At 43.9% G+C, this 66394-nt stretch overlaps 2 protein-coding genes across 2 annotated transcripts in view; both read left to right on the forward strand.

The window, feature by feature from the left end:
• SLC35E3 (solute carrier family 35 member E3) overlaps window positions 1–11702 on the forward strand; it is a 14080-nt gene extending 2378 nt beyond the window's left edge. Inside the window, exons 3-5 of the mRNA XM_044280446.1 lie at window positions 5038–5196; window positions 5265–5347; window positions 11046–11702. Coding sequence (XP_044136381.1) covers window positions 5038–5196; window positions 5265–5347; window positions 11046–11232 — 429 coding nt within the window. The 3' untranslated portion in view covers window positions 11233–11702. The remainder of the gene's footprint in view (window positions 1–5037; window positions 5197–5264; window positions 5348–11045) is intronic.
• Window positions 11703–29479: 17777 nt separating this feature from the next.
• MDM2 (MDM2 proto-oncogene) lies at window positions 29480–57606 on the forward strand. The gene is given in 12 exon segments (XM_044280447.1): window positions 29480–29637; window positions 30817–30889; window positions 34058–34132; window positions 34241–34374; window positions 36838–36887; window positions 38997–39058; window positions 39168–39240; window positions 39365–39525; window positions 41269–41430; window positions 51074–51148; window positions 56317–56438; window positions 56440–57606. Coding segments are annotated over 12 exon segments (1455 nt in total). The 5' UTR covers window positions 29480–29605; the 3' UTR covers window positions 56876–57606.
• Window positions 57607–66394: the final 8788 nt, after the last annotated feature.

A 66394-nucleotide genomic window follows, 5' to 3' on the forward strand; every position in this document is an offset into this window, starting at 1 on the left:
GTGGGAAGGTGAAACCTAACAAGACAGGTGGGATAATGGGTGTCACTACTGGGACAAGGTATTGAAGAAGGGAGTCAGGGAGCAGAATGTAGTGTTTGGTATTGAGGTCAAAACTATGGACATTGGGCATCATGCACACAACCATATTATGGGCCTATAAAACCTGAGTGGTATAAATTGAGCAGCCATAAACATCCATCTACTATACCTTCACATGCACTACAGGGGTATTCTCCTCTAAAAGCTTTACATCTAGGAGAGGACACCTACAGCACACAGTACTCAAATGAGTGCTCCACTACTATAGACCCTGTGCCATGAGCAGAAGGCCTAACTCATAGTGATACACTGTTTGTCGGTTTAACTCAATGTCATCATTTAATAACTAGAGCTCATGTCTGAAATCACAAGTGTCCCTCAAGATTTCAGACCTAATTTAGATGGATAAGTATAAACTAACAAGTTGTTACTAACTGATGGCTAAGTATAAGTTAGGGTACTTTCACACTAGCGTTATTCTTTTCCGGTATTGAGTTCTGTCCTAGGGCGCTCAATACCGGGAAAAAAATATTATCAGTTTAATCCTAATGCATTCTGAATGGAGAGCATTCCGTTCAGGATGCATCAGTTCAGTCCCTCTTACGGTATTTGGCCGGAGAAAATACAGCAGCATGCTGCAGGTATTTTCTCCGTCCAAAATTCCGGAACAGTTCCCGGGGGAGTCCGGCATTAATTTGCCATTGAAATGTATTAGTGCCGGGTCAGGTACCAAGTGTTCCTGGAAAAACTGATCTGGCTTCCCGGTCTGCGCATGCGCAGACCTTTAAAAATGTGGAAATAATAAATACTGGATCAGTTTTTCCAGATGACACTGGAGAGACGGATCCAGTATTTCAATGCATTTGTCAGACGGATCCGTCTACAAATGATATCCGTTTGCATACGGACCTGCCTCCTGCATCCTCACAATGCAAGTGTGAAAGTACCCTAATGTGTTACTCCAGATGGCAACTGAAATTGTTGCAAATGCAAAGCTATAATTTGTGATAATTATAATTTGTCCTGATGATTAAGGTGTCACAAACTAGCGGGTGTGAACCCTCTGTTCCATGTGTCCTACCTCCCCTAAGGGCACTGTCTAAGTGAACCCCTTGATTCTTCACAGTACCCCTGATGGTGGGGATAGACTTTCCCAAGGGGAACACCAGGTCGCTACCTCTTGAGGGTAGGCGCACGAGGCAGCTGAACCAGGAGGTACCTGAAAAAAGGTACCAGAAGTATGAGCGTAGTCAGGCAGACGGAGTCGTTACTAGGAGCAAAAGTGCAGGACTGAAGGATGAGGCAGAGGCAGTAGTCAGACAGGCAAAAGGTCAGGGCAGGCGGCACAGGATCAGGCAATCTGGGTCTGCAACAGGAGAGTCAAGGCAAGCAGGCAGGGATCAGACGGTTAGCAGAATCCAGGAATGAAGTTAGGAACACACGTGAGTATCAGGATCTTTAGCAAAACACAAGAACCTTGACACTGAGGCATCTGGGAAGGGGGCTGAGCCACTTAAATATGCACATGAGGGCTAGGATTGGTCAGCGAGGTCACATGACCTAACCCATAAAACCCAGGAAGTGACGCGCTTCGGCCCTTAAAGGGGTTTTCTCATCTCAGACCATGGGGGCATATTGCTAGGATATGCCCCCATTGCCTTATAGATGTGGGACCCGCACCTATATCGAGAATGGAGCCCCGAAAGTGAAGGAGAGCGCATTGCGAATGCGCAGCATGCCCTCTATTTATTTCTATGGGGCCGCCGAAAATAGCCGAGCACTGGCTTGGCTATTGCCGTCTGCCCTATAGAAATGAATGGGAGCATGGGTCGGGCATGCACGGCTCCCATTCACTTCTATAGGAGAGGCGGAGATTAGCGCTTGGTGGTGGACGGACCCCAGGAAATCTGGGGTCCTCCATTCACAGCACTCCCCGCTCCGTTCTCGATATAGGTGCAGGTCCCAGCGGTGGGACTCGCACCTATCAGACAATGGGGGCATATCCTAGCGATATGCCCCCATTGTCTAAGATGGGAATACCCCTTTAAGGAAGTGCTGCAAAAAAACAGCAGCAAGCATGCTGTGGCCAGGGCTGAGATGAAACTGTGGAGCGGATCCTCAGAACCACAGCACCTACACAAACAGAGCCCAGAGCTGCAGAGGTAAATGGGAAGCTCTGGCCACAGATCAACTGCTGAGCACGGCGCTCGGGACCGCGGTGGTAAGCGGATCCCCCGCCATTGTTTTCCAAGGTTGCTTCAGTCCCTACTGCTCTCACCTTCCTGTATCGCTCCAGAAATCCCAGGGAAGGCACTCTCAGCCAATCACTGAGTAAGACGGGTCACTTCTAAGGTCAGTGATTGGCTGAGAAGGCCTTTTCTGGCATATCCGGTATGTCGAGCTGGGAGAGGAAGTGGAGAATGGAGCAACCTGAGATGGCAGTGGTGGGAATCGGTGGGAGTGAGAAATGCTTTATTTTTAACATTTTCTGTCTTTAAATTTTTCTACTTGTATTGTATATCTATACTGTGGAGCTTATTTGACTTATTATGGAGTTATTTATTGATTCATTACCTATTTTCCTTGCCAAATGCAAGTGTATTTTCTTATGGCCTGTAGTTCAGATTTACAGAAAATAACAATACAAATAAACAGCACTGAGCTCTACACAGAGTAGTACCGTATGACAGGAAAATGAATGTGGGATGACAGAGCTGAAGGTATTTCTTTCAGCTTTTGTGATTGTGATCATCCACAACCACTATAATCACATATGGAGGTCACTTAGGTGTGATGATGGCTGTCTGTGTGGATCATGGATGGCTTCCAGACTACAGGCAACTCAGCGAAGGGTGAACAAACCCGGTCTTTAATCCCAGCTAAAATGGCTGAGAAACATAGAAATGTATTAGTAACCAAGAATAATCAAAAAAATTATGTTTAATAATAGGTAAATAAGAAGTTTAGTTTTATTGAGTATACAATAGTTTATTTTTAACGGAAATGATTCTGGGCTAATCACGCCCGCATTGTATAGTGTTATTATATAGTTCAATGTATAATAGTATGTAGTGGAAAAATGTAGAGCACACCATTTTCTGTAAATAATTCAGACAGCCACTCCACAGTCCAGTGTGAATGCTGCCACCGATCAGCCACTCCACAGTCCAGTGTGAATGCTGCCACCGCTCAGCCACTCCACAGTCCAGTGTGAATGCTGCCACCGCTCAGCCACTCCACAGTCCAGTGTGAATTCTGCCACCGATCAGCCACTCCACAGTCCAGTGTGAATGCTGCCACCGATCAGCCACTCCACAGTCCAGTGTGAATGCTTCCACCGGTCAGCCACTCCACAGTCCAGTGTGAATGCTTCCACCGATCAGCCACTCCACAGTCCAGTGTGAATGCTGCCACCGATCAGCCACTCCACAGTCCAGTGTGAATGCTGCCACCGATCAGCCACTCCACAGTCCAGTGTGAATGCTGCCACCGCTCAGCCACTCCACAGTCCAGTGTGAATGCTGCCACCGCTCAGCCACTATACAGTCCAGTGTGAATGCTTCCACCGCTCAGCCACTACACAGTCCAGTGTGAATGCTGCCACCGCTCAGCCACTCCACAGTCCAGTGTGAATGCTGCCACCGCTCAGCCACTCCACAGTCCAGTGTGAATGCTGCCACCGCTCAGCCACTCCACAGTCCAGTGTGAATGCTGCCACCGCTCAGCCACTCCACAGTCCAGTGTGAATGCTGCCACCGCTCAGCCACTCCACAGTCCAGTGTGAATGCTGCCACCGCTCAGCCACTCCACAGTCCAGTGTGAATGCTGCCACCGCTCAGCCACTCCACAGTCCAGTGTGAATGCTGCCACCGCTCAGCCACTCCACAGTCCAGTGTGAATGCTGCCACCGCTCAGCCACTCCACAGTCCAGTGTGAATGCTGCCACCGCTCAGCCACTCCACAGTCCAGTGTGAATGCTGCCACCGCTCAGCCACTCCACAGTCCAGTGTGAATGCTGCCACCGCTCAGCCACTCCACAGTCCAGTGTGAATGCTGCCACCGCTCAGCCACTCCACAGTCCAGTGTGAATGCTGCCACCGCTCAGCCACTCCACAGTCCAGTGTGAATGCTGCCACCGCTCAGCCACTCCACAGTCCAGTGTGAATGCTGCCACCGCTCAGCCACTCCACAGTCCAGTGTGAATGCTGCCACCGCTCAGCCACTCCACAGTCCAGTGTGAATGCTGCCACCGCTCAGCCACTCCACAGTCCAGTGTGAATGCTGCCACCGCTCAGCCACTCCACAGTCCAGTGTGAATGCTGCCACCGCTCAGCCACTCCACAGTCCAGTGTGAATGCTGCCACCGCTCAGCCACTCCACAGTCCAGTGTGAATGCTGCCACCGCTCAGCCACTCCACAGTCCAGTGTGAATGCTGCCACCGCTCAGCCACTCCATAGTCTAATGTACATGCTGCCACTGGTCAACCACTCCACAATCTAGTGTACATGCTGCCACGCATCAGCCAGTCCCCAGTAGTGTACGGTAAATTATTTATTTGTTTTACATCTAATAATGTTGAGGTTTAGCTTCGTGACCAAAAAAAATATTATTTGGCTTCTCAATTTTTAGACATTGCTTGAAAAAGGTAGATTGATTTTAAATGTGTGGCATGTCCCATGTTTACTGCAATAGTACTGAATTTTATCTATAGGAGAAGAGTCTCCAAAATTGCTTAACCATCCAAACCAGAAGACCCCACAAGGGTCATGGACCAGTGCCTCTCTTAATAAAGCTCGAGGAAGGGTGCTCTAGACCTAAGTAGCCCTCCACACCAATGCACAAAGCTATAGACCTCAGAACTGTTTCATTGAAAAATATCTGCTTTCCAAAAGCATAGAGGAAAGTACAGACAGGCAGCAGTTTGCAGGAGTTGCCCTCTACCCCTCCCCTCCATTATTTAGTTGTATTGACTGTTTGGACCTTTCATTTATTTGCAGTGGGTTGGAGCCAAGCAGCATGAGTTACAGGTGAACTCTATGCAGCTTCTGTACTACCAGGCGCCTTTATCTTCCGCTATGCTGCTCTCCGTCATTCCTTTCTTTGAGCCTATCATTGGTGAAGGAGGGATATTTGGACCATGGTCATTCACAGCCCTGGTAAGTTTTATTTCTGTTTGGATGGAAGTCGCTGTCTGGAACCATTGCATAACTGTTCTCTATTACAGGTGATGGTCCTTCTCTCCGGAGTTATTGCATTCACTGTAAACCTGTCTATCTACTGGATCATTGGCAATACTTCACCTGTCACGTATCCTTTATACCCTATAAATCCAGACCTAGCACAAAACTGGTTATATGTATCAATAATACACTCCAAAAAGATCATGTAACCCAGAAATAATTAATACCAAATCTTTATTCAAAGTCACATAAAATCACAAGAAGTTTAAAACCACACAGATACAAAAGGGACATCTGGTGGACAGACTATACAACGGCATCTTCCACCATAGGTGATGTATCAGTGCACATTAAATGGCTACACATTACCGTATCATAACTCCCAATTGCAATAATGAAGATACCTCTATCTCTAAGGCTACTTTCACACCTGTGTTAGGTGCGGATACATCTTGTATCTGCACAGACTGATCCACACCTATAATGCAAACGATTGTATCCGTTCAGAACAGACCCATTTGCATTATGAAGAACAAAGTCAAAACTGAACCGTCCTAACTTACATTAAAAGTCAATGGGGACGGATCCGTTTTCAATTGCACCATATTGTGTCAGTCAAAAAACGGATCTGCCCCCATTGACTTACATTGTAAGTCAGGACGGATCCGTTTGGCTCCGCATTGCCAGGCGGACATCAAAACGCTGCAAGCAGCGTTTTGGTGTCCGCATCCAGAGCGGAATGGAGGCGGAACAGAGGCAAACTGATGCATTCTGAGCGGATCCTTATCCATTCAGAATGCATTGGGGCTGAACTGATCCGTTTGTGAGAGCCCTGAAACGGATCTCACAAACGGAATTCAAAATGCCAGTGGGAAAGTAGCCTAAGATAGGTCTATCATATACCCTCTAAAAATAAGGAAAGTATCCTGAGCAGAATAGTGCTAGCGGTAAAAAAAAAAAAAAAAATCGCTAGAAAAGGGGGTAAAAAATAGTAGTTACCCAGAAGGAGAATCGCGGCCACCAGTGATGTCCCATTCTTGACGTGTTTCGCTAGCTGCTTTATCCGGGGATCCGTTTTCGCTGGCTGCTTCATACCTTTTGTACTATCTATCTGTCTGTGTGGTTTTAAATTGCTTGTGACTTTATGTGACTTTGAATGAATATTCAGTATTCATTATTTATGGGTTCCATATTAGTTATTAAATGCTGCTGGCTCTTAACTTTTGGATATGGCTTGCTGGAGGAATACTTGTCTGATCAGCCATAATAAGGGGTGGTCAAGGATAAAAACAAACAGGACTGCTTTCTTCAGGGTATGCATTACAGGTCTGACACCTAAAATGTGAAATCTGCATCTGTCTCCAGAAAAGTGCTCCCCGGACCCCCTAGTCAGGCAGCCGCCGCATCCAGGCTGAGAGTGAACTGAGAGGTGCCTGCATATGCGCAGAACTCTAGCCATACACTTTTATGGGAGTTATGGAAAGAGCCAAGCAAGAGATTATATATTTTCACACAGAAGATTTTATACTCTGCATAGTGGCTCTAAATCATCAACAAAAGCCACATATGTGTGGGGTTTCTCTGCAGAGTTTGTCAATGATTTCATACCACTGTACCATTTAGGTGTGGAGGTTGTTTTCAAAATCCACAACTAATTCTTTGCATATAAACATAGCTTATAATTTTCTCATATTGACCTCTTTAGGACCGCCACCGTACGTGTAACCCCTCAGACATTTTAAGCCTCAGATTCTGGGGTCAATTGTGACCATGGCATCTGCGACAGCTTTGTCTGGGAGCACTGTACTCTCGGGGCCTGAACAGCTTCCCAACGCTGAGATTAGGGAAGCCGTTTGGTGGTGGTAGGCTGGAGCCTGCTCCAGGTTAAAGGGGTTGTCCAGGTTCAGAGCTGATCCTGGACATTCCTCTATTTTCACCCCGGCAGCCCCCCATGAACTGCTCCGATGCTCTCTTTTGCCCTGCGCTAAATCGCGCAGGGCAAAGGCATTTTTTTGAGAACTGGTGACGTACCGGGGCTCTCCATGGGGCTGCCAGGAAGCCCAGTGACGTCACCGGCACTGATGGGCGGGATTTAGCGCTGCCCAAGCCAGTAAAACGGCTGGGGCAGCGCTAAAACCCGCCCATCAGAGCCGGTGACGTCACCGAACACACTGCCGGGTGGAAGTTTCCGCCTGGCAGTGTGTTATTGAAAACAAAAGCGACCTTGCCCTGCGCGATCTAGCGCAGGGAAAGGGAGCGCATCGGAGCATGAGATGCTCCGATGCTAGCTTCAGGTGGGCTGCCTGGGTGAAAATAAGGGTATGTCCGGGTTCAGCTCTGAACCCGGACAACCCCTTTAAGATGCCCACCAAAAGTATATTCCTATGGATGCCTGCAGGTGGCAGTGCTCCATAATATATTTAATCTCCCATAGGCTGCATTTTTAAATAAATGCGTTTTGTAGAAGTGATCTAATGATTGCACCTTCAATCTCCTAGGGGGAATTTTAAAATGTGTAAAAAAAAAAAAATTAGAACATACAGTGTAACAGAATAAAAATGTAAATTACTGATTTGCCTTTTTTTTTTGCTTCAAAAAGTCATATACTCATCAATCACCCCACCAAAAATGAGTCCTCACACAGCTACGGAGGCGTAAATATAAAATAAGTCATAGGTGTCAAAATATCAAAATAGTTTTTTTTCAAAGTTTTAGGCTCAAGAGTTTACATCTCCATTTTGGAGATCCGTTTGCCTGATTAATACTCAAATGTCAGCTATTGGCCGGACAAAAAAACTGTTGCATGCAACGTTTTTTTGTCCAGTCGAAACCTGGCATTTATGCTAGAAATCGTCTGGATCACCTCCGGACCTCATCGGAGTCAATGGGAATCCAGAGGTGAAGTAGAAAATCTGGATCCTGCAAGATTCGTCAGTCTGCTCTGTGATGTGAGCGCAGCCTTAATTTATTAAAACACAATAAAAAATATATAAATGTGGTATTGCTGCAGTCGTACTGACCCAGAGAACGAAGGGGGGGAAAAAAATGTTTTACCACATGGGGAACACTGAAAAAAACAAAGGCCATAAAACTGTGGCGGAATTGTGAGTTTTATTTCCAATTCCACCCCATTTGGGAATTTTTCCAGCTTCCCACTTAAAGGGATATTCTGGTTACATTTAGTTATCCCCTATCCACAGTATAGGGGATAACTATTCGATTGGTGGGGGACCTACTGCTGGGACCCCCACCATTCACGAGATTGAGGAACCCGTGCTCCCTGTAGCCTCCCCTGAAATGAAAGGAGCAGCCGGTCACACATGTGTTCCGTTCATTTCCCTTAGAAATTAATGGAGTGGCCGCACGCATGTCCGACCGGCCGCTCCGTTCATTGCAGGGGGTACATTCTCGTGATCGGTGGGGGTCCCAGTGCTAGAACACCCATCGACCTAAGTTATTGTGGATAGTGGATAATGTAATCTAACCAGAATACCCTTTTAATTATAGTATGCAATATCAAATGGTGCCACTAGAAAGTACAACTTATCCTGACAAAACAAGCCCCTAGTAGAGAAGAGCTCAACAGAATATTAAAGTTATGGCTCCAGAAAGGCAGGGGGTAAAAAACAGAAAATGGCCTTGTCCTGAAAGGGTTAAAAGGGTTGTCCGGCCTAGGCCAATCTAGGGTTGGGCTATATAAAAAATATTCCAATGATAACGATATTAAGAAATTCATCACGATAACGCTATATTAAGATAAATCCCTATTAGAAGAAAAAACACTTAAAACATGGACTTGTGCTTCAGGTCTTTAATTGTAAAGTATAAAAAAATTGCTCCTATTACAAGTAGGCATAGAATTTAAGGGAAAAAAATATACATTTCCATATCCTTTACCAGATAATGATAACATAACATTGGGCCACAAGGAGACATTATACTGTATGGGCCAGGCCACAAGGAGACATATGGACTGGACAGGCAGCGGGCCACAAGGAGTCACTATACTGCATGGGGCCACCAGGAGACATCATACTGTCTGGACTCAGGAACTATACTGTAAGGGGGACACAAGGACACATTATACTGTATGGGCCAGGCCACAAGGAGACATATGGACTGGACAGGCAGCAGGCCACAAGGAGTCACTATACTGCATGGGGCCACCAGGAGACATCATACTGTCTGGACTCAGGAACTATACTGTAAGGGGGACACAAGGACACATTATACTGTATGGGCCAGGCCACAAGGAGACATATGGACTGGACAGGCAGCAGGCCACAAGGAGTCACTATACTGCATGGGGCCACCAGGAGACATTATACTGTCTGGACTCAGGAACTATACTGTAAGGGGGACACAAGGACACATTATACTGTATGGGCCAGGCCACAAGGAGACATATGGACTGGACAGGCAGCAGGCCACAAGGAGTCACTATACTGCATGGGGCCACCAGGAGACATCATACTGTCTGGACTCAGGAACTATACTGTAAGGGGGACACAAGGACACATTATACTGTATGGGCCAGGCCACAAGGAGACATATGGACTGGACAGGCAGCAGGCCACAAGGAGTCACTATACTGCATGGGGCCACCAGGAGACATTATACTATCTGGAGTCAGGAACTATACTGTAAGGGGGACACAAAGAGACATTATACTGTATGGGCCAGGCCACAAGGAGACATATGGACTGGACAGGCAGCGGGCCACAAGGAGTCACTATACTGCATGGGGCCACCAGGAGACATCATACTGTCTGGACTCAGGAACTATACTGTAAGGGGGACACAAGAACACATTATACTGTATTAGGCTTGGCCACAAGGTGACATAATACTGTAAGGGGTCAAGGAGACATTATACTGTATAAGACAACAATTTTTAACCACCTCCCCTCCCCATCAGTATAATAATGTCTTGTGGCCCCCATACAGTAGTGTTTTCTTGTTTCTCCTGTATAGGGGCATCAGTGAAACATTATACGGTATGAGGCTTATACTGATGGGACTCATGATGACCTCTATATTATTCCCTAATGTCTACTATTGGGTATAGAGATCAAGTGCCATCACCATGTGCAGGGCCACTGAAGACATGGCCACTTTCAAACGAGCAAGTTCCACGCATTGAACTCGCAGCCCCCATGCTGACCTCGAAGCACTGACCGATGCATGGAACTCGCTTGTCTGAAAGGGGCCATAGACAGACAGTAACACCTTGGGTCTCTCACTCCTCTTCCTCCGCCTTGGCTAGGACATTCGCAGGCCAGGAATCAGGGGAACTCTGTGGGACAGACTTGTTGCTGACTGATTTTTTTTGCCTCGCTCGTGTGTTTGGCCATTATCTGATTCCGACGTGGGCGGAGACTTGAATAAATCGGAACATTGAGGCGCCAGGATTCAGATGTTTTAGAAGCGGTCAGTGCACATGTGACCGCTCCTATGACGTCACAAAACGCTGCAATTATTAGGAAACCGTGATATCACCATATTGCTGTTTCTTAATACCGTGGTATATCGCTGACACCGGTATATTGCTCCACCCTAGGCCAATCACTGGCATCCTCAGTCATACCTGGTTGAATGGCATGTAATTGCTAGTGAAGAGCCATTAAAGCACGTGACCATTGACATGAGTGATTGGCTGTAGCTGTCAAAGGACCAGAAGCGGCTGGGAACGGTGCGGGTGAACAGGTGAGTTTTTTTTATTTTTTTGTTTTTTGCATTGGACCTTTAGGGTTGTTGGCTCCTAGGCTAGACAACCCTTTTAACCTTTAATGCTGCTGCAATGTTGATCCTTAACTTAAACCTAGCTACAATATGTTTGGACACTTCAAGTTCTGCATCACCCTCCTGGGAGGATACATGCTATTTCAGGACCCCTTATCTCTAAATCAAGGAGCTGGAATAATTTGCACAATACTGGGTATCTTGGCGTATACCCACTTCAAACTTAATGAACAAGAAATCAGTAAAAGTAAATTGGTTCAGAGACCCTGAATGTTGCCTCTTCAGACAACACTGTCATTGAAGAACAGTACTAAATAAACTGCAAGAATAAAAGGAAATGTGAAGACAAAAGGAGCAGCGTAAAGTGTATGGAGTGTGCCAGAAGATGCATAGACACAATGTACGTGTCACCATTCAATTAAATCGCCATTGTATCTCATTTTTATCATGAATCGTAATTACAACAGTTTACTGTTGTCAATGAAGGATCTTTTTTAATTTAGTTTTTAAGAAGGTAATGCTATTTGCATCAAGCTGAAAGATCCTCATGTAAATGTTCCTTGCTGGTTACTGGCGCTCCAGTTTCTGCAGCCAAACTTATTGGACTCCCAGCAAAGAAACTTTGAAACCTCTGTGAGTGCAAATTCAAAGTTTGTATGAATGGATTCTCCAGATATTCAATATTCATATTGAATAAACTTGAAGAGCTTTTCATAAACCAGTCTCCAAATGTATTTGTTGGACTGCTAGATTTCACTTTCCATGTGGAAACCACAGTCGGCGTCCCCGTGCGGATTAGCCCTATGGAGGAAATCTGATGGTCAGCCTTGGATTTCTAACATGGATTATGTTACTATAAGGCCTCCTGCACACGACCGCTGTTTGTTTTGCGATCTGCAAAACACGGATGGCGTCCGTGTGCGTTCCGCAATTTGCGGAACGGTATGGACAGCCGTTAATAGAACTGCCTATTCTTGTATGCAAAACGGACAAGAATAGGACAGGTTATATTTTTTTTGCGGACCACGGAAAGAAGCAACGGATGCGGACAGCACACAGAGAACTGTCCGCATCTTTGAAGTGAATGGGTCCGCATCCAAGCCGATGCGGACCAAAACAACGGGCGTGTGCATGTAGCCTTAAAGGGATTCTGTCACCTCCCCTCAGCCAAAAAACGATTTTAAAGCAGCCATGCAGCACAGCTTACCTGGATTAAGCGGTGCTCTTTTATCTTGAAATCCGTCCAGCAGTTACTGCAAAAAACGACTTTGATCGATATGTAAATGTGTCCTGAAGGTGCCCAGAGGGGCGTTTTTTTCTTCTTAGTGAGCCCAGTACCGCCCCTCTTACAGTGCCCAGCCCGCCTTCCTTGTACTTTCTAACCGCCGCCCCCAGCCTGCCACAGCCTCTCCTCCCCCTCCCTCACGCCGAACGAAGTCTCGCACAGGCGCAGTACCCACTGAGGGCTGCGCCTGTGCGATCATCAGGAGACTGAGGGCGGCAGCTTCATCTTCGTCACTGGGCATGCGCCGAGCCCAGTGACGTCCGATATTCGCTCTTTCCCTCAGTCAGCCTGGTAGGAAGCGCAGAGGATTGCCGATCGGCTGCTGCACCCTGCGCTTCCCCCCCCCCCCCCCTCCTTATACTTCATACAAGCCCCTTTCTCTGTCTGTTTTGCACGTGCCCCAAACTACTCCTTGTGGCCTGGCCTATACTTGTACTGCTGTGATCGGTCTGTGTGTACTGACTGCTTCAGCAGCAATAACTGCGTATTTATTCCTACTAAAATAGCCCGAACATACACAGAACAAAGTGCCGGGAGCTCAGTACCAGCAGTGAGAGGAGTGCAGAGCAGGGCAGGCATGGGGAGTGGAGCACAGAGCAGGGCAGATGGAGGTAGTCAAGTGCAGAGCAGACCGCTCTGTCTTCCGTCTGTAAGACGCAGGGACTTTTTAGCAACAATTTTTCTTGCTAAAAAGTGCGCCTTAGGCCTCATGCACACGACCGTTGTTTTGGTCTGCATCCGAGCTGCAGTTTTTGCGGCTCGGATGCGGACCCCTTTACTTCAATGGGACCGCAAAAGATGCGGACAGCACTCCGTTGCTCCGTTCTGTGGCCCCGCAAAAAAAAATATAGCATATCCTATTCTTGTCCGTTTTGCGGACAAGAATAGGCATTTCTACAATGGGCCGCAAAAAATGGAATGGTTGTGTGCATGTAGCCTTATAGTCAGAAAAATACGGTAAGTTTGGTTAATGGTCGGACATCATCATGGTAATATCATGATGTGTTGTAAAGCGCATCACAGTTGTGGCTATGTGGTCTCAGACAGCTCATGTCTTAAAGGGGTTGTCAAGATTTTTTTTATTTTTCAGTTTGCACCCCAGCAATCTGGCCTCCTCTCCGATCTGGCTCTCTTCACTGGTCTTCCAGTCCCCATCTATCAACTTTCAAAAAGGCAGGGTCACGTATGCCACTGCCGCCAATATTTGGCCTCAGTGGTGACATGTCCCCAAGCAGCACGTCACTGATGGGTCATTTGCCGCTTGGAGACACGTCGTTGCTGAAGCCAGTTATTGGCCGCAGTAGCGCACATGACCCTATCTGTCTGCAAAGTTAAAAGATGGGGCCCGAAAGACCAGTGAAGTGAGCCTGGGAGCAAGAACAGAGCTGCGGGCACAGGTGAGTATAGATTTTTTTTCACGTGTACAGTTTGTACAACTGTCACTTTACATAGCACTTGATTACAAGAGTAGGGACACGCGGCTAAGAACCCTGGCCACATGGTAGGGGAGGTCTTCAAATTAAGTTATTTGCCCAATTTTACCTTTAATACCATACCGAAATGATCTATATTGATCTAGATCCTGCTAAAGAGCGGACAGTGGGCCTCATTTATGAAAACTGCCTAAAACTGTCTTAGTTGCCTTTAGCAACGAATCAGAGCTCAGCTTTCATTTTTTCAGAGCCCTTTAGGAAATGAAAAGTGAGCTCTGATTGGTTGAGACAGTTTTACTGTTATACAGTGGGAGCACCTGTACCTATTAAAGGGCCCCTGATCATCTGGTTCAATCCATTATAAAGGAGTGTGCCACCTTGATGCTTCTTCTGCCTGCTCAGACTGACATACGGGGCATCGGTCTATTCCTTCCCTTCAACAGGGTATTTTACAGGTTCCCTAAACTAAAGAACTCTGTCAGGTCTGTAACAGCACATATGCATGGTCATGTGCCTGTAGACTCATGGTGGTGTGATGTTCAGGAACTAAGCCTGACACATTCAGTACTTGCCAACTTCCCTTTTCAGAGTACACAGTCTTGTGCCATGACCATACACCGTAGACTTCTCTGAGGACGCTGAAATGGCATTGCCAAGCTGCTTAGCGGTAATAGTGTATATGACGCACAGTGCCTTATGAAATTATTCACCGCCCTTGGTGTTTCCTTACATTACAACCCGGAACTAAAGTGGACTTTAAGGGGGTTGTCCAACTCCAACAGGAAATGTTACTTCTGGCCTCGAAAGTCATGAGCTGCTTGGGGACACAGGAAGTGACTACCTGTACATATTCATTCACAACTTTTCAGGTATTTTTTTATTCCACTGTTAGAATCTGGACTATTTCCCCCCCTATTTTGACCCCTAAATCGATGTTACTTCTGGCCCTGTAAGAGCTCACCTAAAAAGAGGGCCACATTTCTCGGCACTTTGTTCCAGTGGCAAGAGTCGCTGCTGCTGCTGCAGTCCCCTGTGGACCAGAAGTGTACACCACTGCAGCCAATCGCTGGCCAGTTCACAGGGCAATTCTTTTTCATTCTGCCAAAGATTTGAAACTGGGAGAGAGGTCGACCTTCCAGCCTGCACACGTTGCGAATTACACACGATATTTCCGCGCAGATTCTTGTGTGGAAAAACTTCCATGTAATACAGTACCAGTAAAGTGAATGAGATTTCACAAATATCATGTGTACTTTTTTTTTCCATGTAAAAATTGACCTGTCATTCGGTTTTAGCAATCCACAGTATGTCAATTCTTTGTGCTGATTTTCTTATGTGGTTTTCACCCTTTGCATTGCAGGGCAAATCTGCAACAAAATCCGTAAATGGATAGTGTATAGTGTGTACCCGTGTGCAGGTACCCTAAGGCCTCTTTCACACAAGCGTGACGGATTGGCTCGCAGTGAAACTCGCACCTTTTTGCAAGAAAGTTCAGTCAGTTTTGTCTGCGATTGCGTGTAGTTGTTCAGTTTTTTTTCCACGCGGGTGCAATGCGTTTTGATGTGTTTTTTTTTTTTTTTACGCTCGTGATAAAAAACAAAAGGTTTACAAACAACATCTCTTAGCAACCACCAGTGAAAAACGCATTGCAGCCGCACTTGCTTGCGGATGCAATGCGTTTTTCACTGAAGCCCCATTCACCTCTATGGGGCCAGGGCTGCTTGAAAATGCACAATATAGAACATGCTGCGTTTTTTCCTGAATGCAAAGATGATGCGTGAAAAACGATGCTCATGTACACAGACCCATTGAGATGAATGTGAGTGAGTTAGGATTCAGTCCGGAGGCTATGTGTTCAAACGCATCGCATCTGGATGGAAAACTCGCTTGTGTGAATGAGGCCTATGGGTGCCTTCTCAAGTGGCAGATTTTGTTGTAGAAATTTCTGTGACTAAAAATCTGCTCCATTCATTTGAATGGGACTTGGAGAAATACAAGTGCTTCCCACCAAAACAACTCCATTCTGATGAATGGAACAGATTTTTAGTCACAGAAATTTCTGCATCAAAATCTGCTGTGTGAAGGCACCCTTAACCCCTTAGTGACCACCCATACGCATTTTTACGGCCATCACTAAGGGGCCTTAGGTCAGGCTGCTGCCTTTTCACAGCGGCACAGTTCCCCCATATATTTGGTATTGCTGTAATTGTACTGACCCAGAAAATTAAGATATGTTATTTATGCTGAAAAATGAACGCCGCAAAATTAATAATGTAAAAACTCAGTGGCAGTATTGCTGTGTTTTTTTTTTTTTTTTTTACATCTCCTTCCCAGAAAGAGTTAATAAAAGTTAAAGTTATGTGTACCCCAAAATGGCACCATTAAAACTACAACTTGTCTCGCAAAAAACAAGCTACACACAGACAGAAAAATAAAATAGCTCTTGGAAGGCAACAATAAAAAAAAAGAAAACCGCTTGGTCAGTAAGGCCCAAAATAGGCTGGTCACTAAGGGGTGTGGGGATTCGCTCTGGTAGTTGGGATAAGCGGATGCAGTACAGAGGCAAAGTACAAGTTCGTAATTGAAATGTCCATGTTTATTCATACATAAGGTCAAACAAAAAACACTCTTTGCAAGGTTGGTGTTTGTTCACACCAAGTAGAAAGTTTGTGCATAACAAAAAACATCATCTTGTCGGCGGTTCTGCCTCCAGCAGTCAAAATGCAGGCTTTAGGTGGCCTGCTCTCCCAACACACAGGTCTCGGCTTTTCAGCCCGGCACAGGGCTCAGTTCCCACACAGGCGATTGCCAGAGCTCCTCTGTCAGAGAGAGGTAATCACTCACAGCTGACACTGCTGGCTGGGTTTTTTATAGGCCAGTCAAGACCCGGCCTGGAACGTGGGGAGTAGTCACCCACGCATCACTTTGACTACTACCAGTAAGGGCTCATGCACACGACAGTATTGCTTTTTCAGTGTTTTGCGGTCTGTTTTTTACGGATCCGTTGTTCCGTTTCCATTGTGTTTCCGTTTCGTTTCTGTTCCGTTTTTCCGTATGCCGTATACAGTAATTACATAGAAAAAATTGGGCTGAGCATAACATTTTCAATAGATGGTTCAGCAAAAACGGAACTGATACGGAAGACATATGGATGCATTTCCATATGTGTTCCGTTTTTTTTTGCGGACCCATTGACTTGAATGGAGCCAAGCACTGTGATTTGCAGACAAGAGTAGGACATGTTCTATCTTTTCACGGCATGGAAATACTGAAACGGAATGCACACGGAGACACTTCAGTATTTTTTGCTGAACCAGTATATGTTCCGCATAATGAGCTCAAAAACCGTCCAGTGTACTGAACGCAAAATACTGTCGTGTGCATGAGCCCTAAGAGCCAACCTGATCAGCTATATAGCCATACTAAAATAGTTTGCGGCTCAGGAAAAAAATGGGATGTTCCTCCCCATTGATTTCCTGAGAGATTACAGCTCCGAGGCCTACATCAGAGGCATGGGTCTGTACCACAAACTCCCTCTTGAAGTCGGGCGTCACCAAAACTGGGCAGTGGGATAGTACTTTAAATCTCCATGTATGCACACAACCCCGATTTTTCGGCCAGTATACTTGTCGGGCCGCACCAGGGTAGCTCTTACAAGGGACACCAGACTCCCTGAGTCCAACAAAGCCACTGCCAGAGTGTCTCCCACTTCTACCTGGCACAGGTGGTTATTGTCTATAGTCTCTCGGATACCTGATGCACGCAGCTTCCTGGCGTATCCATAGTTAGTCTCCATGGGTTCGATGGGGACAGTCTGCCCTTACGTGGCCAGGCTCCTGACACCGCCAGCATACTATCGGAGCCAGGTCTACGGGGGTACACCCCGAGCGGGCTTGGTTGGCACAAGTCTCTGGGTCTGGGATGGAGATTGCTGGGGTTTGGCTGCCCCCCTCCCAAACGAACCCCCTTTCAAATTCCTGGTAGCCTCATAGCGTTCCACCATTTCAAGAGTATTACCAGGAGACACCTGGCTGATCCAGCGCTGGAGGGGGTACGACAAAGCCCTCCAGAACACATCCGCCAACAGATGTTCCAACATAGCAGTGGGACTCAGTACGTCAGGTTACAGTCATTTTTGCAACAGGTGTAATATGGTATACAGACGTGGACAAAATTGTTGGTACCCTTTGGTCAATGAAAGAAAAAGTCACAATGGTCACAGAAATAACTTTAATCTGACAAAAGTAATAATAAATTAAAATTCTATAAATGTTAACCAATGAAAGTCAGACATTGTTTTTCAACCATGCTTCAACAGAATTATGTAAAAAAATAAACTCATGAAACAGGCATGGACAAAAATGATGGTACCCCTAACTTAATATTTTGTTGCGCAACCTTTTGAGGCAATCACTGCAATCAAACGCTTCCTGTAACTGTCAATGAGACATCTGCACCTCTCAGCAGGTATTTTGGCCCACTCCTCATGAGCAAACTGCTCCAGTTGTGTCCGGTTTGAAGGGTGCCTTTTCCAGACTGCATGTTTCAGCTCCTTCCAAAGATGCTCAATAGGATTGAGGTCAGGGCTCATAGAAGGCCACTTTAGAATAGTCCAATTTTTTCCTCTTAGCCATTCTTGGGTGTTTTTAGCGGTGTGTTTTGGGTCATTGTCCTGTTGCAAGACCCATGACCTGCGACTGAGACCAAGCTTTCTGACACTGGCTAGTACATTTCTCTCTAGAATTCCTTGATAGTCTTGAGATTTCATTGTACCCTGCACAGATTCAAGACACCCTGTGCCAGACGCAGCAAAGCAGCCCCAGAACATAACAGAGCCTCCTCCATGTTTCACAGTAGGGACAGTGTTCTTTTCTTGATATGCTTCATTTTTTCGTCTGTGAACATACAGCTGATGTGCCTTGGCAAAAACTTCGATTTTTGTCTCATCTGTCCACAGGACATTCTCCCAGAAGCTTTGTGGCTTGTCAACATGTAGTTTGGCATATTCCAGTCTTGCTTTTTTATGATTCGTTTTCAACAATGGTGTCCTCCTTGGTCGTCTCCCATGTAGTCCACTTTGGCTCAAACAACGACGGATGGTGCGATCTGACACTGATGTTCCTTGAGCATGAAGTTCACCTTGAATCTCTTTAGAAGTCTTTCTAGGCTCTTTTGTTACCATTCGGATTATCCGTCTCTTAGATTTGTCATCAATTTTCCTCCTGCGGCCACGTCCAGGGAGGTTGGCTACAGTCCCATGGATCTTAAACTTATGAATAATATGTGCAACTGTACTCACAGGAACATCTAGTTGCTTGGAGATGGTCTTATAGCCTTTACCTTTAACATGCTTGTCTATAATTTTCTTTCTGATCTCTTGAGACAGCTCTTTCCTTTGCTTCCTCTGGTCCATGTCGAGTGTGGTACCACCAAACAACACAGTGATTACCTGGAGCCATATATATAGGCCCAATGGCTGATTACAAGGTTGTAGACACCTGTGATGCTAATTAGTGGACACACCTTGAATTAACATGTCCCTTTGGTCACATTATGTTCTGTGTTTTCTAGGGGTACCATCATTTTTGTCCATGCCTGTTTCATGAGTTTATTTTTTTACATAATTCTGTTGAAGCATGGTTGAAAAACAATGTCTGACTTTCATTGGTTAACATTTATAGAATTTTAATTTATTATTACTTTTGTCAGATTAAAGTTATTTCTGTGACCATTGTGACTTTTTCTTTCATTGACCAAAGGGTACCAACAATTTTGTCCACGTCTGTAATACTGGGGCCTTGCGTGCTCAGCTGGGTTAAACTCCCACTGATGCACCCGCTGGGCCCGGACTAATACATTTACCTCCAGTATCTCACCCTTTACGCTGGGTTCACACCTGAGCGTTTTACAGCGCGTTCAAACGCGCTGTAAAACGCTCAGCACATGGAAACCAATGCTTCCCTATGGCCCTGGTTCACACTTGAGCGTTTTACAGCACGTTTGAATGCGCTGAAAAACGCCCTACGCTCAAAAAAGTTCTTGAGCTTCTTTGGGGCGTTTTGTCGCGCTTTCCCGTACATAGACTTTCGGGAACGCGCGACAATGGGCGTTCGCTTGTCTCTGTATGCGCGATTGTAAACGCCGGTACAATCGCGCATACAGAGCGCTCCTTTCAGAGCGCTCAGGTGTGAACCCAGGGTAACTGTTGGGTAATTAGGTAGTCAAAATACACCTGCTGGAGTCCAGACGCCAGGAACGGAGCAACAACCTGAGCTCATTGCTCGCGGGGTAGCTTCTCTCTTACTGCTACTTCTCAAAGATCGACAAATATGTCTCAACGGCGCCTGCGGGGGTTATCTTGGGGATCGCCGCACAGACCACTTTGCCGTCATTGTGGACGCTCTGGGATGCTCCTGCTGCTTGTAAAGACATCACATGTTGTAACAGCAGCTGGTTTGTTTCCTGCTGTTGCTTATTGGCCTCCCACTGTTGCAGGTTAGCTTCTACGAGGGCTTTCACGACAGCTTCCATTTTGTCAAGGGACATGGGTTGTAATCTCGCTAGTTTGATGTGAGCCGTCCGGATCAGCTATATAGCCATACTAAAATAGCAAAGTGTTAATCAACATTAGCTTCCGCTAACACCTGAAAATACCGGCTCTTACTTCACCGAGGCCAGAAACCTTGGTGACACATACCTTCCGTCAACGACGGACCCTTGCGCCTTACTACAGGGGTTAAATGTCTTAGAATGGCCTAGTAAGAGCTCATATCTCAATCCTGTTGAGCAGGGGTGGACTGGTCATTGACCCTACAGCAAAACTTCCTGGTGGGCCAATGCTCGGGGAGCCACCTGAACCTTCTTCACCGCTGCCATCCTAAGGCAACTGAAGTAGGAGGACAGAACGTGACAGCTGGTGCTAGCCACCAGAGGGGGAGTTTTTGAGGAGGTATTTTGTGAGGCACTGTGATATTTGGCTCTGCTAGGGTGGTATAATGTGCTGCAATATGATGTTGCTGACCCTGCCCACTTTAAGTTCCCAGTCAGTCCCTGCTGTTGAGAATCTGTGGCATGACTTAAAGAGTGCTTTACACCAACACAACCCAACTTATGGTCTGGGTATGTTCACACAGCAAAATCCGAAGCATTTTGGATGGCAGATTTTTTATTTGGTGGCGGTTTTAGAGGAGTACATATTTACAAGAGTCTTTGGTTATGGTCGTTTCCGTTCCGTTTTTCCGTATGCCATATACAGTATACAGTAATTACATAGAAAAAATTGGGCTGGGCATAACATTTTCAATAGATGGTTCAGCAAAAACGGAACTGATACGGAAGACATACGGATGCATTTCCCTATGTGTTCCGTTTTTTTTGCGGACCCATTGACTTGAATGGAGCCAAGCACCGTGATTTGCGGACAAGAGTAGGACATGTTCTATCTTTTCACGGCATGGAAATACTGAAATACTGAAACGGAATGCACACGGAGACACTTCAGTATTTTTTGCTAAACCATTGAAATGAATGGTTCAGTATATGTTCCGCATACTGAACTCAAAAACCGTCCAGTGTACTGAACGCAAAATACTGTCGTGTGCATGAGCCCTAAGAGCCATCCGGATCAGCTATATAGCCATACTAAAATAGTTTGCGGCTCAGGAAAAAAATGGGATGTTCCTCCCCATTGATTTCCTGAGAGAGTACAGCTCCGAGGCCTACTTCAGAGGCATGGGTCTGTACCACAAACTCCCTCTTGAAGTCGGGCGTCACCAAAACCGGTGACCCACACAGGACCGACTTCAAATACTCAGGAACCTCGGGTCCCTACTAGCCCTCAGCAGATCCCTGAGCTAGGAGCTGGGTAAGACAACCTGTTCCTCCTAGACACGGAGGAACAGGAGTCTAAACTGGCCAAACTGCATGGAAGGGGAAACATAAACAGCCTATAGATATGGCATTTGAGTGAAACCACTTCTACACCTACCTGCCACAGACACAACTTCCTGGATTGTGCTCACTGCTAGATGCTGTAACTGCTGGTTCCTTAGTAAGTCTTTTTCTTTATTTGTGTTTTCCTGTTGGCTTGATTCTAGGTGACCCTGACTCCTTCCGTATTAAGTGCAGGGAGCCGGTGGTCGTGTCCCCTCACTATTGTAGGGTTTTCAGGTGTCACACAGTCTAGGTACGAGGACATGCATCTTTCTATCATAAAGATCTTTGCATGGGCTGAGCAGTCAGGGAGAGCTCTAGGGCTTTTATAGGGCTCACCCATTTGTTCCTTAGTTTGGGATCAAGTCAGTCGGATCTATATTTGTGACTTCGTTTCTGCAACACCATCTGTGACAGCCTCATGCACAAGAAGGTACTTTTTGCGCGTCTGATGCGGACCCATTCACTTCAATAATGCGGACAGCACACAGTGTGCAGCAGGTTTATTTTTTCAGAAGCCCATTGAAGGTATTTTTGGGTGGAATCCAAAAAAAAGTTACGTACTTCCTTTGAACAGAATGCTTTCCATCTTTTTATTGCTGGGATCCAGGAAAATGCAGAGAGCAGCATGAGAAGTGTACAGTCCATTTTTTTTGTGTGTGTGGACACCTTTTTGTTTAACCACTTAAGGACCACAGGTTTATACCCCCCTAGTGACCAGGCCCTTTTTTACAAATCGGCACTCCACAACTTTAGCGGTTTATTGCTCGGTCATGCAACTTACCACCCAAATGAATTTTACCTCCTTTTCTTCTCACTAATAGAGCTTTCATTTGGTAGTATTTTATTGCTGCTGACATTTTTACTTTTTTTTGTTATTAATCGAAATTTAACGATTTTTTTGCAAAAAAATGACATTTTTCACTTTCAGCTGTAAAATTTTGCAAAAAAAACGACATCCATATATACATTTTTCGCCAAATTTATTGTTCTACATGTCTTTGATAAAAAAAAAATGTTTGGGCAAAAAAAAAAATGGTTTGGGTAAAAGTTATAGCATTTACAAACTATGGTACAAAAATGTGAATTTCCGCTTTTTGAAACAGCTCTGACTTTCTGAGCACCTGTCATGATTCCTGAGGTTCTACAATGCCCAAACAGTAGAAAACCCCCACAAATGACCCCATTTCGGAAAGTAGACACCCTAAGGTATTCGCTGATGGGCATAGTGAGTTCATAGAACTTTTTATTTTTTGTCACAAGTTAGCGGAAAATGATGATGATTTTATTTTTTTTATTTTTTCTTACAAAGTCTCATATTCCACTAACTTGCGACAAAAAATAAAAAATTCTAAAAACTTGCCATGCCCCTCACGGAATACCTTGGGGTGTCTTCTTTCCAAAATGGGGTCACTTGTGGGGTAGTTATACTGCCCTGGCAATTTAGGGGCCCAAATGTGTGAGAAGAACTTTGCAATCAAAATGTGTAAAAAATGACCGGTGAAATCCGAAAGGTGCACTTTGGAATATGTGCCCCTTTGCCCACCTTGGCAGCAAAAAAGTGTGACACATCTGGTATCGCCGTACTCAGGAGAAGTTGGGGAATGTGTTTTGGGGTGTCATTTTACATATACCCATGCTGGGTGAGAAAAATATCTTGGTCAAATGCCAACTTTGTATAAAAAAATGGGAAAAGTTGTCTTTTGCCAAGATATTTCTCTCACCCAGCATGGGTATATGTAAAATGACACCCCAAAACACATTCCCCAACTTCTCCTGAGTACGGCGATACCAGATGTGTCACACTTTTTTGCTGCCAAGGTGGGCAAAGGGGCACATATTCCAAAGTGCACCTTTCAGATTTTGCAGGCCATTTTTTACACATTTTGATTGCAAGGTACTTCTCACACATTTGGGCCCCTAAATTGCCAGGGCAGTATAACTACGCCACAAGTGACCCCATTTTGGAAAGAAGACACCCCAAGGTATTCCGTGAGGGGCATGGAGAGTTCCTAGAATTTTTTATTTTTTGTCACAAGTTAGCGGAAAATGATGATTTTTTTTTTTTTCTCTTTTTTCCTTACAAAGTCTCATATTCCACTAACTTGCGACAAAAAATAAAAAATTCTAGGAACTCGCCATGCCCCTCACGGAATACCTTGGGGTGTCTTCTTTCCAAAATGGGGTCACTTGTGGCGTAGTTATACTGCCCTGGCAATTTAGGGGCCCAAATGTGTGAGAAGTACTTTGCAATCAAAATCTGTAAAAAAATGACCGGTGAAATCCGAAAGGTGCACTTTGGAATATGTGCCCCTTTGCCCACCTTGGCATCAAAAAAGTGTGACACATCTGGTATCGCCGTACTCAGGAGAAGTTGGGGAATGTGTTTTGGGGTGTCATTTTACATATACCCATGCTGGGTGAGAGAAATATCTTGGCAAAAGACAACTTTTCCCATTTTTTTATACAAAGTTGGCATTTGACCAAGATATTTTTCTCTGGGTGATCAATGACAGGGGGGTGATCAATGACAGGGGGTGATCAATGACAGGGGGTGATCAATGACAGGCGGGTGATCACCCATATAGACTCCCTGATCACCCCCCTGTCATTGATCACCCCCCCTGTAAGGCTCCATTCAGACATCCGCATGATTTTTTACGGATCCATGGATCGGATCCACAGAACGCATGCGGACGTCTGAATGGAGCCTTACAGGGGGGTTATCAATGACAGGGGGTGATCAGGGTAATCAGGGTGATCACCCCCCTGTCACTGATCACCCCCCCTGTAAGGCTCCATTCAGACATCCGCATGATTTTTTACGGATCCATGGATACATGTATCGGATCCACAAAACGCATGCGGACGTCTGAATGGAGCCTTACAGGGGGGTTATCAATGACAGGGGGTGATCAGGGTAATCACCCCCCTGTCACTGATCACCCCCCCCTGTAAGGCTCCATTCAGACATCCGCATGATTTTTTACGGATCCATGGATACATGTATCGGATCCACAAAACGCATGCGGACGTCTGAATGGAGCCTTACAGGGGGGTTATCAATGACAGGGGGTGATCAGGGTAATCAGGGTGATCACCCCCCTGTCACTGATCACCCCCCCTGTAAGGCTCCATTCAGACATCCGCATGATTTTTTACGGATCCATGGATACATGGATCGGATCCACAAAACGCATGCGGACGTCTGAATGGAGCCTTACAGGGGGGTTATCAATGACAGGGGTGATCAGGGTAATCAGGGTGATCACCCCCCCTGTAAGGCTCCATTCAGACATCCGCATGATTTTTTACGGATCCATGGATACATGGATCGGATCCACAAAACGCATGCGGACGTCTGAATGGAGCCTTACAGGGGGGTTATCAATGACAGGGGGTGATCAGGGTAATCACCCCCCTGTCACTGATCACCCCCCCTGTAAGGCTCCATTCAGACATCCGCATGATTTTTTACGGATCCATGGATACATGGATCGGATCCACAAAACGCATGCTGACGTCTGAATGGAGCCTTACAGGGGGGTTATCAATGACAGGGGGGTGATCAGGGAGTGTATATGGGTGATCACCCGCCTGTCATTGATCACCCCCTGTAAGGCTCCATTCAGACGTCCGCATGTGTTTTGCGGATCCGATCCATGTATCCGTGGATCCGTAAAAATCATACGGACGTCTGAACGGAGCCTGACAGGGGGGTGATCAATGACAGGGCGGTGATCAATGACAGGGGGGTGATCAGGGAGTTTATATGGGGTGATCATGGGTGATCAGGGGTTTATAAGGGGTTAATAAGTGACGGGGGGGTGTAGTGTAGTGTAGTGTAGTGTGGTGTTTGGTGCGACTGTACTGACCTACCTGAGTCCTCTGGTGGTCGATCCTAACAAAAGGGACCACCAGAGGACCAGGTAGGAGGTATATTAGACGCTGTTATGAAAACAGCGTCTAATATACCTGTTAGGGGTTAAAAAATTCGGATCTCCAGCCTGCCAGCGAGCAATCGCCGCTGGCAGGCTGGAGATCCACTCGCTTACCTTCCGTTCCTGTGAGCGCGCGCGCCTGTGTGCGCGCGTTCACAGGAAATCTCGGCTCACGCGAGATGACGCCAATCGGCGTTAGCGTAGCCTGGGAGCGCCGCGGAGATGACGCCTTTCGGCGTTAGCGTGGCGCCAAGTGGTTAACATGGTCTATACCCCTTATGTGATGCTTCACGCCCTCTCTAAGCAAGTATGGGTGCTGGGACTCAGCATTCTGACACAGGACCGAACTATGAATTTAAATTGGCCCTCGAAAAAAATAAAAGTGGCCCCATGTTGTAGGTGGGTCCAAGCTGACAGAAGGCTGGGTGACACAAGCCTGCAGGGCCAACAATACAATATTATGGAAAAATAATGCTCCAGCAGCACAAAAATACCTCTGCAGATGCTGCTCTCTGTGCTCCAGTAGCCATGTTCTGTCCTACTCCAGTTGCCTAGGGATGGCAATACAGTTGAATTCAAGAGGACACCCTACTGCCGCTGGCCAGGAGACTGGCAGCTCTTCTGGGAATCCAGATCTCTCCTAGGAGCCTCCTGGATGTTCTGGGAGAGTTGCAAGATGTTAGGGTGGGTATATATCATGTTTTTATATCAAATATGTTAACAGGCACTCAATCACCAGGAACTGTAGATATTTATGATATCCAAAAGACACATAAACATGCAAACAGCGAACATTAAATATATTTAAAAATGAAAATGGAAATAATGTATATGATGGTAAGTATGAATCAACTAGCTCTATCCGGATATAGTTTATCAATGTTCTTATTGTGTACACATTATGTCCCTTATTTCATATAGATGGTAATATGAATGGCGACTTGATCTCTCATTGCCGCTATATATAGATTGTTATCCCTTGTTAGGCCTCTTGCACATGACCGTATGTATTTTGTGGTCCGCAAAAAATACGGATGACATCCGTGTGCATTTCGTATTTTGCGGAACGGAACAGCTGTCTCCTAATAGAACAGCACTATCCTTGTCCGTAATGCGGACAATAATAGGACATGTTCTATTTTTTTGCGGAACAGAAATATGGAAATACAGAAACGGAATGCACACGGAGTACCTTCTGTTTTTTGCGGACCAATGAATGGTTCTATAAACGGTCCCCCCCAAAAAACGGAACGGAATGGACACGGTAATAAAATACGCTCGTATGCAAGAGGCCTTAGGGCTCGTTCACACGAACGTGTGAAGCCCGTGCTGCGGTCCGCAATGCACGGACTCTGTCCGTGGGGCAGCCGCATGGGGATCCTGGAACCATTCACTTAAATGTGTCCGCGATCCTTTCGTTCCGCAAAAAGATAGAGCAAGTTCTATCTTTTTGCGGTGCGGAAGCACGGAACGGAACTCCAGAAAGCACTCCATAGTGTTCCGTTCCGCATCTTCGGACCTATTGAAATGAATGGGTCCGCATCCATGATGCGGAATGGCCACGGAACGGTGCCTGTGTATTGCGGATCTGCAAATGCAGTCCGCAATATGGCAACGGGCAGCACACGTTACCACATTGATGGTTTCGCTTCATTGGTGTTCCGCTCTTAAGCCTCCCAGCTCCCCGTATCGTTTATCGGTGCACGCACTTGTTCGGCATCCCTCGTGATCGGACTATTTCGTTCCACTTCAGATACAGCGTGCTGTTTCCCAATGCACTTCAGATCTTTACAGGATTTCAAAGGTTGCGTTGCATATTAGTTGGCAGATGGCGATAGGATGGGGATCTCTCTGGATTACTGTAGTACCAAATGCGTTTCGGAGCAACAAGTTCCTTCTTCAGTGGCTCCTACTAGTAATCCCCATGCTGGTACTATATATACCCCAAAATGGGTGGAACAAACTCCTCTTTGGGATTCTTCTAAGGGAGGGGTTCAATGGGTTTCCGTATTTCCGTTCCGCAAAAAAATATAACATGTCCTATTATTGTCCGCCTTACGGACAAGGATAGGACTGTTCTATTAGGAGCCTTCTGTTCTAAAAAATATGGAATGCACACGGACGTCATCCGTATTTTTTGCGGACTGCAAAATACGTACGGTGGTGTGCGTGAGCCCTAAGATGTATACCAGTGGTCTCACAGCACATGCCAGGCCAGTCTCCAAAGTGAAGTTGGTTGCACATCCACACTTTTATTAATGTTGTTCTGCTTCATTATAGTAGACCAATGAAAATAACGGAAACGGCCTTTCTCTCAAATGACGTAATCCAGTGGTCCTGACAGACTTACTGGGGCACATTTACTAAAGCTACTTTCACACTAGCGTTAAAGTTTTCTGGTATTGAGTTCTGTCCTAGGGGCTCAATACGGGGAAAAAACACCATGTATTAATGCCGGATCCGGTACCAAGTGTTCCGGAAAAACGGATCTGGTTTCCCGGTCTACGCATGCGAAGACCTTTAAAAATGTGAAAAAATAAAATACTGAATCTGTTTTTCCGGATGACACCGGAGAGACGGATCCGGTATTTTAATGCATTTGTCAGACGGATCCGCATCCAGAAACAACTGATATCCGTTTGCATACGGATTTCCGGATCCGGCAGGCAGTTCCGGCAACGGAACTGCCTGCCAGAATCCAACAACGGGAGTGTGAAAGTACCCTGAGGCTGGGTTCACACTTGAGCGTTGCGCAAACGCGCGTTTTACACGCGCATTTTTATGCGCGTTTTTGTAATAGTAAACGCGCGTTTGAGTGATTCACTACAGTGTCCTATGGCCACAAACGCCCCAAAAGTCGCTCATGTACTTTTTGGAGCGTCGGGCGTTTTACAGCGCGATCGTACGCGCTGTAAAACGCCCAAGTGCGAACCATTCCCATAGGGAATCATTGGTTTCTCCTTGTTGAGCGTTTTACAGCGCGTGGGAACGCGCTGTAAAACGCTCAGGTGTGAACCCAGCCTGAGAGACTTGAGACACTTTGTAAGTCTTAGGCCGAATGCACACGGCTGTTGTTCACGGCCGTGGAACCGCGGCCTGGATTCCTGCTGAGTGCAGGAGCGCACGGCGTCATGGGTTGCTATGACGCTGTGCGCTCTCTGCTGCCGCCACAGTACAGTAATACACTGGTACAGATCTATACCAGTGTATTACTGTACTGTGGCGGCAGCAGGGAGCGCACGGCGTCATAGCAACCAGTGACGCTGTGCGCTCATACTGTCAGGAGGAATCCAGGCCGCGGTTCCACGGACCGCTCATGGCCGTGTGCATTTGGCCTAAGACGTAAAAAGTGTCTCAGGTCCCCTTTTCTGTCTGTCTGCGACACAATATCGTTGCATGGCCAGCTGTGTACGTCTGTTGGGCGTGATAGTGGTGCGCCGAGGGCTGTGCCAGGGCTGGGACTCCAGCCCCAGCAAATTCGCTTACATTTGCGATTGTTTTCAAATGTTAGTTAAAAACATTTTACTCCAGGTGCACAGACTGCCACAGATGCGCCCAATTTGTGACAAGGCGCACGCGCAGAGGGGTAAATTAAGACCGGCATAAAAAGCAGGTCTTCGTAAATGTGCCCCAGTGTCCTTAATGGGATGTGTTAGGCGTTCATTAAGAATAGGGCAGCATGCTGGAATATTTTATTCTGGATTTTTGTTTTTTTTTAACTAAATCTGCCAAAGGAGCCTGCGATGTAGGTGTGAATGAAGCCTTATCAGCAAAGCGTTGCGAAATCTTTGACACTTTACATGAGAGAAAAGCTACGTTCAGCAATCTCTGCCATTTTATTCGCTGTCTTCAGGCTCCACCATTACGTATAACAGCACCGTGCGCACTTCTTCCCCTGAGCTCATGTAGTCAGCCCTACTGCCGTCTGCCGCCAGGGGGAGGCCGTGAGGTGGCGCGCCGTTAGAGCTGCATGTAAAATGGCGGACGTGCATCCTTGCTGATATTTCATCATTTCATGGTAAAGTGGAGAGCGGGGGCCACGTTCTGACGAGATGGAAGAAGGCGAGAACTCCGCAGAGCTGAGGTGGGTGAGAGAGCAGCTAAGGAATAGGCCTCATGTGAACACGGAGAAGGCTGCAGGCGCTGGTCACTATCGGCATTGTGTCGCATATGGGCCGCAGTTGCGTCAGTTCGCGGCATGGTTCTTCTGTAACGTCATAGTTTCCTCTCTTTCATGGCCGAGCCCGTAGTAACCCGAGGAGACGCAGCCCGTGTCCCTGTTATCAGCCACTTCAGTCTGTCTGACCAGAAACAGCTCTACCTCTCGCGACCTTTCCGGACGTGTGTGAATGATGCACATGCGGCTTCGCCTGCACACAATAGAGCACATTATAATGTGAAGGGAATCCAGTTATCAAGTGCCCGTAGAACAGGACGGGTAGGGCGCGTGTGGTGAAATGCCCGGATGTGGGGGAATGGGCGCTATTGTATTAGATGGTATTGGCGATACTGGGGTGACTGCTGGCGAGGGGTGGAGGGCCCGGGGTGACTGCTGACGAGCGGAGGGCCCGGGGTGACTGGTGACGGGCGGAGGGCCCGGGGTGACTGCTGACGGGCGGAGGGCCCGGGGTGACTGCTGACGGGCGGAGGGCCCGGGGTGACTGCTGACGGGCGGAGGGCCCGGGGTGACTGCTGACGAGCGGCACAGGTGGTGAGTCAGCGCCTGTTCCGGGTCATGCTCAGACATGCCGCGCTCTGCACGGATCTAGCCCTGACTTGTCCGCTGCCTCGCTCTTATAGGCGCTCCCGGCGGCTGCTCTTCATAGTGGGGCGCTGCTCCTGACCACAGCACTTTACCTATTCCTATTTATGCCAGGTAAGAGCTGAGCCGGCTGCTGCCATATGGCGCTGACCCTATATTCTCCTCTCTGCTCATCTATTAAACGTTGTGCTTTGTGTTAGTGCATGTATCAATGTTATCTAATGCCATCAACAGCTGAGGTTATATCTGTATATTATGGGCACATCTGTAACTTTATATGGCGTTTACATATGGCAAACAGCATTGCTGTATGATCAGGGATGACATGTACATGTCTTTATACTGATGTGATCTAGAACTGATCAGGGATGACATGTACATGTCTTTATACTGATGTGATCTAGAACCGATCAGGGATGACATGTACATGTCTTTATTCTGATGTGATGTAGAATTGGACAGAGATTAACCTATTTTTTTGTGGGGGGGGGGGCTTTCCAGGCAAGCGTGCAATATGAATGTACCCTCATCTCATACAAATTCTCCCATCATGACCACAGATAAAGAGACGCTGGTGAGTGACGTATCACATGGTTGATGTTATAATCTGAAATAATAAACTGAAAGCACCTTTAGTTCTCACGCACTCAAACGCAACCTTTGGCGGTCCACAAAATACAGATACCGGATATGCGCTTTCCATAATTTCTCGCTTCCTTCACTAGAACAGCCTATTCTTGTCTACAAAACAGACAGGTATAGGACATATTTGATAATTTTTGGAACTGCCATATGGATGCTGACAGCACATTTTTTGCAGACCCATAGAAATGAAATTGGTCCACGTGTGATCAGCAAAAAATGCAGATCAGACCCAGACCAAATCTACGGTGATGTGCATGAGGCCTTAGGCACCTGGAGGTACAACGTCATTTCTAGATTGGGTTATTACGTATAAAACAACTTCTAAATGTTATCTGAAAGGTGCACCTCCTAAGCAGAACTAGTCTGGCGGTATAAACTCAGACATTTATTAGCCAAATCCTGAGAAGCTAAGGCCAAATTCATTTTGCCATCTGTGCAGCCTGTCAGTGGGTATTCATGGTCTTTTAGAGCAGGGCTGGCCAACCTGCGGCTCTCCAGCTGTTGTAAAACTACAATTCCCACCATGCCATGCTGTAGACTGATAGCTGTAGGCTGTCTGGGCATGCTGGGAGTTGTAGTTTTGCAACAGCTGGAGAGCCGCAGGTTGGCCATCCCTGTTTTAGAGTAACTTGGATTTAAAAAGGAACTGTCATCACAAAATGCAGTGCAATCTGTATGCAGCAGGCTATAGAGCAGGAGGAGCTGAGCAGATGATGCATATTTTTGTAGAAAAAGATTCAGTAAAACTTGTAATTTAGAAATCTCTGCTTTGTCTGACTTCAGATGTACATGAGGGCCGCCTCATCAGTGATTGATAGCATTCTATATGTGTGGATACAGAGATAGCTGTCAGTCACTGCTAGTTGTACATAGGGAGGTGTTATCAGTGATAGCATTCTATCTGTGTAATGTGTATACAGAGATAGCTGTCAGTCACTGCTAGTTGTACATAGGGGAGGTGTTATCAGAGATTGATAGCATTCTATGTGTAAGTGTGTATACATAGATAGCTGTCAGTCACTGCTAGTTGTACATAGGGAGGTGTTATCAGTGATAGCATTCTATCTGTGTAATGTGTATACATAGATAGCTGTCAGTCACTGCTAGTTGTACATAGGGGAGGTGTTATCAGTGATAGCATTCTATATGTGTTGTGTATACATAGATAGCTGTCAGTCACTGCTAGTTGTACATAGGGAGGTGTTATCAGTGATAGCATTCTATCTGTGTAATGTGTATACATAGATAGCTGTCAGTCACTGCTAGTTGTACATAGGGGAGGTGTTATCAGTGATAGCATTCTATATGTGTTGTGTATACATAGATAGCTGTCAGTCACTGCTAGTTGTACATAGGGAGGTGTTATCAGTGATAGCATTCTATCTGTGTAATGTGGATACAGAGATAGCTGTCAGTCACTGCTAGTTGTACATAGGGGAGGTGTTATCAGTGATAGCATTCTATATGTGTTGTGTATACATAGATAGCTGTCAGTCACTGCTAGTTGTACATAGGGAGGTGTTATCAGTGATAGCATTCTATCTGTGTAATGTGTATACAGAGATAGCTGTCAGTCACTGCTAGTTGTACATAGGGGAGGTGTTATCAGTGATAGCATTCTATATGTGTTGTGTATACATAGATAGCTGTCAGTCACTGCTAGTTGTACATAGGGAGGTGTTATCAGTGATAGCATTCTATCTGTGTAATGTGTATACATAGATAGCTGTCAGTCACTGCTAGTTGTACATAGGGGAGGTGTTATCAGTGATAGCATTCTATATGTGTTGTGTATACATAGATAGCTGTCAGTCACTGCTAGTTGTACATAGGGAGGTGTTATCAGTGATAGCATTCTATCTGTGTAATGTGGATACAGAGATAGCTGTCAGTCACTGCTAGTTGTACATAGGGGAGGTGTTATCAGTGATAGCATTCTATATGTGTTGTGTATACATAGATAGCTGTCAGTCACTGCTAGTTGTACATAGGGGAGGTGTTATCAGTGATAGCATTCTATATGTGTTGTGTATACATAGATAGCTGTCAGTCACTGCTAGTTGTACATAGGGGAGGTGTTATCAGTGATAGCATTCTACATGTGTTATGTGTATACATAGATAGCTGTCAGTCACTGATAGGTGTACATGGGGAGCTGTTATGTGATTGATAGTATTCTATATGTGTAATGTGTATACATAGATAGCTGTCAGTCACTGCTAGTTGTACATAGGGAGCTGTTATCAGTGATTGATAGCATTCTATATGTGTAATGTGTATACATAGCTGTCAGTCACTGATAATTGTATACAGGGGAGGAGTTGACAGTGATAGTATTCTGTATGTGTAATGTGTATACAGAGATAGTTGTCAGTCACTGCTAGTTGCACATGGGCAGCTGTTATCAGTAATTGATAGCATTATCTGTGTAATATGTACACATGTTACTATGTTACTATAGTTGTATACAGGGGAGGAGTTATCAGTGATAGCATTCTATGTGTAAGTGTGTGTATACAGAGATAGACAGGTCCCTAAATATTGGGACATCAACACAATTCTAACATTTTTTGCTCCATACACCACCACAATGGATTTGAAATGAAACAAACAAGATGTGCTTTAAAGGGAACCTGTCACCGGGATTTTGTGTATAGAGCTGAGGACATGGGTTGCTAGATGGCCGCTAGCACATCCGCAATATCCAGTCCCCATAGCTCTGTGTGCTTTTATTGTGTAAAAAAAAAACCGATTTGATACATATGCAAATTATCCTGAGATGAGTCCTGTATGTGAGATGAGTCAGGGACAGGACTCATCTCAGGTTAATTTGCATATGTATCAAATTGGGTTTTTTACACAATAAAAGCACACCGAGCTATGGGGACTAGGTATTGCGGATGTGCTAGCGGCCATCTAGCAACCCATGTCCTCAGCTCTAGTGTGTATACATAGATGGCTGTCAGTCACTGATAGTTGTGTACAGAAAGCAGGTGTTATCAGTAATTGATAGTAATCTCTGTGTAAGTGTGTACACCTACACTTCAGTCTTATGTGTATTATATGTTCATATGCAACGTTTTTCTTTATTTTTAAGGTAAGACCAAATTCTCTTCTGCTAAATCTGTTAAAATCTGGTGGTGCCCAGAATGAAACCTTCACAATGAAAGAGGTAGGTGCAAAAACCCTGATAATAAAATGTATTATGATATGAGTGCGTTTTCCATGATATTCTGTATAATGTGTAGTTTATTACCATGTCTTCGTACTTGCGCTATAGGTAATTTACCATCTTGGTCAGTACATTATGGCCAAGCAGTTGTATGACAAGAAGCAACAGCATATTGTCCACTGCTCTAATGATCCTCTTGGAGAACTATTTGGGGTACAGAACTTCTCTGTAAAAGAACCCAGGTAACTGATGTGTTTCTAACAATGAATGTTTCAATGCAATTTTCAAGAAGGGATTTTTTCATTCTATAGAATTAAATTGACCCCAATATTATTTTGGGTGTCCTGTTATCTTTCTTCACTAAAATCCTTCCTTTACCCTCTTCCACCTAAAGGGTTTATCCCATGACAAATGTAAACATTGAAAATTAGACATCTTATAGCACATGACAATCTTCAGAATAAAGCTAGAACCAGCCCTGTACCTCACATGGATCCAGAGATCTCCCCATTCATAGCTCTGCTAGATTTACATCAAGCTGACAGCCCAAGGGGAGTATCTTTTCTGCTGCAGCTCAGGGGGCGTGCCCATGCTCTCCCCATCACGTCTCAGGGGGGCAGTTGAAGGATGGAACTGAGCATGTGCAGCCTTCTCAGTGAGCAGGTCAAAGAAATAAGAAATTAAGTGGCACTTTAAAGGTACATTTTACTGAATTAGGCTACTTTCACACTAGCGTTCGTCGGTCCGCTCGTGAGCTCCGTTTGAAGGGGCTCACGAGCGGACCCGAACGCAGCCGTCCAGCCCTGATGCAGTCTGAATGGAGCGGATCCGCTCAGACTGCATCAGTCTGGCGGCGTTCAGCCTCCGCTCCGCTCGCCTCCGCACGGACAGGCGGACAGCTGAACGCTGCTTGCAGCGTTCGGGTGTCCGCCTGGCCGTGCGGAGGCGTGCGGATCCGTCCAGACTTACAATGTAAGTCAATGGGGACGGATCCGTTTGAAGATGCCACAATATGGCTCAATCTTCAGGCGGATCCGTCCCCCATTGACTTTACATTGAAAGTCTGGACGGATCCGTACGAGGCTATTTTCACACTTAGCTGTTATGTGCTAAAATAATGCAGACGGATCCGTTCTGAACGGAGCCTCCGTCTGCATTATTATGATCGGATCCGTTCAGAACGGATCCGATCGAACGCTAGTGTGAAAGTAGCCTAACCCAGTGGCTATACAACATTTTTAATTACATGCAATTACAAAAGTATTCAGATCCAGGTGCTGGTTTGAAAACTCGAATATTTTTCATGGGAAAAGCCCTTTAATAAAATGTTACTACTTTGGACTTTTAAATGGGGTTTGAGGAGTTAATAAATTACAAATTGATAAATTTTATTTTTTTTAATTTTGGAATGGAAGCAGAGAGTTTATTTTTTTTGTAAGCTGTGTTCTCTTGTGTCCTTTAAAGGGGTTCTGAACTTTGTTTAAACTGATGACCAGGATCCTCTGGAGCGCCGCTGCCATCTCAAACAGCTGATCGGTGGTGGTCCCAGGTGTCGGACCCCCGCAGATCAGAAGCTGATGATCTATCCAGGGGATAGATCATCAGTTTAAACAAAGTGCAGAACCCCTTTAATTTCTTCTTGTGCATATTATTCCAACACGTTTAAAGGGGTTGTCCAAGTTTGCAGATATTGATGAGCGTTCATCAATATCAGATCAATGGGGTCGAGCACCTGACACCCCCTCTGATGAGCTGTTTTGAGTGGCTGCGGCGCTGGATTAAACTATACAGTGTATGGAGGTAGAATAAGACGCTGTATAGTGGGCATGCTGGGGTACTGCAGTTCAGCGCCTATTCAAGGGAGTGGGAGCTGAACGGCAGTGCTCCAGAAATAGTGTACAGACTCTTCTGCTTCCGCTCCATACACTGTATAGTTTTCGGTGCGCAACTGGCCGAAACAGCTAATCGCCCCACCGATCTGATATTGATTACCTATCCTGAGGACAACCCCTTTAAGTAATTGCACATCTATATCATGTTGTAATATTATTGGATTGTTTAGGTGGGCACTAAAGGTCTAGTTAATCATCCTCTTAGGCTCATTGGCCTTAGGTCATATTTAGGTTGCTATATTGGGGCTAAATGTACCCATGCACATTAGACTAAAGTTGATCAAAATGGATGATTTCAACCAAAACAATACAGTGAAATGTAGCATAACACTTGGCAATTGATGGGAGATGTCTGTTTGGAAAGAAGTTGACTGTGTAAAGTTTCCCGGTGTAAATGTTAGTGAATTTGCTGAAGCCTATGGCCCGACCCCCACCACTCACCAGTGGCAACCACATTTGGCTAATGCACATCTGTGGGGGCTGCTTTGTACAGTGTGTAACAAGTCTAAATATACAGCTCCTAGACTACAGCCATGTCAGCAAGGCTGGAAATCCACAGCAAAATCACCATAACTATGTTGTGGAGGTTAACTGTAAATGATGAAATTAATCTGTGATGTGTAATCAGTGTTTTATATTTTGAATGTGTGTGTGTGTGTGTATATATATTTGGACGGAGGATTAAACATTGCACAGGTACCTAGCCACCCTCCTCCATCGTTGCACGATTGACAGTTTTATGGTATTACTGCAAATGGAGCTCTGAACACTGTAGAAAGTCCATCTATATGTAAATTATAATCTTTGTTTCAGGAGACTGTATGCAATGATTTCCAAAAATCTGGTAACTACTGATTCAAAAGGTAAAATGTTAAAATAAAAATAGAATATTTAAATGTTGACTTTAGAGTTCAGAGTCACCATGTAGAAGATTTCTGATAGCACTATACAGAATAATTGGACTTGTATCGTGGCAAATATTTGACACGGTTTTAACGCCTTCTAGCCCCAACCTTATGGGATTTCTGATGTGATTCTAAAAATGTCTGACTGGTGAAGGATGCTGTGACAAAGTAATACCTCAAATGATTTTCTGCGCCAGTGTTGATATCCCCTGCAATGCTGGTGGATGCGCCTAATTTGTGACAAGGCTCAGGCCTCATCATAAATGTGGTGCATCCTCCGCCAGTCCGTGCTCCTAAATAGAAATCTTAGATTTCTGGCTTCATTGGCGCCAGAAAACTGGTGTAAATGAAGATAAAATCGTTATGGTCGCTGTTCATGCCCTTTCCCACCCTTGCCAAGCCCCGCTTTTTGAAAAGTGGTGAGGGTAGCCTAAAAAGTAAGAGATGCAACAATTTGTTTTGTGACTTCTTAATGCCACTTTTCAGGTGCAAGGTAGAGGATAAATCCCCCCCACCCCCCTCTGTGTTAGAGCAGAATACATTTCTGTTATTTATGGACTTCGTTGGGATGACCTGAACAGTGGCTACTGTGAATATTTTTTTTTTTATTGCTTCTGTGCTTGAAATGTGATTGTTAATTCATGGAAATCAGAGGACAAGGTTGGCTCACTAAAGGGGTTGTCTGAGATCATAAAAAATCTGGGACAACAGTTTAAAATAAAAAATGATGATATACTCATTCTTTTCTCTGTGGTGCTGGTCCGGTCCTCTTACTGCTACATGTTTACTAACTGCAGTGGTGATGTGTTGGTACTGCTCCGCTGCAGCCAATCATCTGCATTAGTAAACGAGCAGTGGCAGGAGGACCGAACCAGCACCACAGGGAACGGAGCTAAAGGAAGGTGTGAGTGTAATGTTAGGTTGTTGGAGATCTTGTCCAAAATTTTAAATGGACTTGACATTTGCATTTATCTTAAGTTTATCACTGTAAGGGTTCATTCACATGTCCGTAAAAATGTGTCCACACCCATTCCGCAATTATCCGGGACGGGTGTGGACCCATTCATTTTCTGTGGGGCAGGAATGGATGCGGACAGCACACAGTGTGCTGTCTGCATCCGCATTTCCGAAGCTCGGCCCCGAACTTCCAGTCCCCGGCGCTGTAAAAAAATAGAACACGTCCTTTTCTTGTCCGCAATTGCGGACAAGAATAGGCAGTTCTATGGGGGTGCCGGCCGTGTGTATTGCGGATCTGCAATACACTTTGGACGTGTGAATGGATTCTTAGTAATCTTAGTAATTTTTTAAGGTTTTATCCAGGAAATATCTATGACCTATCCTCAGGATGGGTCGTCATTATCAGATTGACGGTGGTCTGAGTCCCAGCACCCCTGCCGATCAGCTGTTTTGGGGAGGAGCTTTGGTGAGCACAGCTGGGTCCCCACAGCAGGTTTCCAAGCACAGCCCCTTAAATTGTATAGTGGCTGTGCTTGGTATTGCAGCTCATTTTCATTCACTTCATTAGAGCTGAGCTGCAACTAGGCCACGTAACCAATGTGCGGTGACATGGCATAGGAAGAGGCTCACGGACCACCAACTTCTTCTAACAGCTAATCAGCAGCGCTTCTGGGTGTTGGAAGAGCAGTAGCAATTACACTATACCACCTCTACAGGGAAGATGGCACACAAGTACAGTAATTTTGAAGCGGAAGCAGTGCTTGCACAAACGCTGCTGGCCCTTTGAACAGCTGACCGGCACAGGTGCCAGGAGTCAGAACTCTACCAATCTGATATTGATGACCTATCCGTCAGTTTTAAGCCACTGCACAATCCCTTTAATTCACCCTGATCAATCCTACCATGCAGTATGTCTGGCTTAATTGGGTTGATCATAGGGACAGATGGTCTCTAAATAATGCTGTCAAAGGCAAACGCAACCACAAATTGATGTTTAGTCATCTATTATATTTCTGTATTCGTTTTGATTGTGTATTTCCGTGTGTGCACTTTTCAGTATGATACTCATGTATCACAGTAACCACTGCCTAATGAAATGTTTTCTTGTAGACTGTGTAGAAACTTCTGAGAAAGACGCGAGTTGTTTTTCCCAAGACGAGAGTGCTGCACAGGTAAGACTTTTTTTTTCCTATAAATGATTATATATTAGTGATTTCAGTAAAATGGGGAGCCTGGAATAATGTATTCCTTCCTCTTTTTTTTTTTTTTTTTTTTGTTAAGAATTCGGCTGAGGAAGTACAAGAGAACATAACCCCCTCTGCATCGTCCCCCAAGAAAGCCCACAGTGAATCTGGTAATTGGCTTTGTATTAAACGTATGGGTATGGCACCAGTGGCAGTGCACTACAGAGGTGTGTTATTTCAACAATTGCTTGTTGAGTATTTTATTGTATTTTTTTTTTTTTTTACTTTGCTTAGAAGAAAGTTCTTCAAATGGTCAACCATCAGAGCCTCAGAGAAAGAGACATAAGTCAGACAGTATTTCTTTAACCTTTGATGAGAGCCTTTCGTGGTGGGTGATAAGTGGCTTACACTGTGATAGAAATAGCAGTGACTCTACAGACACCTCTTCTAATGCAGTAAGTAAGGCTACTAGATGACAATATTATGACCACAGAAATTAATAACGTCCAATCAGGCCACATGAGCATAATGGACAAATTACACAGCAGATATTAGTAGTTTATTTTAGTTTTCTTTTGTAATATGGAATGTACTATTACTGGAGAAAGTATTTCATTCCATATAGTTAAATAGTTCCTGAGATGGAAAAGGGTGATGCTTCATTCACCTGAATGTAAATTAACGTGGTTATGCCACGATTGATGCAAAAAAATGAAAACTAGGCTTCATATAGTACATGACCATTTCTTTCTAACAAAGCTAGAACCAGCCCTGTACCTCATGGGACCAGAGATATCCCCATTCATTGCTCCTATTGCTCTTCTAGATTGGAAACATAGGTGTGTCCCTTTTCAGGGGGCTCGTTCTGTATGCTGTAGCTGTTCTGTAACTGCTGCAGCTTCTCACAGAAGATATGGCTGGTGGCTTTTAAAGATTTAAACTGAGTGTGTGCAACCACCTCAGTAGGTGGACATGCACATTCTATACAGCTTAGGCTACTTTCACACTAGCGTTCGATCGGATCCGTTCTGAACGGATCCGATCATATTATTGCAGACGGTGGCTCCATTCAGAACGGATCCGTCTGCATTATATTGGCAAAAAAAAGCTAAGTGTGAAATTAGCCTGAGCGGATCCGTCCAGACTTTTACATTGAAAGTCAATGGGGGACGGATCCGCTTGAAGATTGAGCCATATTGTGGCATCTTCAAACGGATCCGTCCCCATTGACTTACATTGTAAGTCTGGACGGATCCGCAAGGCCAGGCGGACACCCGAACGCTGCAAGCAGCGTTCAGGTGTCCGCCTGCGGAGCGGAGGCTAATCGCCGCCAGACTGATGCAGTCTGAGCGGATCCGCATCCATTCAGACTGCATCAGGGCTGGACGGAAGCGTTCGGGTCCACTCGTGAGCCCCTTCAAACGGAGCTCACGAGCGGACAGCCGAACGCTAGTGTGAAACTAGCCTAAAGGAGGACCTTTCATTACAATAAAAAATCTAAACTAAGCATACAGTCATGGAGAGCGGCGCCAAGGGATCTCCCTGCACTTACTATTATCCCTGGGCGCCGCTCCGTTCTCCCGGTGAAGGCTCCGGTATCTTGAGATTTTGGCTCAACTGGGAGGAGCCTGCCGGCGGGAGAAAAAGAAGCTCTCAGGCTATGAGCTGTGATTGGCCAGCGCTACAGCCTGGGAGAAGGAGACACCGGCAGGCTCCTCCCAGTTGAGCTGAAAATCTGAAGATACCGGAGCCTATACCGGGAGAACAGAGCGGCGCCCAGGGATAATAAGTGCAGGGAGATCCCTGGGCGCCGCTCTCCATGTCTGTATGCTTAGTTTAGATTTTTTATTGTAGTGAAAGGTCCTCTTTAAACACCAGAGGGTGCCATTATAATGGAATAGAGAGAATATCTCACAACTGGAGCATTTATGTAACAGAAAGTAAATTACAAACGTAACACATTTTTTATGATGAATCATATTAACCCTATGAGCCCCCGGAGGTTCCTCCCAGTTGAGCCAAAATCTGAAGATACCGGAGCCTTCACCGGGAGAACGGTGTGCATTATTTGTGTTACCCTGTCAGGATGTCATGCTGCCCCTGTTTAGGACAGCACAAAACTGATGACAGGTGCCCTTGGATGGCATGGTAGTAAGTCTTAATCATGTTGGATCTTTTTTTTCCCCCGTTCCCTTTAGGACCATGAGGAATGCTCTGGAAGTGAGGACTCAGATTGGTTGGATCCAGATTCTGTTTCTGATCAGTTCAGTGTTGAGTTTGAAGTTGAGTCTGTGTATTCAGAGGATTATAGCCCTAGTGGAGGTGAAGAAAGTCTCACAGATGATGACTTGGATGATGAGGTAAGACTTTTATAACCATGGATATCAGCGGCACTTTTAGTATTTTATACATGCAGAATCTAGCTGTTTCATGCCTGTGTATCACCTGTCTAATTCAGGCTCAGGATAGGAGACAGGCATGTGTTTTTTGAGCAATAAAGAGCTTTTCCCATCTCAGACATTGATGGCATATTGCTAGGATATGCCATCAATGTTGGGTAGGTGCAGGTCTCCCCTCTGGGACTGCTCCTATCTCCAGAATGGGCCACCAAAAGTGAAAGGGATCACAGGTGTTGCCACCCTCCGTTTGCCGCTGTGGAAGTTCCGAAAATATCCGTGGGCTGGCTCTGCTATTTCCATCAGTCCCATTGCAGTGGATGGACAGGAGGCCGTGCATGCACAGTGCGCTCTTAATTCACAGTTATAGGACTTCTGAAAACAGATGAGCGCACTTGTTCAGCTATTTTAAAAGCTCCCTTAGCAGTGAATAGGAGAGCACACCGTGCATGTGCGGTACTCTCTCCTTCAGTTCGGAGGGGGCCCGTTCTAGAGATAAGAGCAGGTCCCACCTATGGGACCTGCTCCTATCTGACATTGATGCTTAGTCTTCCAGTTGTCTGTTTTGGTAAATGTGTGTCTTCCCCATAAAATAACAGTTCTGAAGCATCTATTCTTACCAGTCAGTCCTCGTAATGTATGAATAAACTAACTGGCTGTTACCATTACTATGTCAGGGGACATGCCTCAATTTTGGCATTGTCAGCACTAGTTGGATAGTCTGTGACTGTGCCCAGCTGGTAACACCCAGTTGTCATAGCAGATGAACAGCACAACACAGAGTTAGGGTTCGTTCACACAAACGTATTTTGCGTTCCGTACACGGGCCGTTTTCTGCGTTCCGTATACGGAACCATTCATTTCAATGGGTCTGCAAAAGATGCGGACAGCACTCTGTGTGCTGTCCTCATCTGTTGCTCTGTTCCGTGGCCCTGAAAAAATTGAGTACTGTCCTATTCCTGTCAGTTTTGCAGACAAGAATAGGCATTTCTATAATGGGCCTCCTGTTCCGTTCCACAAATTGCGGAAAGCACACGGACGGTATCCAGTTTTTGCGGATCCGCAAAAAACGGCACGGCCGTGTGAACGAGCCCTTATAGGAATAGATGCTCCTGAGTTATTATTTTATGAAGAATACAAGTAGTTACTAAAGCAGACATGTCAGGAGAGGTGACAGATCCTCTGTCATTCAGGTCCTTTATTGTAACATTTGACCCTTGCCGCACAGTACCTATACCCTTAGTATACTAAGTAGTATTCCCTACTTACATGTAGAAGTCTCTTTAGGCAAAAGTAGCATTGCTGTGGAGTCGTAGCCATATGATTTCTTGAAGCATTTCTAGGACAGTCTCAGATATTTCCTTGTAATATATGTTTAGGCATTGTGATTTTGAGTATCTTTCTGTTTTGGAACCACATTTAGTTGAATTTAGTATTTTTTGAAAGTGATGTCTGTAAGTCTATATGCCTTTATTGCAGTATTTCCCTCTTTTGCTTCTTTAGGATGCTGTAAGCCTGGTCTGTTTTAGATTTTTGGCTTCTGAAGATGATCAGAAACTTCTGACCTCACTGAAATGCATTTCAGCCGTGCATTTCAGTGAGTGGCCATCACTCTTAAGTGTTTCTTATCATTGCCATCTGATCAGATGTGGGTGGGAAAGCAGTGAGGCCTGTCTCTTCCCACACACACCCTGAGCTCACAGATTGCCAGCAACAGCTTCCAATGTAGAGGACTAAGCGTTGTATGCAAGGTATGAAAATGGAAAACATCTGTCGTTAGATATGGAAGCAAAATAGTCGACTTGAATGGGTTGCTTTAGTTTAGAAAAACCTTCAGTTTTGTTGGTGGGTGTATTTTGTTATGATCACTAACCCCTTAACCCACGATGATGTACCTATATATAATGATTGTTATGCGCACTCAGATTCTGATCCAAGTCATTTAACCTCTCAAATATCGCTCTCAATAGCGACCGTGTCATCTGTGGGGTTAAACAGAGGGACGAGGCGCGCTCTCTGCCCTCCGATCCAAGCCCCTGCTGTCAAATTATGGAGCTCTAGTTGTTTGCCATAATAGGCCAGTGCCTTCTGAAGGTTCCCAGGCCTGTTAAAGGCTGCCTGCACACGGATGCGGGTTTTCTTGCAGAAATTCCACACTAATATGCATGTGTAATTCTGTGCGTTTCTGCACCACATCTGCATCAAAATCCGCATGTGTTACTTGCATATTTGGTTGAATATTTGAAGTGATTTTGCTGCAGATTTTGCCCTTCCATTGAAAAGGGCAAGATCCATAGAAAAAAGCTAAGTGTGCATGAGATTTGTCTAATCTCATACACTTTGCTAGTACTGTATTAGGCCTCCTGCACACGAACGTGTGCACCCTGTGGCCCTATTGCGGATCCGCTATACACTGATGGCATTCCGCATCACGGATGTGGACTCATTCATTTCAATGGGTCCGGAGATGCGGAACGGAAGCACTACGGAGTGCTTCCGTGGTGTTTCGTCCCGTACTTCCGTTCTGCAAAAAGATAGAACATGCCCTATCTTTTTGCGGAACGGGAGGATTGCGGACCCATTAAAGTGAAATCCCATAGACTGCAATACAATTCTGTTGCAGTTTGTGGGACAAGCAATCAGACGATTGCATGTACAATTCCATAACTACAGTAAATAAAAATACATTTAACCATCTCCCGTCTCGCTAACGCCGATCAGCGTCAATGCTGCGGCTCTGCCAGGTCACACTAACGCCGATCGGCGTCATCTCGCGAGACACGAGATTTCCTGTGAACGCGTGCACACAGGCGCGCACGTTCACAGGAACCGGAGGTAAACTAGTTGATCTACAGCCTGCCAGCGGCGATCGTTCGCTGGCAGGCTGTAGATGAGATTTTTTTTTTTTAACCCCCTAAAAGGTATATTAGACGCTGTTTTGATAACAGCGTCAAATATACCTGCTACCTGGTCTTCTGGTGGTCCCTTTTGCTTGGATCGACCACCAGAGGACACAGGCAGCTCTGTCACTTAGTAACCCCTGATCACCCCATATTAGACTCCCTGATCACCCCCCTGTCATTGATCACCGCCCCTGTCATTGGTCACCCCCCTGTAAGGCTCCATTCAGACGTCTGTATGTGTTTTGCGGATCCGATCCATGGATCCGCAAAACCCATATGGACGTCTGAATGGAGCCTTACAGGGGGGTGATCAATGACATATAGACTCCCTGATCACCCCCCTGTCATTGATCACCCCCTGTAAGGCTGGCTCAATTCAAAGGTCCGTATGTGTTTTGCGGATCCATGGATCGGATCCGCAAAAACACATATGGACGTCTGAATGGAGCCTTACAGGGGGGGGTGATCACCCCCATATAGACTCCCTGTCGCCCCCCCTGTCATTGATCACCCCCCTGTAAGGCTGGCTCCATTCAGAGGTCCGTATGCTGTTTTGCGGATCCATGGATCGGATCCGCAAAACGCATACGGACCTCTGAATGGAGCCAGCCTTACAGGGGGGGTGATCAGTGACAGGGGAGGGCGACAGGGAGTCTATATGGGGTGATCACCCCCCTGTAAGGCTCCATTCAGACATTTTTTTTTTGGGCACAAGTTAGCGGAAATTGATATATTATTTTAATTTTTTTTGTTTTTGTTTTTTCTTACAAAGTCTCATATTCCACTAACTTGTGACAAAAAATAAAATCTCACATGAACTCGCCATACCCCTCACGGAATCCAAATGCGTAAATATTTTTTACATTTATATTCCAGACTTCTTCTCACGCTTTAGGGCCCCTAAAATGTCAGGGCAGTATAAATACCCCACATGTGACCTTTTTTTGGAAAGAAGACACCCCAAGGTATTTTGTGAGGGGCATGGCGAGTTCATGTAGAAAAAAAAAATTGTCACAAGTTAGCGGAAAGGGAGACTTGATGAGAAAAAAAAAAATCGATTTCCGCTAACTTGTGCCCAAAAAAAAAAACTTCTATGAATTCGCCATGCCCATCACGGAATACCTTTGGGGTGTCTTCTTTCCAAAATGGGGTCACATGTGGGGTATTTATACTGCCCTGGCATTTTAGGGGCCCGAAAGCGTGAGAAGAAGTCTGGAATCCAAATGCCCTACTAAAAGATACTCATTGGAATTTGGGCCCCTTTGCGCACCTAGGCTGCAGAAAAAGTCACACATGTGGTATCGCCGTACTCAGGAGAAGTTGAGCAATGTGTTATGGGGTGTCTTTTTACATATACCCATGCTGGGTGAGAGAAATATCTCTCTAAAATGACAACGTTGTATAAAAAAATGGGAAAAGTTGACTTTTGGAGAGATATTTCTCTCACGCAGCATGGGTATATGTAAAAATACACCCCAAAACACATTGCCCTACTTCTTCTGAGTACGGCGATACCACAAGTGTGACACTTTTTTGCAGCCAAGGTGGGCAAAGGGGCCCACATTCCAAAGAGCACCTTTAGGATTTCACAGGGCATTTTTTACGCATTTGGATTCCAGACTTCTTCTCACGCTTTAGGTCCCCTAAAATGCCAGGGCAGTATAACTACCCCACAAGTAGGCCCCATTTTGGAAAGAAGACACCCCAAGGTATTTCGTGAGGGGCATGGCGAGTTCATGTAAAATTTTATTTTTTGACACAAGTTAGTGGAATATGAGACTTTGTAAGAAAAAAAAAAATACGTCCTTTTCCGCTAACTTGTGCCAAAAAAATAAAAATTCTAGGAACTCGCCATGCCCCTCACGGAATACCTTGTGGTGTCTTCTTTCCAAAATGTGGTCATTTGGGGGGTATTTATACTATCCTGGCATTCTAGCACCTCAATAAACATGACAGGTGCTCAGAAAGTCAGAGCTGCTTCAAAATGTGGAAATTCACATTTTTGTACCATAGTTTGTAAACGCTATAACTTTTGCGCAAACCAATAAATATACACTTATTGCATTTTTTTTTATCAAAGACATGTTGAACAATAAATTTAGAGAAACAATTATATAGAAATGTAGTTTTATTTAAAAAAAAAATTACAACCGAAAGTGAAAATTCAAGTCAATTTCGATTAATAACAAAAAAAGTAAAAATGTCAGCAGCAATGAAATACCACCAAATGAAAGCTCTATTAGTGAGAAGAAAGGAGGTAAAATTCATTTGGGTGGTAAGTTGCATGACTGAGCAATAAACCGTTAAAGTTGTGGAGTGCCGATTTGTAAAACAGGGCCTGGTCACTAGAGGGGTAAAAACCTGTGGTCCTTAGGTCCTCTAACTACTTTTCATCGGTCCAAACATTGTGAACTAAGTATCATGACCTATACAGCGGCGCCCAGGGATCTCACTGCACTTACTATTTTCCCTGGGCGCCGCTCTGTTCTCCCGTTATGTTCTCTGGTATCTTCGGGGACTTGGTTATAGTAGGCGGAGTCTGCCCTTGTTCTGCTGGGCGTCTCCTTCTCCCTAGGCTGTAGTGCTGGCCAATCGCATTGCAGAGCTCACAGCCTGGGAGAAAAAACCTCCCAGGCTGTGAACTCTGCGCTGCGATTGGCCAGCGCTACAGCCTAGGAGAAGGAGACACACACCAAAATATTAATTATAAATGAAAAAGAAAGATTTACAAGAAAAAAACTACACGTTAACAATAAACATGTTCATTTTCGGCAGATTTGTGTAGGAATTTTTTTTTCAAAAATGAAAATTCACTGAATATCGGTATAAATTATCGGCCTGAAAGTTCATAGATTATCGGTATCGGCCCTAAAAAAAATCAATATCGGTCGATCCCTAATAGTTTTACAGGAAAAATTCTGCAAAACGTGTAATTTATACCTAAAAATCTCTGCTCTTTGTGAGCTCAGTAGACATGTGGGTCATCTATAGCATCCCTGTATAAGTGTGCATTGATAGACGGCCCACTTTGCATTCCATGATGACAGGGCAATTTATACTTTCTTTTCAGCAGTCAGTATAGGTCAAACCTTTACTATTAACTCCTTCTACCCCGGGCCAGTTTTCGCCCTTCTGCCCAGGCTATTTTTTGCAAATCTGACATGTCACTTTATGTGGTAATAGCTTTGGAACACTTTTATTTATCCAAGCCATTCTGAGATTGTACTTCATGATAAATATTTATTGCTTAACATTCCCCATATGTCTTCTTTATGTTGGCATTTTGTTAATGTCATTTTATTTCTTTAGAACGTTAGAAGGCTTAGAATTTTAGAAGCAATTCTTACAATTTAAAAAAAAATATTTCCAAAACCCACTTTTTAAGGACCAGTTCAGTTCTAAAGTTACTTTGTGGGGTTTACATAGTGGAAACCCCCCTTAAATGACCCCATTGTAGAAACTACACTCCTCAAGTTACTCAAAACTGTTTGTTAACCCTTTATGTGTTCCACAAGAATTAAAGGAAAATGGAGATGAAATTTCAAAATTTCACTTTTTGGGCAGATTTTCAATTTTAATCCATTGTTTTATGTCTTTAACACATCGAGGGTTAACAGCCAAACAAAACTCAATATTTATTACCCTGATTCTGCGGTTTACAGAAACACCCCACATGTGGTCGTAAACTGCTGTAGAGGCACACGGCAGGGCGCAGAAGAAAAACGCCATATGGTTTTTGGAAGGCAGATTTTGCTGGACTGGTTTTTAGATGCCATGTCCCATTTGAAGCCCCCCTGATGCACCCTTACAGTAGAAACAATAAAAAAAAAAGTAAAACAATTTTGGAAACTACGGGATAAGGTTCCAGTTTTATTGGTATTATTTTGGGGTACATATAATTTTTTTAAATTGCTTTTTATTACGTTTTTTGTGAGGCAAGGTAACTAAAAATGGTTGTTGGAACAGTTTTAATTTATTTCGACAGCGTTCACGTGAGGGCTTAGGTCATGTGACATTTTTATAGAGCAGATTGTTACGGATGTGGCAATACCTAATATGTATACTTTTTATTATTTAAGTTTTACACAATATCATTTTGAAACAAAAAAATTATGTTTTAGTGCCTCCATTTTCTAAGAGCTATTTTTATATTTTGTTTCAGCGATTTTCTTATGTAGGGTCTAATTTTTTTGCGGGATGAGGTGACTTTTATTGGTACCATTTCGTGGCATACGCCTTTTTGATCGCTTGTTGTTGCACTTTGTTGTGTAAGGTGACAAAAATTGGCTTTTTTGACGTGTGTATATATATATATACAGGTCCTTCTAAAAAAATTAGCTTATTGTTATAAAGTTCATTATTTTCTGCAATGTACTGATAAACATTACTTTCATATATCTTAGATTCATTACACACCAACCGAAGTAGTTCAACCCTTTTATTGTTTTAATATTGATGATCATGGCATACAGCTCATGAAAACACAAAATTCCTATCTAAAAAAATTAGCATATCATGAAAAGGTTCTCTAAACGAGCTATTAACCTAATCATCTGAATCAACTAATTAACTCTAAACACCTGCAAAAGATTCCTGAGGCTTTTAAAAACTCCCAGCCTGGTTCATTACTCAAAACCGCAATCATGGGTAAGACTGCCGACCTGACTGCTGTCCAGAAGGCCATCATTGACACCCTCAAGTTAGAGGGTAAGACACAGAAAGAAATTTCTGAACGAATAGGCTGTTCCCAGAGTGCTGTATCAAGGCACCTCAGTGGGAAGTCTGTGGGAAGGAAAAAGTGTGGCAGAAAAAGCTGCACAACGAGAAGAAGGTGACCGGACCCTGAGGAAGATTGTGGAGAAGGACCGATTCCAGACCTTGGGGGACCTGCGGAAGCAGTGGACTGAGTCTGGAGTAGAAACATCCAGAGCCACCGTGTACAGGCGTGTGCAGGAAATGGGCTACAGGTGCCGCATTCCCCAGGTCAAGCCACTTTTGAACCAGAAACAGCAGCAGAAGCGCCCGACCTGGGCTACAGAGAAGCAGCACTGGACTGTTGCTCAGTGGTCCAAAGTACTTTTTTCGGATGAAAGCAAATTTTGCATGTCATTCGGAAATCAAGGTGCCAGAGTCTGGAGGAAGACTGGGGAGAGGGAAATGCCAAAATGCCTGAAGTCCAGTGTCAAGTACCCACAGTCAGGTGATGGTCTGGGGTGCCATGTCAGCTGCTGGTGTTGGTCCACTGTGTTTTATCAAGGGCAGGGTCAATGCAGCTAGCTATCAGGAGATTTTGGAGCACTTCATGCTTTCATCTGCTGAAAAGCTTTATGGAGATGAAGATTTCATTTTTCAGCACGACCTGGCACCTGCTCACAGTGCCAAAACCACTGGTAAATGGTTTACTGACCATGGTATTACTGTGCTCAATTGGCCTGCCAACTCTCCTGACCTGAACCCCATAGAGAATCTGTGGGATATTGGGAAGAGAAAGTTGAGAGATGCAAGACCCAACACTCTGGATGAGCTTAAGGCCGTTATCGAAGCATCCTGGGCCTCCATAACACCTCAGCAGTGCCACAGGCTGATTGCCTCCATGCCACGCCGCATTGAAGCAGTCATTTCTGCAAAAGGATTCCCGACCAAGTATTGAGTGCATAACTGAACATCATTATTTGAAGGTTGACTTTTTTTTGTATTAAAAACACTTTTCTTTTATTGGTTGGATGAAATATGCTAATTTTTTTGGATAGGAAATTTGGGTTTTCATGAGCTGTATGCCAAAATCATCAATATTAAAACAATAAAAGGCTTGAACTACGTCAGTTGGTGTGTAATGAATCTAAAATATATGAAAGTCTAATGTTTATCAGTACATTACAGAAAATAATGAACTTTATCACAATATGCAAATTTTTTTTAGAAGGACCTGTGTGTGTATATGTGTGTTTATGGTGTTTATCGGTCAGGGTGGATCATGTGATATATTTATAGAGACGGTTCTTACGGATGCGGCAATACCTAATATGTGTGTTTTTAGTTTTTTTTTTCTATGTATTCTTCTGCATGTAATACTCTATTTCTTTATTGGGAAAAACAAAATCTGGGGAAAGGGGTATTTTTTTTTTTTTTTCTTTTTTACTTGATCCTTTTATTTATTTATTTTTTTAACTTTATTTCTGTCCCACTCTGGGATTTCAACTTTTGGGGGTCTTATCCCCTCTGCAATGCATTACAATACATCTGTATTGTAATGCTTTGCCTGTTAGTGTATGACACTTAGTAATACACTAACAGGTTGCCTAGGAGACCCAGCCTGGGGCTGGATCTCCCGAGCACCCGTAGAAGGCAGGCCCCCATGCCGTGCAAGGCATTGGGCAGTCTCTCTGCACGGCATTGGGCTGCCTTTTCACACATCGGGTCCCTGCCACAGCAGTGCGGGGACCCGATGGGCTCCCTCACCTGCAGTAAAAACCCCTTCTATGTAGCGGTCAGCGCTGACTGTGGCATAGAAGGGGTTAATCAGCCAGCATCGGCTCTTGTCAGGAATGGGTTAATGATGCTAATTTGCAGTGTTACCTAGAGGGAACTATTGGCTACAATTTAGTGTGACCTAATGCTAGTGTTGCTAAGTTTAGAATGTGCCTTTATATGAAATGAATACTTTTACCTTTGGTAAAACAAATCATTTTCTTCTCTGGCCTCAGGTTTACCAGGTGACTATATACCAAGCTGAAGAATCGGGAGACTCTTTTGACGAGGATACGGAAATTTCTGAAGCTGTAAGTATGACCTTGCTGAGCTCACGCAGAAGAAAAATGGAATCTGATATTAGCCCTTTCAGCACTGGGCCACTTTTCACCTTAAATCCCAGGCCGATTTTTGCAAATCTGACATGTCTCTTTATGTGGTAATTACTGTTGAGCGAACGTGTGTTTTAAGTTCAGCGTCATTGAAGAATCTGCTACCACGGACCATAACTGAATTTAGAATCCATACCGCGTTTCTTCGATAACTCGAACTTAAAACACAAGTTTTCTCAACACTAGTGGTAATAACTTTGGAACTCTTATCCAAGCCATTCTGAGATTGTTTTCTCGTGACACATTGTACTTCATGACATTGGTAAATTTGAGTCAATATATTTCACCTTTTATTTATCAAAAAATCAAAATTTTCTAAATTTGACTTGCTCAATTTGACATTCCCCAATATGTCTGCTTTTTGTTGGCATAATTTTGTAAATGTCATTTTATTTTTTCAGGACGTTAGAAGTTTAGAAGCTATTTTTCAAATTTTCAACAAAATTTCCAAAACCATTTTTTTTAAGCACCAATGCAATTATAAAGTGATTTTGAGGGGCTTATGTAATGGAAACCACCCATAAATGACACCATTAGGCTACATTCACACGTCAGTATTTTTCTATATCCCGACTTTCGGTCCGTTTTTTGCGGATCTGTTGTTCCTGGAAATGTTTCCATATGTCATCCGTTTTTTGCGGATCCGCAAAAAACAGAAACATGTATAAATTTCAATAAGCAAATAAAGTTGTTTGGATTTCTTTGAAAAAAAATTGAAAAAAAAAAGTTTGTTTGCAGGATTTAAATTCCAGGAATGGAATCTGCATAAAACGGATGACATACGTAATGACATACGAATGTCTTCAGTTTTTTTTACGGATCTATTGACTTTGTATTGTACCGGGATCCGATTTTTGCGGAAAAGAATAGCACATGTTTTATATTTTTTTCGGACATGCGGAACGGAACAACGGAAACTGTGCTGTCCGATTTTTTTTTTTTTTTTTTTTTTTTTTTTTTTTTTTTTTTTTCAGGACCCATTGAAAATGAACGGGTCCAGATCTGGTCCAGATGTGTTCCAGAAAAAACGGATGTGTGAATGGACCCTTATAGAAACTACACCCCTCAAATTAATTAAAACTGATGTTACAAATTTTAACCCTTGAGGTGTTCCACAAGAATTAAAGGGATTCTGTCAGCCAGATTTTCGTTACAGAGCTTTTCATATCATCTTATCAGTCCCCTTGATCTAGATAAAAATATACTAGTTTTACCCCCACATGTCTTTTTATTTTTTGCTAAAAATCGCTTTTATTCGTATGTTAATTGCCTTCATAAGGAGACCAAGGGGCTGTCCTTTCGGCCGTTGGAGCCCAGTCACGCCCCTTATCTTGAAGCCCAGCGCCACCCCACTGTTAATTATTCTCTCCTCTGCTACCCCCCCCCCCCCCCAGTGCGCCGTAATCTCGCCCTTGATCCACACCTCCAGGCCCGCGCGGTGTACTTCGCTTGACCCGGAAGTGCGCAGACAGCTGGCGCATGGGTCCAACGGCCGGAGAGACAGCCCCTTGGGCTCCTTATGAAGATAATTGGCATACGAATAAACGTTTTTTAGCAAAAATGAAAAGACATGGGGGTCAGACTAGTATATTTTTATCTAGATCAAGGGGACTGATATGATGACATGAAAAGATCTGTAGGCTGACAATTCCTTTAAAGGAAAATGGAGGTGAAATTTAAAAATTTCACTTTTTTTGGTAGATTTTTATTTTATCTTATTTTTTATGTTAATCAATTTTTCTTTGCAACACAGCAAGGGTTAACAGCAAAATAAACCTCAATATATATTACTCTGATTCTGCAGTTTACAGAAATACCCTATATGTGGCGGTAAACTGCTCTATGGGCACGTGGCAGTGGTCAGAAGGAAAGGAGCACCATATGGATTTTGGAGGCATATTTCGCTAGAATGGTTTTTAGGCACCATTCTACCTGACGTACCCCCTACAGTGTAAACGCTAAAAAAGTGACCCCATTTTGGAAACTACACCCATTAAAGAATATATTAGGGGGGTACTGAGCACTTTGACCCACTAAGCGTTTTATGGAATTTGGAAACACTTGGCTGTAAAAATTAAAAGTTTAATTTCTTCCAATAAAATGTTGCTTTAGCCCCAAATTTTTCTGTTTCACAAGGGGTAACAGGAGAAAAATCACTGCATAATTTGTTACCCATTTTCTCTTGAATACAGTAACACCCCATATGTGGTGGTAAACTGCCGTGGGGGCACATGGCAGGACTCAGAACAGACGGAGCGCTATATGGCTTTTGCAGCGCAGATTTTCATGGATAGGTTTATGGGTGCCATTAGTTTAGATTTTTTAATTGTCTTATGTGGGGGGTTGTTTTTTGCGGGATGATGTGATTACTGTTTGGTACCATTTTGGGGTACACAAACTTTTTTATGCCTGACGGGGCATATAATGTGATATTTTTATAGAGCAGTTTGTTACGGGCCTAATATGGCTCACTGTTTGTTTTACACAGTGAAAACCTTTTTGAACAGAATAAAATCTTGTTTTGTGTTGCCATTTTCTGAGAGCCCTATTTTTATATTTTTTGGGCGATTATCTTAGGTAGAGGCTAATTCTTTGAGGGATGAGATGACTGGTACCATTTTGGGGTACATAAGACTTTTTGATCACTTGGTATTACACTTTTTGTGAGGCAAGGTGACCAGAAAATTGCTTTTTTGATACTGTTTTTATTTCTTTTTATGGCATTCACTTGACGGGGTTGATCATGTGATATTTTTATAGAGCCAGTCGATACAGGCGTGCGGATACCTAATATGTCTACTTTTCTTTTTTTTTTTCTTTTTTCTTGAAACTTAAATTTTTTTTATTTTTTTTTTTCACTTTATTTTTTTGTCCTACTCTGGGACTTTTAATTTTGGGGGTCTGATCCCCTTTACAGTGCATTTCAATACTTCTGTATTGTAATGCATTGGCTGTAAGTATATTACACACTGTAATACATTTACGGTACATCCTGCTTCCTGTGAGATCCAGGGGGCTGGATCTCACAGGCTCTTACGGAAGGCAGCCACGATGCCTAAGGAAAGCATTGGGCTGCCTTCCCTGCCATCGGGTCCACGTCACAGCAGCGCGGGGACCCGATGGCCACCCCGCACCCAGCAGTATACCCCACGTGCCGCGGTCAGCACTGACCACGGCAGTGCAAGGGTTAATGGGCAGGTACCAATGTTTTCACAGCTGCCGGTGCATACAACAGGGGTTCGGCTATCAGTGACTGCCGGACCCCTACAGCGCCTGCCCGATCAGAGCGACGTAGCTGTACAGTGCTGGGATTTCTGTCCCAGTTTCCAGCGCTGTACATGTACGGCACTGGTATCCTACGTGTTAAGGGTGCAGCTATTGTTTTTGTTTTTCATCACTGCACTTTGAGAGCTATAACTTTTGAATTTTTACATCCACATAGCTTTATGAGCTTTTTTTTTTTGAATGGGGGTGTATCTGTGAGATGATGGTTGGGTTTTTATTGTTTTACTACTTATGAGCAAAAAAATATTTTTACATAATCTGTATTTGTCTTACACAAATGAAGACATAAAAAGTTATGTGAGGGCTTGTTTTTTGTGCGATCAGATAGTTTGCATAAATACCATTTTAACATAGGACTTACTAATTTGTCCAACCGGTCATCAGTAAGAAATTCTCAGAAAACCCCTTTAATTTATTCTTTTCGTGGGAGGTGGTAATAAAAAATAAAATAATTCCATTCTGCCATTATGTAATTTTTTTAAGATTTTATTTACATAAAAAAACTTTTTTTAATCGGGAAAATTGTTTTTGTGGCTTATTTTTTTTGTCCATATTTGTGGGCATTTTATTTTAGCTTTTTATTTGTCTTCTAGTTCCTCTAGGGACCCTGAGCATGCATTTGCTTTAATAATACACTGCAATACTTCTATATTGCAGTGTATTATTCTGAACAGGACCTAATAGGCATTCATAGATGACAGTCTTGCCATTGTTTAGGCCTTTAGTTTTCATGGAAAGCCATCAGCACCTAAGGTGTGACAGAGGAAGTGGTCAAATGGCTGAGATTGGATTTATCTTTAACATATAGCTTCTGTGCTTGTGCTGTACATTTATGGTCCTCGGTAGTAACTACATGTATATAATGCAAAAACTCGGTACTGCAGAATACTGTATAAGGGCTCTTTCACACGAACGGATCCCGTGCTGGTAATCTGCATGAAAGAGAGCCAAGGCCTGTTCAGGACAGCAGAGACACGGAGCATTAACATGATTGATAATGCTCTGTGCCTCTCTGTGACCTACAAAATCACAGTGACCACTTTGTCTCGCTGTCATTTTGTAGTAAAATGGTCACAGAGAGGCACAGAGCATTATCAATGCCCAATTATGCTAATGCTCTGTGTCTCTGCTGTCCAGAACGGGGCTTGGCTCTTTCACTCATTGGATTACCTGCACAGCATCCGCTCGTGTGAAAGAGCCCTAACACTAGTGCGCTACAAACATTGCAACACTCCAAACCATATGTAACAAAAAATTTATTAAATGAAGTCCCAAACATTACTGAATAAATGGATGGTCAACTCTATTAAAACAATTACAAGTAAGTAAAAGTAATGGCCTCACAGGGTTTAATAAAAATGCTAATTATAGAGCAGGAGAAGCTGAGCAGATTGTTATTTAGTTTTATGGGAAAATATTCAATAAAACTTGTATTTTATACATTTATATTCCTGCTCATTCTGGGCTTTGAAGTTGAGGAGACGGCCCTATCAGTGATTGACAGCTATCTGTGTATACACAGTCATGGAAGGCTGTCATCTCTGATGGGACCGACTCCTGGACTTCAAAGCCCAGAATGAGCAGGAATGTAAGAGTAAAATGTTTTACTGAATCTTTTCCCACAAGTGGTACCTTGGAACCGAACCCTAGACTTCGTGAAGTAATATCTTCGGCTCATAGGAGCCAATACATTCTAATATGTACAGAATGAAAAAAAGTTTTATACGAATTCGCTCATTCCTAGTAATCAGTATAAAAATGTCTGAAAACCCCTTTAATGTTTTTTTGAAATCTGATTACAGGATTACTGGAAGTGTTTACAGTGTGATGAGATGAATCCTCCTATTCCAAGATATTGTAAAAGATGTTGGTCTCTTCGTAAAGACTGGCTCCCAGACCAAAGTGAAAAGAAGAATTGCCCCTTGAAAAGAAAAGAGGTGGAAGGATTCCCTGGAAGATGAAGGCATTGATGTCCCAGATGGCAAAAAGCCAAAACTGACAGATATGCAAGATTCAGTTCTCGCAAGAAAAGATGACGAGGGAATACAGAGCTGTGAATCCCAGGAAACTGAGGACTTTTCTCAGCCCTCCACATCTGGAAGCATCGCATCTTGTAGTCAGGAGGAGTACAGAGAAAGTGAACAAGCTCACCAGGAAAGTTCAGAAGGGAGCCTTCCACTTTCTTGTGTTGAACCTTGCGTAATCTGCCAGACTAGGCCGAAGAATGGATGCATTGTCCATGGCAGTACAGGGCATCTCATGGCATGTTATACGTGCGCGAAAAAACTTAAGAAGAGGAACAAGCCTTGCCCTGTATGCAGACAACCAATTCAAAAGATCGTATTAACCTATTTCAGCTAGAAGGCAGGACTGATTAATAAACACAACATGAAAATGCAAGACAAAAAATTTGGACTCTTCAGAATATATGAATGGTAGAGAAGGGACTGTTAGAACCTAAATGAACTTTAGGCTTGAAGAAAACAGAAATGTCTTACTGAAATAATCTACTACATTAGTTTATTTAAGCACTTGCACATAAATTAATAGTTTAAAATCTTTATAGGGCAGAAAATGAATGCAGTTTATTTTTAACCAGAGACGAAGAGTAGACAGCTTACTTTAGATTTAAGGAGTCAATTACATCAGTATAGCAGTCAGACAGTAAAGACCTCCATAGAAAGTTCTAGGTGTGGTAAGCCCTAGCCTACAGTATATTAGATGGGCATTTAAAGTTCCCTAGCAGGGACCTGTCATATGTCATTATAAAATCGTAACTGTATTCATTGTCGAAAGGTTATCCCCCTTATGGCATGGCGTGCCTTCTAAATCCTAAATTTGGCTGTACCATCATATACTCCTGGCATTCATGCGGTTAGGAATCCATATTTAGATAATAATTTGGGTATTGTCAAGATATTTCTAATAAAAAAGCTGTTAAAATGTTGCTCTACATTCTGGAGTAGGGGCAGGAGGATCTAAACACTAAGGCCTCATGCACACGGCCGTTCCGTGCATTGGGGACAGCAATTTGCGGTCCCCAATGCACGGGCAATGGGTCTGTGATCCGTCCGCACCGAAAAGAAATAGAACATGTTCTATTTTTTTGCGGTGCGGAGGCACGGACAGAAACACCACGGAATCACTCCATAGTGCTTCCGTGGGGTTCTGTTCCACAGCTCTGGATTGCGGACCCATTTAAGTGAATGGGTCCGCATCCGCAATGCGGGGAGCACACGGCCCGTGCCCGCATATTATGGACCCGCTGTTTGCAGGCCGCAATACGGCCGTGTGCATGAGGCCCATAGCAAGAGGTCGTTTTGGGTTTTAGTGATCACTTAGAACAGGATTAAAGGCCCCTTTCCACTGCTCAAGAAAGCTGTATTTACATGCAGCGACCCCCTCCCCCCACCCCACAATTTGAGGAGGAGTGATTGCTAATGCCATCGCTTATTCCCATACAGACTTGTTGTTTGCCAGCAGCAGAGTGCTGTTTAGCCGGCAAATTATCTTATTACCTGATGAAGAGCGTGTTGCTTATTCATTGGGTAATTGGGGGCACCTTTACACTTGCAGTTCAGGGCTAACAAGCATTCCTACGAATGCTAGCCAGCAATTATGTGCTTAATGCTAAGCTAGTGTAACAGGGCCTTTAGGCCTCTTGCAGACGAGCGTTTGTCACGCTGCGAGTCTGCAGCGCAGCTCCCGGCCTGACCTCCCAGCACTGACAGGGTAACATAGCATTATATTGATTTATGATGCTATGTAACCCTTACAGTTCTGGAATGTATTAGATGTCACTGACATAATGCTGTCAGCATCATACAATACATTCTAGAATTGTATGGGTTACATAGCATCATAAATCCATATAATGCTATGTTACCTGGTCAGTGCTGGGAGGTTAGGCCGGGAGTTACTCTGCGGACTCGCAGCGTGACAAACGCTCATCTGCAAGGGGCCTTATTCTTTAATGGATTTTCTGAGAAAACACGTTGATGCCCAACTTTTCCATTGGTGCATAATTGGTGGTCAACTGATCAGCAGACGCGGCTGCTGACTTCCAGAGCGCCACTTGATTTGAGGCTGAGTTGTAGTACCGGTCACAGCCAAATGTACGGACGTCTGAATGTCTGTTCCGTTAGGGGGATACCCTCACACTGCATACAGTTCTATTCACATCTTACTCTGGTTAACCATGTGATGCCAGATAGGTGCGCTTCATATGCTCATGTGGCACATGTGCCTGGTCATCGTGAAAGGTTGCTTTTTCAGGAAAAACACAATTTCATAGTAGATAGCTAGTTATGGACAAATGATTGGCTTCAAATGCCAGTGCAAAGTAGCTTAAAATATACATTCGTTACCTAGCTCCTAGGATTGGTAACGCCTTGCTAAAAATGTAGTCCCTCAGCTTATCCAGTGACGCTGTAGGGTTGTCGCATTAAAGGATTGGAAAAAGATGGCCACGTTCTTTCAGAAACGTCACCACATGTCCACAGCTTTACGTGGTATTACAGCTCAGCCCCATTCAGTTCAGTGGACAAGTATGTTCTGGAATAAAAAAAAAAAACAGTGGACATCCACTTTAATAGAGGAAGGGGATGTGCTCTGTATCATAAGAGGCCTTTATATAAGCAATTGCTATTGCCATTACAGCTTGCCTTTTTCCCCTTGAGGCATTGGAGCTTATGTTCATCCAGGAGATGATGGCCTTTCAACTGGAAGAGGGATTCCTACAGAAGGACAGTGATTTAATTTATTTATCTATCTAGATATATATAATATTATTTTTCAGAATGCCAAGATTTTATGGAAAGAAGTGAATGTGTGTTTTTGATTATATAAATAAGTGCGCAGTGTACAGAATATTATAACCTTAGTGCCTTGTACACAGTTTTGGCTGACTACAGAAATACTCCATACTACATAGGCTTAGTTCTAAGCTAAAATTGTGTTATGGCCTGCTCCGTACTAGGTTATTGCCTTGAGAATGAGAAATTACCTCACTTCTTTAAGAAGCAAGCATTTAAATAGCTATAGTCACACATCTTTGTAGCAGTTTGTGAAAAGGATTTTGATGAATTTCTAATCATAAATGATAGTTTACACCTTTCTCTTTAGGCCTCATGCACTCAACCGTGTACATTTTTTGTGGATAGTACACTGACCCACTCATTTTTATGGGGCCATGCACAAATTCTTATTTTTGGCAGATCTGTTATGCTTTCCCACAAATTATAGTACATGTCCTCTGTCCAGCCGTGTCTAAATATGTTAAGGTCCAATTCCATGTTTTGTACAAGGTCTCTTCCAATATAATCCCAACAACATTTGACACATAGAGCTTCATTCTTTTCTCAAATTGGGTAAAGTAAGACTTCTTAAAACACAGCCAAGGAAATTGTACAATCTGAATAATATTGGACTCTGTGAGGTATAATTAGGTCAGTATACACGGACTTGACCGCTTACTGTCCTATTTGCACACCCTTGTAGGTTGATATAAATTATATTGCTTTTTCTAAGAGGTTTGTTTTTTTTCTTTATATTATACCGACAATGTTATTTGGGGGGGGGACGATGTAATGTTCTCCTCTTTTAATGTAATCTGAGATCGTTCAGAAAAGTTTCTCCCCTGAAGTAGTTTTCTTGTGTGTTTTCTGTTTTGTGGTGGAGCGTTTATTGAATTACTTGATTTCTCTTTTAGATTTTTGAAGCTATGCCTACAGTGGTGCCTGAAAGTTTGTAAACCCTTCACAATTTATTTTACAGTATATAATTTTTTTTTAAGTATGTGAACCTTTTGCTTTCAGTATCTGATGTGACTTCCTTGTGCAGCAATAACTGAAACGAAACATTTCTGGTAATTGTTGATTAGTCCTGAACAGAGGCTTGGAATTTTAGCCCATTCCTCCTTACATAATAGCTTCAGTTCTGTTATGTTGGTGGGATTCCTACCATGAATTGCTCGCTTCATGTCCTTCCACAACATTTTCTATTGAAGTAAGGTCAGGACTTTATTCTTCTTGAACCAGTCTTTGTGTGCTTAGGGTTTTTGTCTTGCTGCATGACCCATGTTCTCTTGAGATTCAGTTCACAGACCTTTAATCCAAATACATTGTTCATCAATTATGGCAAATGCAGAAAAACATGTCCAAACTATACTACCACCACCATGTTTTACAAGATGGGATGTGGTTTTTATGCTGTTTTTCTTTCTCCAAACATACTAAATTAGCCATATTTCAGGTGCAGATTGCAGCGCAACTAACGATTGCGACTTCTCTCCGTCTCATTTACCATTTTCTACGTCTGTTTTAGGAGTAGAAAAAGGTTTAAAGGGAACCTGTCACTGAGATTTTATGTATAGAGCGGAGGACATGGGTTGCTAGATCGCCACTAGCACATCAGCAATACCCAGTCCCCATAGCTCGGTGTGCTTTTATTGTGTATAAAAACCGATTTAATACATATGCAAATTAACCTGAGATGAGTCAGAGCTTGAAAATATGACTCTTCTCTGGTCACACAAGTATATGTTAATTTGCATATGTATCAAATCTTTTTTTTTACACAATAAAAGCACACAGAGCTATGGGGACTGGATATTGCGGATGTGCTAGCGGCCATCTAGCAGCCCATGTCCTCAGTTCTGTACCCAAAATCCAGGTGAGAGGTTCCCTTTAAATGTAAGACAGCTCGGAAGCAGTCTTACATTTAGAACTGGCGGAGGATTCCTCAAAGTTATGAAGAGGCATGTGCCTCTTTATAACTCCGGCGGATCCACCGCCAGTTTAGGGTTTTATTAAGACCGGCATCTAAAACATTGGTCTTAATAAATGTGCCCCATAATGTTTCTCATTTAAACCAAAAAGTTCTAGTTTGGGGAGCAGTGACTGTCTCCTTGCAATCCTGACGTACAAACCATTGTTGTTCAGTGTCCTGATAGTGCAGTCACGGACATCAATGTGAGAGGCATTTAGTTGCTTAGAGGTTACCTTGGGTTCCTCGCTAATACACACCTTGCTTTTGGCGTGATCTTTATTGTTGATTGACCAATCCTGATGAGTGTAATAATGGTCTTGAAATTCCTCCATTTGTACACAATCTGTCTGACTGGATTGGTAGAGGCCAAACTGTTTTAACTGTTCAACTTAGTTTTGTAACCTGTTTCAGCCTGAGGAGCATCAACAGCTCTTCTGAGGTCCTCAGAAATCTTTGTTTATGATATGATACACTGAAAATAAGGCTCTGATAGATTCCCTGCTCTTTAAATAAAAAAAAGGTTGCTCAATCACACCAGATTGTCATCCCATTGAAATTATCTGCTAATCCTAAAGGTTCACATACCGTACTTTTGCCAGTAATAGAAGTGATATTGGGTCATATTTTTCTCAACAAATAAATGACCAGGTCTAATATTTTTGACTCATTTGTTTGATTTGGTTATGTTAGGACTTGTTCAAAAATCTGATGAAGCTTTAGGTCAAATGTATGCAAAAAAAGAAAATTTGTAAAGGGTTCACAAACTTTTAAGCACCACTGTAATATAGAATGAATGTATTTGTTAAATTTCATGAAAGCCCCTTTGAGAACAGTCTCTACTTCAATAGCAAATATCCTATTATAATTGGTAAAGCTGAAGAAATGTTTACCCTATTAGAATATTTTGTTAGTATGTTTCTAATATATTTATCATTCTTGAGACGCACACCATTTTTGGGTTTAGGGCTCTTTCACACTTGCGTTCTTTTCTTCCGGCATAGAGTTCCGTCGTCGGGGCTCTATGCCGGAAGAATCCTGATCAGTTTTATCCTAATGCATTCTGAATGGAGAGAAATCCGTTCAGGATGCATCAGGATGTCTTCAGTTCCGGAACGGAACGTTTTTTGGCCGGAGAAAATACTGCAGCATGCTGCACTTTTTGCTCCGGCCAAAAATCCTGAAGACTTGCCGCAAGGCCGGATCCGGAATTAATGCCCATTGAAAGGCATTGATCCGGATCCTGCCTTAAGCTAAACGTTGTTTCGGCGCATTGCCGGATCCGACGTTTAGCTTTTTCTGAACGGTTACCATGGCTGCCGGGACGCTAAAGTCCTGGCAGCCATGGTAAAGTGTAGTGGGGAGCAGCATACTTACCGTCCGTGCGGCTCCCGGGGCGCTCCAAAATGACGTCAGGGCGCCCCACGCACATGGATGACGTGATCGCATGGCACGTCATCCATGCGCATGGGGCGCTCTGACGTCACTCTGGAGCGCCCCGGGAGCCGTGCGGACTGTAAGTATACCGCTCCCCGCTCCTACTTTGGCAACCAGGACTTTAATAGCGTCCTGGCTGCCATAGTAACACTGAAAGCATTTTGAAGACTGATCCGCAAGTGTGAAAGAGTCCTTAGTGATTTAGCTTTGAATGTTAGATTTTGCCATTATAATTTATTAATACATCTGGGGACATTTACTAAAGCGGGCGATGGAATGTTGCAAATTATGGCACACTCCTTAATTTGTAACTTTGTTTCTTGACCCTTCTCTGAAGTAGTGATGAAGGCGGGGTTTAGCAAGGCCTACCGAATTTACTATATCTTACGCCAGAAACTGGCATAACTTACAGTTCAAGTCAACGCCAACCCCTAACTGGCATAGACTTGAGTTTCTGCTGCAGTGAGGGGCAGAGATGCCTCTGAGGTGCACCTTACTCCGGCGCAGGGGGGATACATGTCTCTGACTAAGGGCTCATGCACACGACCATATGCCCTCCGAGACATACTGTCCGTGAGCGGGCCATAATTCCCGGAGCGCACAGCATCATAGGTTACTATGATACTGTGTGCATCGGGCAGCCTGCAGGACTGTCTTGCACTCATATGATCATATGAGTGCAGGACAATAGACCAATGCACACAGTATCATAGGTTACTATGATGCTGTGTGCACGATGTATGCTGCTGCTGGACATATATCCTGCTCACGGACAGTATGTCACAGAGGGCATACTGTCGTGTGCATGAGTCCTAACTGTTAGGAGCATTTAACCATGCTTAGTTGATACGTGACTTAATACGAAGCTTAATGCATTTACTATTGGTACTTAGAAATAAGGTTACATTCACACATACATGTTTGGGAGATCTGCTTTTCCGTCTTAATTTCAGGGGGAAAAATAAGATTCCAGCACAAGGAGAGAGAAAACATTTCTTTAAAAAAATTATTCTGTCTTTGTGTAAGGCCCCCTTCCCAAATTTGGTTTGATGCTTTTTTGCCAATAATATTACATATTATATTTTTGCGTGTAAATTTTTAATTTTTTTTTTGCTTCCATATGCTATGCCACTAGCAAAAAAAAAAAATGTGTGTCCCTCGTTTCATATTTCCCGTAGACTTTCAGCTAACATCTGCAGTTAAAAAAAATGCCTGAAGAAAAAAACACTTTAAAAAATTGCAAGTCTGGAAAAATGCCACAAAAAAACCTGTGTGTGGATGCACCCTTAAGATCCATACCCAATTTTGGTGGGAAAAAAAAATATATGGGAAACCGAATCTCGTGATTGCACTGCATTTCCTAGTGACAAGTTCCCTTTAATTGAGGAATTGACAATCTGCAGGCATCAGGTTATAGAGCAGGAGGAGCTGAGCATATAGACATAGTTTTATGGAAAAACCTGTAATTCAGTAACACTTGTAATTTATACATTTAAAGGGGTTTACAAGGGCTTTAACTAAATTCTAGCTTTCAATTGACCTGTGAGAGTTTCTGCAGCACTTGACATTTTGTTGCACACTTATTCTGCAATCTAGGCTGTGATCACTTCACAGCTATACAGGAAGACCCAGGAGCACATCCGGTAAAGACCTCAGCAGAAGAGCCCACAGCGAGTCGGGTGGACAACTGATCACAGCCGAGATTGTGGATTCGGCGGCACAACCTGATGGTAAGTACTGTTGAAACTATCTTTCTTCCATGGGTTAGCTGAAACAAAATTTTTAGTTAAAGCTCCAGAGAGCCCCTTTTAAGTCTCTGCTCTTTCTGACTTAACAGAAATAGCTGTCAATCACTGATAATAGCTGAATGAGAGCAGTCTTTGCACGCTGAAAGAGAGAGATAAATTACAAGTTTTACAGAATTTTTTTTTTTCTATAAAACTATTTATCAATCTGCTCAACTTCTGCTCTATAATATTCTGCTTGCAGATTGCATATTGTTAGATTTTACACAAAAGAAACTATTACAATTTAAATATATATAACCATGGCAACCAGGAAATTCTGCACAATAAATATCCCTGTATAACTTGTACTCGTTTATGCTTTTTTTCATTATTTTTCTGAAGTTGTACTCCCCTTCACTATAGTGTAGTATTAGAGCCCATTTCTGAAAACATTATAAAGTTACAGTTGAGGTGAAATATACCTTCTAATAATCATTTTAGTTATTTATTTCAGTTTTTATCCCTTGTTCCCCAGCAACAATGTTTTTGCTGTGTTATCCAGATAGAGTAAAGCCGGAAACATAATGGGCTTCTTTTTAGTACTTTTCCTCTTAGCACCTTTGTTAAAATTATTTTTTGCACTGTGAAAAATGTCTAAGTCCTAAGAGTTGATGTACGTTTTCCCTCTCTGCATAGAACATGTAACTAAAATGCACTGAAAATAACTGTAACTAAAGTATATTTATATAATAAAATAATTAAGTTACCGGTAACTGCTTGTGCCTATATTTTTTTCCCCAAACCTGTTTCATTGGATATTGAGCTCTTATCCTGGAAACCATGTTGCCACTTTAAGCAGTCACATTACGAAGTTCTAAAAAAAAGTCCATAGTAAGGCCAGATTCACATCTGATTTGTCAGAAGAACCAAAAAACCCAAGTAAGTTCCATCAGAGATCTGTTATTTTTGACTGTGGAAAGTCCTCAATGAAGGATAAAAATAACTCAGATAAAACTGACTAAGGGTCCATTCACACGTCCGTTGTTCACGGCCGTGGAACCGCGGCCTGGATCCCTCCTGAGAGCAGGAGCGCACGGCGTCACTGGTTGCTAGGACGCCGTGCGCTCCCTGCTGCCGGCACAGTACAGTAATACACTGGTATAGATCATACCAGTGTATTACTGTATTGCGGCGGCAGCAGGGAGCGCACGGCGTCCTAGCAACCAGTGACGCCGTGCGCTCCTGCTCTCAGGAGGGATCCAGGCCGCGGTTCCACGGCCGTGAACAACGGCCGTGTGCATGGGGCCTAAGGCTACGTGCACACAAACGTTTGTTTCCTTGTCGTTTTTTTTTTTTGTGCTGTCCGCATCAGTATGTCTGTTCCGTAGCCCCACAAAAAAATTTAATGTCCTATTATTGTCTTTTTTATGCATTTGTCAGTTTTTTTGCGATTTGTGGACCGCAAAACACATACGGTCGTGTGCATGTAGCCTAAAACTGATGCTGAAAAGAAAGGATCGATATATAACACAAGGGCGGCACTGGACAGATAAAGCTAGCGGGTGCTAGGTCCAGAGGTCCAGGGGTGTAGCTGCTTACCCCGTAGCAATAAATGGGAAAACCGGACAGCACTCCAAGTAAAAAAAAACAAATGGTGTTTATTCACCCATGTGGCAACATTATTTTTTTTTACTTGGAGTGCTGTCTGGTATATATGTATGTGTGTGTGTGTGTATATGTATGTGTGTATTTTAACCATAAAATAGGTTTTATTTTGCAAGTGTTTACTATTGCTATACCATATGTATTTTTTAATGACCCATATAATTGCAGTATTGCCTTTTTGTTTTCCCCCATTTCCATCCTGCAAAATATAATAAAATGTAATCATTTATATGTTACCCCCCAAAAAATGTATTTTATAATTTTTTTCCTCCAAAAATATAATTAG

Source organism: Bufo gargarizans, chromosome 2 (genome assembly GCF_014858855.1).
Source record: "Bufo gargarizans isolate SCDJY-AF-19 chromosome 2, ASM1485885v1, whole genome shotgun sequence".
NCBI lineage: Eukaryota > Metazoa > Chordata > Amphibia > Anura > Bufonidae > Bufo > Bufo gargarizans.